Source organism: Sminthopsis crassicaudata, chromosome 2 (assembly GCF_048593235.1).
Source record: "Sminthopsis crassicaudata isolate SCR6 chromosome 2, ASM4859323v1, whole genome shotgun sequence".
Lineage (NCBI taxonomy): Eukaryota > Metazoa > Chordata > Mammalia > Dasyuromorphia > Dasyuridae > Sminthopsis > Sminthopsis crassicaudata.
Genome location: NC_133618.1, coordinates 446,071,909 through 446,143,997, shown reverse-complemented (window position 1 = coordinate 446,143,997; position 72,089 = coordinate 446,071,909).

The window sequence follows — 72,089 nt, the reverse complement described above, 5'->3', positions numbered from 1 at the left end:
TATGAGGACTGAGTGTGGATCACAACACAGTATTTTCACCTTTTATTGTTGTTTGCTCAGATTTTGCTTTCTTTCTCATTTTTTTCCTTTTTTATTTGATTTTTTGCTTGTGCACCATGATAATATGATAATTGTGGGAAGTGGGAAAATGCATAGGAGAATTGCACATATTTGACATATATTGGATTGCTTGCTGTCTAGGGGAGAGGATGAGGGAAGGGAGGAAGAAAGAAATATGGAACATGGGGTTTTCCAGTGGGGAATTTTAAAAACTATCTATGCATGTATTCTGAAAATGAAAAGCTAAAAAAATAAAAATCTGAAAGCTTGACATGAATGAGGAAGCAAACTTATTTTATGTGGCCGCATAAATCAAAATCAGGATCAATAAGTGGAATTGACTGGGAAATAATTTTCAGTTGATCATCAGAAGAAACTTTACCATACTTAGAGCTGTCTAGCATTGGAAAAGAAAAGTTGCATATTCCTCTTAACTGAGGGGGCTCTAGAAGATTTTTTAGGAGGTAGAAATCAGAAATGTCAAAGAGGAGCATCTTGTATGACATAAAGGCATTTTTAGAGAAACCAGGAACATACCTTAACAAATGTCCTTGAGGACAGGGACTTTTTCATTTTTTCCTTTGAGTCCCCAGTAGCCAGCATAGTTTCCACTTCATAATTTCTGAATACTTGATGATTGAGTGAATTCCAGTTCTGCTATATACTACTTGTGGGAGCTGGAACATATCACAAACTCTGTCATTTCCACTTTTCTCATCTATAAAATAAGATCTATACAGCATTGTTCTGGGAAGTGTTTAACAACTAGCTTTCCAAAAAAAAGTTTATATGACAAACTTTTCAGTTTATTCTGCATCAATATTTTCTCCATTACTTTCTTAAGTCAGGCAATAAACAAAGTAATAAATAAAGCTTTAAATTTTAGGATTTACACATTTCCAAAGTATAAATGCTTACACTAAAAATTTAACAATAAGCTCTTGAGAGCTTGTTGAAGCTCTCAAAAAAACTAGAAAACTGGAGGTTGAGTCTGAGTACAATATTGGGGAACCTCAAAATCCACTAGCCTTTAGTTTTCTTAGGAACTTGCCCTATCTTACTGCAACAGTCTCCTTCAAGTACCACCACCTGTCCAGAAGGTGATTGTCCTATTAATGTCACAGTTTCTGGCTGAATGGTGTTCATTTCTTCTCTTCAACTGGCTTTTGTCCTTCCCTCATTTTCCCCCAGCTAAAAGATTCGATGCTTTCAAGCTTACTATGTTCATAGAGTTGGCAGAATTGTGGTTAAGGTAAGCTTGTATTGGGCTCTGGAGTCTCCCTCTGTATATTAGGGTCACATTTAGCACCTCGACATCCATGCAGAGGATGCCAGGAGGAGGTCAGAAAAGAAGGCCAGTTTTAAATTAAATGTCCCTTGCTCAGCATGAACTCTACATTCTGCTGGAAGAGGAGGGGGCTTCGCCACATGAGCTCTCCCTAAGCGCCCTAAAGCACCACAGGGGCACTTCTCAGCTCTACCTATCGCATTTCAGCGGCTTCCTACCTACCAGGCAGCCATATGTTCAGCTCCATTTCATAGCCAGATGTATGTCAAACTCCTCCTCTTTAAAATGTAATTTCCCTCAGAATTTATTGGCATCCTACAATGCTGTTTCTTGGCTAAATAAGAGGCATTTCTGCCATTTGGGCCCAAAATAGCAACCCCACGTAATCATGACAGTAATCATGACCAAGGAGAGCGATGGAGCTCTATTTATACTGCACCTGAAGGTTAACGATACTTTTTCTAATGTTACTCAGAGTGCCTGGTTCATATGGTCCTGCAAGCCTGCCCAAGGCCCCTGTTCGGTTCGTGTTACATGCAGCAGATTTATATATAGATGCTTTAGCAACCAACTCAGATTTATTTCAACTTCAAGTCTGTGTTTCAAGCTAAGAAAGGGGGGTTGGAATTAAGCTTTCATCCACAGACTCCTGCCCCACTGATCCTTTATTGAGAAGGGCTCCCAATTTTCCAAGACTCTGTATGTAGAGAGAGACGCACAGAGACACAGAAAGACCAAGATAAGAGATGAAGAAATAGAAACAAAGACAGAGATAAAGATAATCACAGACTGACAGTGATTTATCTTTCCAGTTACAGAATGGCAGATTTTCAAATATATGTAAGGAAAACAATTCTTCACAATGGATACTATGCAAAAGTGAAATGAATTATTTTGGGGGCAAAGGGAGAGGCTCCCCCAAAAGCTTTGAAGTGGAGGCTAACTGGTCTTTGATAAGAGTGATGTTGAGTAGATTCCTACCCAATAATGGCTTAAACCAGATCATCTCCTAGGCTTTTTTTTTTTTCAATTTTGACTTTCTGGTCCAGAAAATGAAGGCAAGAGTGGGGAAGAGAATAGCAGCAGCAGAAGACAAAAATCTCTAGAGAATAGATTCTGGACCTCAGCATTCAAATAGAACAGAGGAAGAACTTCCCTTTTTAGAAGACTATACTTTATTTCCATTTAAGAGCAATGAGGTCAAAGGTGGGAAACAACACACTTCTACATTTGGTACTTTTCTGATGGATGTTTGATGTTTTCTGGATTCCTTTTCCCTAAATTACTACACCGACTTAATATTATTCAACTCAAAACATACCTTAACCTTTTAAGTCTACTTCAAATCATAGGGATTAGTTCTGGAAAGAACATTTAATCCAAACCTCACATTTCATAAATGATATAATTGTCTGAAGATCATTAAGTAAATTGCCCAAAGTTGCATAACCATAAGTAAAAGAGCCAAAATTCATTCATATTCAGAATCTCTGATTCCAAATAAAGTGTGCTTTCTACTAGTCCACATAAAAGTACTTTCCTCTAACTTTTACCGATTCAGTCTCTGGTATTTTGTAAAGAAATTGTACATTTTCACATTTGTGTTTTTAAAAAGACTTTAAAAAGTACAGGAATAAAGGTTTCCTTCTTTATGATAAAATACATATATTACATATATTCAAGATCTATAAATCACATTGTTTGCAATGAAAAAAAAACCACTCTATTCTCAAATGATGTTCATCCTTCATTTTCCAAGAGGACTAATAACATCACAGAATGATGTCTTGATTCACTCATGATTTGGATTGAAATGAAGCAGAATTACACAAAACCATCAGCTTTACCTTTTCTTCCAATTGTTAAAGTCCAGTGGCAGGACAAAAATCAAGATGACTGGCAATGGCATAAGATACAGTGGATAACCTTGTGATCTTCTTTGTCTGAGCAAACTCTAAGTGCTCTAAAGCATCTTCTAAGCCACCTTTAAGTCTGTTAGAACAAATTATTGTCATTCATCTACTCTGCTTCATATGCTTAGGGTAGACATCACCTAACAATCACCTCCTACCTAAATTTCCAAATACATCTTGGAGGACAGTATGTCTCCTCTTCCAGCTATCATTTGTTATAATTCTATAAGTGCTTTATTTAGAAATAAGACAACTAAAAAAATCAAAGACAAAAAATCAGCAAAGAAAAGCAATAATGTCCCACAAATTGCTTGCTAAAACAAAAATTATTTGCTGTTATACTGAGAAAACCTCTGAGAATCAACAATGAAATTAATTTGAAATGATTAATTGCTATAAAAATGTAAAAAGATATAGCTCCAATCTATCAAATTATCAATTTTTCTACATAGTACTAAAAAACAAAAAAATCCAATATTTTGAGAAATTCTATTCAAAATATCTACAAACTTATAACTATCTGAGAGTTAACCTATTAAACAACATAAAAGATTTATATAAGTAGAATTTAAAAAAAATAATAGGAGTAAAAGTAAAAAGAGTAAATGAATGAAGAAGCAATAGCATCACCAAACTTTGAAATGTAATACAAACAAATAATGATCAAAATTCTTTGGTACTGATTAAAAATTAAAAAGTAGACCTATCAAAGGCTAAATAAGCAAGAAATAAAAATAACCAGTAATATGTTTGATAAGTACAACTTTTGATAAATCTAACAGTATATGCAACTGAAAGGAATCCCTTTTTTGGCAGGAATTTCTGGAAATCATTAGGCTTAAAAATTGAGAGATATTGGGGCCAGCTAGGTGGCGCAGTGGACAGAGCACCAGCCCTGAATTCAGGAGGACCCGAGTTCTAATCTGGTCTCAGACACTTAACACTTCCTAGCTGTGTGACCCTAGGCAAGTCACTTAACCCCAGCCTCAGGGGGGGGGGAGGGAAAAATTGAGAGATATTTATTCTTATGGTTATTTCATGACAGTATAATCAATAACAATGCTACTCAAACTAGCCAACCAAATTTCTGAAGGGAGAATATTACAGAAAGAGACAAAACAAATGCAAAATTCATGGGAAGAAAAAAAATCTTTTAAATATCAAAGGAAATGAGGAAAGAATTATGAATGAATGAAGAAGGGATAACATTACCAGACTTGAAAATATATTATAAAATAATAATCACCAACAATTTTTGGTACTGATTAAAGACAAAAAAACAGTAGATTAATGGAGCAGATAAATAAGAAACAAAAACAATCAACATCATGTTTGATAAGTTCAATGGTTGATAAACCTAACAATGTATGTTACTAGAAATAGATTCCCTTGGCAAAAATTTCTGAGAAAACTGGAAATCATGTTGGCAGGAATTAGTTTTACACATAAATCTTATAACATGTATCATGAAAAGACTGAATTGAATTCATTAAAAATACAAAAATTCACACCAGTAAAAAAATTTAAAAAGCAAATAAAATATCTCACAACTATATATTAATGCAGTGATTTCATGCAAAGAATAAAGGTTATTGCAAAAGAATAAAATGAATAATTTTCCTGTCATAAAATTATAATATTTTGTATTGAAAACTGAATGAAGATATATTTGTTAAAAATATCAACATGGAATATGGAATTCTGTATCAAACAATAACTTTAATATCTATTGTCAAAAATATACAAGGAATTAACAGAAGAACCAACTCCCAAAAATAGTCGAAGGATATAAGCAATTCATATACACACACAAACACAAATGTTATAAATGAAAATATATATAAAAATATTTTCACAAGCACTAATAAGAGAAATATAAATTTAAATAATTGTTTCCTATCATACCATGTGAATTTGAAAAAAATGACAAAAATGCAAAGAGCCAATACAAAGATAAATCACTTTTTAATCTGTGTGCTTAGTGTTGTAGATGCAGAAAGATGAGATAATCCTTTTGATGGGGGTTGAGGTCCCTTTAAGATTCCTTTCTAATCCTCAACCTCCATGGCTGACCTTTGATTTACAAATCCTGGTCATCCCGGCTTTCCCAGCCCTCACCAGATCTGAGCTAACCAGCCCCCCACTATCTGCTCAGGTTTCCCCAACCCCCACAAATAGCTTTTTCCATATCTAAAAACTCATTGAATTATATTCAATGCTAACCCTACCCCAAACCAGCCAGGAGTCTGGGACTCCACCCACCTTCAAGATTATAAAAAGAGAACTCTGGAGCCCAGTCTCTTTGCAGGAGCCCCCAAACACGGTATCCTTCCAGCCATGTAAGGGTTCCTGTCCACCCGGCGACCACCTCTGGCCCTGGTGTCTTTCTACCTTTACCCTTACTTCCAAACCCCAAATAAACCTTTTTTATCAATCTAGGTTTTCGGGCCTGTAAATTCCTTTATAGGAGACTCTATGCCATCACTAGACTTCATTTAACTATGTATCCTTGTGCTAAACCAAAAGAGGTTTCCCTTTTCCTAACTCTCATCACTTTTACTAGTAGAGTTTACATTCAAATGGGGGAACAACACAAAAGGAGGGGTATAATGAGAAAAAGCTGCAGGAGCTGATATGGAGGCTTGACACCTGATTAGAAAAGGCAAAAAAAGTTCATCTATCAGAACTGTGTGGAGTCCAAATTCTAATGAAATCATGATAGTCTAAGTTAATATTTGAGGGTCAGTTTGAAGAAAGAAATATAGATGCCCTTTTTATGAAGCTGTGAAAAGATCTGATTATGCTGAATTTCTGTTTGATATTATGGAAACAAAGTAATTCAGTTGTTCACACTTTTTTATAGTAATTCAACTGTCTGTATTTTACAATTCCATTATTGAAATACCTTTTAACAAGATGTAGTTTCCCCATTTATCTATTTTAAATTTATTTATTTCCCCTTTTTAATTGCTTTTTTTTTTCTAATTGTACACGTACAACAATTTTTTAAATGTACACATTTCTTGATGAATCATGTTGGAACAGAAAAATCAGAACAAAGAGAAAAAAATAAAAGAAAAGTGAACATAGCATTATTGATTTACATTCAGTCTTCATAGTTCTTTCTCTGGATGCAGGTGGCATTTTCTATTCAAAGTTTATTTGAATTACCTTGGATAACTGTATCATTGAGAAGAATAAAATCTTTCTTAGTTAATCCTCACACAAGCATGCTATTACTGTGTACATTGTATTCTTGGTTCTATTGTTTTGCTCAGCATCAGTTTATGTAAATCTTTCCAAGACCTTCTAAAATGGGCTTGTTCATCATTTCTTATAGAACAATAATATTCCATTACTTTCCTATATCATAACTTATCCAGTTATCCCCCAATTGATGGGTATTTACTCATTTTCCAATTCTTTGCTACCACAAAAATTGCTGCTACAAATATTTTTGCACATTTGGGTTCTTTTCCCTCCTTTATGATTTCCTTGGAATACAGAGGCAGTAGTGGCACTGCTGGGTCAAAGAGTACGCACAGTTTTATAGCCCTTTGGGCATAGTTCCAAATTGCTCTCAAACAGCTGTATCATTTCACAACTCCACAATCAATGCATTAGTGTCCCAGTTTTCCCATATCGTCATCAATATTTATCATTACCCTTTTCTGTTATCATCTTAGCCAATCTGAGAGGTGTAAAGTGGTACCTCAGAGTTATTTTAATTTGCATTTTTCTAATCAATAGTGATTTAGCGCATTATTTCCTATAATTATACATGGCTTTAATGTTATCATCAGAAATTGTCTATTTGTGTCCTTTGACCAGCTATCAACTGGGGAATGACTTGTATTTTTATAAATTTGATACTGTTGTTTTATGCATTGTAGTAATGAGGCCTTTATCAGAAACATGGGCTTTATTTTTTTTTTCCCAGTTTTGTACTTCTCTTTTAATCTTGTTTCTCTTTGGTTTTTTTGTGTAAAAACTTTCAAAATTAGTGTAATCAAAGTTGTCCATTTTATTTTTCATAATATTCTCTAGTTCTTTGGTCATAAGTCCCTTCCTTCTCTAAAGATCTGGTAGGCAAATAATCCCTTTTTCTCCTAATTTGTTTATGATATCATCCTTTATGCCCAAATCATATATCCGTTTTGACCTTATTTTGGTATGGGGTGTGATGTATGTTTATACTGAATTTCTGACATATCATTTTCCATTATCTCCAGCAATATTTGTCTTATACTGAGTTCTTATTTCAGAACCAGGAGTTTGGATGTTTATCAAATATTAGATTGCTGTAGGCCTTGATTATTGTGTCATGTGTATCTAATCTATTCCACTAATCTACCACTCTATTTCTTAATCACTATCAAATGGTTTTGATGATTGTTGCTTTTTAATATAATTTTAAGTCTGATACTACTAGGCCACAGTCTTTTGTAATTTTTTTCCCATTAATTCCCTTGATATTCATGTACTTCTATTCTTCCAGATGAATTTTGTATTTTTTGCTCTATCAAATAATATTTTGGCACTTTGATTGGTATGGCACTGAACAAGTAGATAAATTTAGGTAGAATTGTCATTTTTATTATATTATCTCAAAATACCCATGAGCAACTGATATTTTTTCCAATTGTTTAGATCAGACTTTATTTGTGTGTGAAGTGTTTTGTAATTATGTTCACATAACTGGATTTCTCTTGGCAGATAGATACCCAGTTATTTTATTTTATGTACAGTTATTTTAAAAGGAATTTCTCTTTCTATTTCTTCTTGCTGGGCTTTGTCAGTAATACATAATAATGCTGATGCATGGATGTATTTTATATCCTAAAACTTTGCTAAAACTGTTAATTGTTTCAAGTAGATATTTGAATAATAATTCTCTGGGATTCTCTAAATATATTATTATGTCATCTGCAAAGAGTGATAGTTTTTTCTCCTCATTGCACATTTTAATTACTTTATTTATTTTCTTTTTGTAATTGGTAAGCCAACTTTTTTTTTCCCTGAAGCAATTGGTAATTGGGGTTAAATGATTTCCTCAGGGTCACACAGTTAGGAAGTGATAAGTGTCTGAGGTTATGTTTGAACTCAGGTCCTCCTGACTTCAGGGCAGGCACTCTATCCACTGTGCCATCTAGCTGTTCCCTACAGCCAACATTTATAGTACAATATTGAACAATAGTAATGGTGATAATGGACTAATAAATGGGTTTTTTTTCTTTTTTTCTAAGCACATTAACCAAAAAATTATCTATTTTGTTGGTTTCTCATAACACCAACTCTTAATTTTAATAATTAGTTCAATAGTTTTCTTAGTTTCATTTTTATTAATCTCTCTTTTGAGTTTCAGAATTTCTAATTTGACACAATTAAAGGGGGTTTTAATGATGTTCTTTTTCTAGCTGTTTTAGCTGCAAGTCCAATTTATTGATCTCCTTTTTCTCTATTTTATTCATGTAATTATTTAGAGATATAAAATTTCCCCTAAGAATTGCTTTGGATGCATCCCAAAAGTTTTGTTATATTGTCTCATTATTGTCATTCTTTTGGATGAAATTACTAAATATTTCCATGATTTGTTGTTTGACCCAGTCATTCTTTAGAATTAGATTATTTAATTCCCAATTGGTTTTAGTCTATCTTCCCCTGGCCCTTTATTTATTATTATTATTATTGTTTATAGCTATAAAATTTCTTTTTTATTAATTTTATAATTATAATTTTTTGACAGTAAATATGCATGGGTAATTTTTTTACAACATTATTCCTTGTATTCACTTTTCCAAATTTTCCCCTCCCTCTCTCTATTCCCTCCCCTAGATGACAGGCAATCCCATATATAATAAATGTGTTTCAGTATATCCTAGATACAAGATATGTGTGTAAAACCAAATTTCTTGTTGCACGGTAAGAATTGGATTCCAAAGGCATAAGTAACCTGGGTAGAAAGACAATAGTGCAAACATTTTACACTCCTTTCCCAGTGTTCCTTCTCTGGGTGTAGCTGTTTCTGTCCATCATTGATCAACTGGAACTAAATTGGATCTTCTCTATGTTGAAGATATGGAAGTGTATAGTGATTTCCTGGTTCTGCTCATTTCACTCAGCATCAGATCATGTAAGTCTCTCCAAGCCTCTCTGTATTCATCCTGCTGGCTATTTCTTACAGAACAATTGTTAGGATTACTAGGTGAGAAACAATAATATTCCATAACATTCATATACCATAATTTACCCAACCATTCTCCAGTTGATGGGCTTCCATTCATTTTCCAGTTTCTAGACACTACAAAAAGAGGTCCCTGTCTCTTTATTGAACATAATTTATATCGCATCATGATCTGAAAAGGGAGCATTTATTATTTCTCTCTTTCTGCTGGATTGTTAGTTTTTATGCCCTGATACATGATAATTTTTGTGTAGATGCCATGGACTGCTGAGGAAAACGTATATCCTTTTTTATCCCTATTCAGTTTTCTTCAGAAGTCTATCATATTGATGGATTCTATTAACCTTTTTAGTTTTTTTCTTGTTTATTTTGTAGATTTATCTAATTCTGAAAGAGGAGATTGAGGTCCTCCAGTAATATAGTTTTGCTGTTTATTTCTTCCTATAACTAGCTTAAATCCTCTAAGAATTTGGATACTCAATCACTTGGTACATAAACTTTTAGTATCAATACTATTTCACCATCCACAGTACCATTTAACAAGATGTAGGATCCTTTCTTCTCTTTTAATTAGATCTTTTTTTTTTTCTTTATCTGAGATCAGAATTGCTATCACTGCTTTTTTTTTTTTTTTTTTTTTTTTTGCTTCTGCAAATTCTTCTCCAGCCTTTTATCCTGACTCTGTATATATCTCTCTGTTTCAAATGTGTTTCTTTTAAACATATTTTAGGATTCTAGATTTTACTCAAGTCTGCTATTTGCTTTCATTTTTTATTATTATTATAGTTTTTTATTTACACAACATATGCAAGAATAATTTTTCAACACTGACCCTTGCAAAGCCTTCTGTTCCAGCTTTTCCTTTCATTTCCCTCACACCCTCCCCTAGATGGCAAGTAGTCCAATATATGTTATATATGTTAAAGTATATGTTAAATCTGATATATGTATAGATATTTATACAATTTATCTAGCTGAACAAGAAAAATCTGATCTAGAAAGAAAAAATTTGAGAAGGAAAGCAAAAATGCAAGCAAACACTAACAGAAAAAATGGAAATTCTATGTTGTGGTCCACACTCATTTTCAATAGTTCTCTCTCTGGGTGTAGTTGACTCTCTTCATTAGTGAACAATTAGAACTGGTTTTAATCATCTTGTTGTTGAAGAGAACCACATCCATCAGAATTGATCATCATATAATTTTGTTGTGGCCATGAATAATGATCTCCTGGTTCTGCTCATTTCACTTAGCATTACTACATGTAAGCCTCTCCAGGTCTCTCTGAAATCATCCTGTTGATCATTTCTTATAGAATAATAATATTCCATAACATTCTTATACCACAACTTATTCAGCCATTATCCAATTGATGGGCATCCACTCAGTTTCCACTTTCTAGCCACTAGGAAAAGGGCTGCCACAAGCATATTTGCACATGTGGGTATCTTTCCTGTCTTTAAGATCTCTTAATTTATATAATTATAATTTATATTTCATCATGTTCTGATAAAGAAAGAATTGACTCAAATTTGTAAGAAATCAAGACATTCTCTAATTGATAAATGGTCAAAGGGTATGAACAGACAATTTTCAGATCAAAAAATTGAAACTATTTCTAGTCATATGAAAAAGTGTTCCAAATCAATATTGATTAGAAAAATGCAAATTAAGACAACTTTGAGATACCATTATATGCCTGTCAGATTGGCTAAGAAAACAGCAAAAGATAATGATGAATGTTGAGGCATTCTGGAAACCAATTTGGAACTATGCTCAAAATGTTACCAACTCTGTATATCTTTTGATCCAACAGTGTTACTAGTAGGCTTATATACAAAAGAACTAGAGATCATTGGTGATCACAAAATAGATAATTTTGACTTTATTAAGTTAAAAAAAAGTTTTTGTACAAACAAAACTAATGCAGACATGTCCAAACAGTTATTTTGCTGTACAAAAAGAATCAGACTTTGAAATAGTGTACCATTAGCCTATAAAGGAAATAAAAAATGCAGGAGGACAAAAATAGGGGTATTGGGAATTCTGTGTTGTGGTTCATAGTCATCTCCCAGAGTTCTTTCCCTGGGCAAAACTCAACAGTTATTTTCAATGGAATTTCTCTTTGTATCTCTTGTTTTTGGATTTTATTAGTGATGTATAAAAATACTGATGATTTACTTTGTATCCTGCAAATTTGCTAAAGTTGTGGGTTATTTCTAATAGTTTTTTTTTAAATATATTCTCTGGGGTTCTCTAAATATACCATTCTGCAAAGAATAATTTGGTTTTCTCATTACCTACTCTAATTCTTTAAATCTCTTTTTCATCTCTTATTGCCAAAGGGAGCATTTTTAATACAATATTGAATAGTAATGGTGATAGTGGGCAACCTTGTTTCACTCCTGATCTTACTGGGAAAATTTCCAGTTTATCCCCATTACATATGATGCTTACTGACAGTTTTAAATATATGCTCCTGACTATTTTAAGGAAAAGTCCATGTATTCCTACTTTTCTGGTGTTTTTAATAGGAATGGGTGTTGGATTTTATCAAATGCTTTTTCTGCATCTATTGAGATGATATATATTTTTTTTGTTAATTTGGTTATTTATATAGTCAATTATGCTAATAGTTTTCCTAATATTGAACCAGCCCTGCATTCCTGATATACATCTTACTTAGGCATAGTATATTATCCTGCAGATGATTTTCTATATTCTCAATGCTAATATTTTATTTAAGATTTTTGTATCAATATTCATTAGAGAGGTTGGCTTATAATTTTCTTTCTCTGTTTTCATCCTACCTGGTTTAGGTATCACTACTATATCTGTGTCATAAAAGGAAGTTAGTAAGACTCCTTCATTCCCTATTTTTTTTCAAATAATTTATATAGTATTGGAATTAATTATTCTTTGAATGTTTGGTACAATTCATATGTAAATCTGTCTGGTCATGGAGATTTTTTTCTTAGGGAGTTCTATTTCTTTTTTTCTAAAATGGGACTATTTAAGTAATTTACTTCCTCTTCTGTTATTCTGGGCAACCTATATTTTTGTAGTTATTCATCCATTTCACTTAGGTTATTGAATTTATTGCCATAAAGTTAGGCAAAGTAACTCCTAATTATTGCTCTAATTCTCTCTTCATTACTGGAATATTCTCACTTTTCATTTTTAAGACTAACAATTTGATTTTCCTCTTTCCTTTTTCTAATCAAATTTTTAAAAGTCTACCTATTTTATTGGTTTCTTCATAAAACCAACTTTTAGTTTTATTTATTAATTCAATAGTTTTTTTTTTTAACTTTCAATTTTATTAATCTCTCCTTTTGTTTTTAGAATGTCAAGTTTAGTATTTGATTGGGGGGGTTAATTTGCTCTTTTTCTCCTTTTTAATTTGCAAGCCCAATTCATTGATTTTCTCTTTCTCTATTTTATGCTAGTAAGCCTCTAGAGATATAAAATTTCCCCTTAATACTGCTTCGGCTGCATCCCACAAATTTTTTGGTATATTGTTTCATTATTTTCATCCTCTTGGATGAAATTATTAATTGTGTTTATGATTTGCTGTTTCACCTATTCATTCTTTAGGATGAGATTATTTAATTTCCAGTTACTTTTTGTTCTATTTTCCCCTGGCTTTTTATTGAATGTAATTTTTATTGCATTGTTATCTGAAAGAAATGTATTTACTATTTCTGCCTTTCTGCATTTGATTTTGAGGTCTTTATGTCCTAATATATGCTCAGTTTTTTTTATAGGTTCTGTGAACTGCTGAAATTTGTGAATTGGAAAAAGAAAATAACTCCTTAAAAACTCCTTTCTATCTCCATTTGATTTTCTCCAAAGATCTATTATATCTAACTTTTCTAGTATTCTATTTACCTCTTTAACTTTTTTCTTATTTATTTTATGGTTTGATTTATCTAGTTCTGAGAGTACAAGATTGAGATCTCCCACTATATGGTTTTGCTATCTATTTCTTGCAGTTCTCTTAATTCCTCCTTTAGGAATTTAGATGCTATACACTTCGTGTATATATGTTTAGTATTGATATTGCCTCATTATCTATGGTATCCTTTATGAAGATATAGTTCCCTTCCTTATCTCTTTTAATTATATCAATTTTTCCTTTTGCTTGATCTGAGATCAGGATGGCTACCCCTGCTTTTTTTAACTTCACCTGAAGCATAATGGATTCTGTTCCAGCCTTTTACCTTTACTCTGTATGTATCACCTTGCTTTAGATGTGTTTCCTGTAAACAACATATTGTAGGATTCTGGCTTTTAATCTACTCTGCTATCCACCTTTGCTTTATGGGAAAGTTTACCCCATTCACATTTATGGTTAAAACTACTGATTTTGTATTTCTTGCCATTTTATTATCCCCAGATTATATTTTTCTCTCTCCTTTTCCCTTTACCCCCCTCGCCAGTATTTAACTTATGGGCATCACTTGCCTCAAACAGCTCTCCCCCTTTAGAATCCCTTCCCCTTTAGAGTCCCTTCCCCTTTTTTCACTCTTCCCCCTCCTATTTCTGTATTCCCTTCTATTTAGCTTACCTCTTCCCTTTTGGCTTTTCCTCTCCCACTTTTCAATAAGGTTAGAAAAGTTTCTCTGTAAACAAAATATGTCTATTATTTTCTCTTTGAGCAAATATTATGAGAGTAAGATTCACACAATGTTCATCTTCCTCTCTTCTTTCCCTCAAATACAATAAGTTTCCTTTGCCTCTTCATTAGATGTAATGTCCCTCTTTTTACCTCCACTTTTCCCTTTTTCTGGTATAATCCCCTTTCCATCTCTAGTTCTTTTTTAAATTTTATTTTATATTATAACAGTAAAATCAAATTATACATACACTCTTTGTGTATACCCATAACAGAAATATAGTTCTCAAGAGTTCTTTTTACTTTTTTATAATTCTTTTGAGTCCTATATTTGGAGGCCAATTTTTTTTGTTTAGCTCTGTTTTTTTTTTTGTTTGTTTGTTTGTTTGTTTTGTTTTTGTTTTTGTTTTATCAGAAATTAATGGAATTCACCCATTTCATTGAATACCTATCTTCTTCCCTGGACAAAAGTGTTCAGTTTAGTAGGGTAGTTTATTTTTGGCTGCATTCCAAATTCCTTTGCCTTTCAAAATATCATATTCCAAGCCCTTTAATCCTTTAGTATGGAAGCTCCTAGATTCCAAGTAATCCTTACTGTGGCTCCTCAGTGTTTTTGTTTTGTTTTGTTTTGGTTTTGTTTTTGTTTTTGTTTTTCCTGGCTGCTTGTAATATTTTTTCCTTGGTTTGATAGTTCTGAAATTTAGCCACAATATTCCTTGGAGTTTAAATTTGGGCGTCTCTTTCAGGAGATGTTCAATGAATTTTTTCAATGGCTATTTTGCCTTCTGATTCTATGACATCTAGGCAGTTCTCTTTGATGATTTCCCAAAAATTAGTGTCTAGGCTCTTTTTATCATCATGATTTTCCAAGAGTCCAATAAGCCTTCGATTGTCTCTCCTAGATCTATTTTCCAAATAGTTTTTTTTCTTTTTTTAACATTTTTAAATTTTTTTTCATTTCTTTTTGTTTTGCTTGACTGATTCTAGATGTCTCATTGAATCATTCATTTCCATTTGTTTAGTTCTGATTTTTAATGAATTATTTTCTTTATTTACATTTTTTACTTCTCTTTGTATTTGTCGAATTGAGTTTTTAAATGAGTTGTTTTGTTCTAAGGAATTTTTTTCCATTTCACAAATTTTTAAGGAGTTATTTTCTTTTTCCAATTCACAAATTCTGTTTTCCTGGGAGTTCATTACCTTTTCCTGCTCACAAATTCTATTTTTCAGGGAGTTGTTTTCTTTTTGCAATCTATCTTTTAATAAGTTATATGCCATTTACAAACTCTCTTGCAAAGTTTTTCTTTCCTTTCCCCCATTTTTCTTCTAGTTCTCTTTTAAGATCCTTTTAAATTTCTTCTAGGAGAGCCTTCTGTGGTGGGGACCAGGTTGTTTCCCCACTTTGGGGCTTCATCTGGAGACATCCTGCTTTTAGTTTCCTCAGAGTTTAAAATCTGTTCTTCTATTTCACTATAGAAGCTATTTATAGTTAGAGCTTGCTTGGCTTTTTAACTCATTTTTCAAAAATGTTGGGATATGCTTTTAGGGCAAGGAGGTTCCAAGCTTCCTTTACAGACCGGGAAATGATAGCAGCTGTGCTAGGCTCATGCTGAGTCACTCCTGGTACTGGGTGGGTGTGGCCAGGGTCTGTGAGACTGCAGAACTTTGGGGTACACTCTTTACCTTTTGTGTTTGGGTTGGATGTTTTATAACTTCTCTGCTGATCTACTGGCTTGCAACCAGGGCAGAGTAGCCAGCACTGTGGTAGACTCCTCCATGTAGATTCTCCACTTTGTAGAGACTGCAACCCACCCTGGGACTGCTCAGCATGCACTGGCCCCCTTGCTCTGCTTCCCTGCCTGTACCTGGCCTCCTCCTGCGCCGGCACCTGATCAAAATAGACCTTTTCAAGCAATCTTCAAAATTATCTTCTTCTGGTAATTTGCTGTACTCCCAATATTCATGGAGTCTGCCAGAACCAGCACTATTTCAGAGGCTGCATTTTGTAATTAGTGTGAGGGTAGTAGAGGATAGTAGTATCAAAAAGATATGTGTGTCCTCTCCACCATCTTGCCCCCTCAATTTGTTTTCATTTTATGAGAGTTCATCCCATTCACATTCACAATTAAGATTGCCAGCTCTGCATTTCCCTACATCCTATTTTCTCCCCTGTATATATATATATTTTTTTCTCTTTCTACCCTCTCCCTCCTTAATAGTGTTTTGCTTCTAGCCTATCTTATCCTCTTCCTGCCCTCCCTTTTAAAACCCCTTCTCCCTTCTCTTACCCCTTCTTTTCCCTTTCTACTTCTACTTCCTTATAGAATAAGATAAATTTCTATACCCTAGAATTATAATATAATTTATTAATTATATATAATTATAATATTTATACAATATAATTATATTAATATAATAATAATATAATACAATTTCTATACGTGAATAATTATGTTATTTCCTCTTTGAACTTAAAGATTAAGTTTCAGACAATGTTTATCCTCTCACTTCTTTCCCTCTATTATAGTTGGTCTTTGATATCTCTTCATGTGGTCTAATTTGTCCCAGTTACCTCTCCCTTTTTCTTCTCCCAGTACAAACCTTTTTCCACTCTTGATATCCTTACTTCAGAATTTATTTGTATCCACCCTCCATCCATGTATGCTCCCTGTAACTGCCCTAAAATTCTCAAACAGTTCTCAAGAGTTACAAATATCATTTTTATATCTATGGATATAGACAGTTTATACAATAATAATAAAAACAGTTTAAATAAATAGTAGTTTAAATTATATACATACAGATACATATGTATGTATTTTTTTGCTATTTATCTTCTATACATACAGATACATATGTATGGTTTTTTGGGTTTTTTTTGCTATTTATCTGTCTATGCTTCTCTTGAGTACTGTGTTTGAAGATCAAATAGTTCTGTTGTTGTTTTTTTTTCAACAGGAATGACTGAATATCTCTTGATTCATTGGAGGTTCATCTCCTCCCCTGAAAGATGATGCTCTGTCCTAGCCCTTATCTCCCACATAAAGTTAATACAATATTACCATGAACTAAAAATGACAAATATGAGGAATTCATAAAAATGTGGAACATTCATATGAACTGATTCAAAGTGAAACAAGAAGAAAAAAGAGAATAGATATGCCTATTAACAATATGCAACCCTTGTCCCAAAGCTCATTATGATTTGATTCTTTGGTAGAGATGAAGGCTCTACTCTCTGTGAATTAGAAGAGGGAAGTGAGAATAGGAAAGCACCACCTTTTTTTCAGTTTTCTAGTCTTGTCAATCTTCAAATATCTTTGGGAATTTCTGTCTTCCACCTTCAAGAGGTAAAATGGAAGAGGCCAATCCCACATTAGGTTATTGAAGAAAAAGATTCTGGAAAGATGTGAGAGTAGTGGAAATTCTCTATCAATTCTCCATCTCCAGTTTGCTACAGTGGAGACTGGAAACTTTCCCTTTGGTGAAATTTGGAATTTTCTTGATTGTTATCTCTCTCTCAATTCTTTAGTCTGTATTATCTAGTATATATTTGCTATGATATAAATAAATGGATATCTTTGCTATTCATTGATTGTTCATTGTGAAACTGAAATTTGATAAGTGTCACACCTTGGATATAGAGATTGGGTTCTTTCTTATCCCAATAATGACAGAGAATTCAGAAGTTAGATTGGATCTGATCTTATTCTCCATACCCCAGCTTCTCTTTTTTAATAAAGCCTTTTATTTTCAAAATATATGCATGGATAATTTTTCAACATTGACCCTTGAAAAACCTTGGGTTCCAAATTTTCTTTCTCCTTTCCCTCCCCCCCCAGGTGGCAAGTAATCCAATATATGTTAAAGATGTGCAATTCTTCTATACATATTTCTACAATTATTGGGCTGCACAAGAAAAATCAGATCAAAAAAGAAAAAATGAAAAGAAAACATAATACAAGCAAACAACAACAAAAAGAGTAAAAATACCATATTGTGATCCCCACTCAGTTCTCACACTCCTCTTTCTAGGTGTAGATGGCTCTCTTCAAAAGAAGACCATAACATTCACATACCATAATTTATTCAGCCATTCTCCAGCTGATGGACATCCACTCAGTTTCCAGTTTCTTGCCATTACAAAAAGGGCTGCTACAGACATTTTTACACATATGGGTCCCTTTCCCTCTTTTATGATCTCTTTGCAATACAAGCCCAGGAAAACCATTACTGAATGAAATGGTATGCACAGTTTGATAGTCCTTTGGGCATAGTTCCAAATTGTTCTGCTAAACGGTTGAATCAGTTCACAACTTCACTAACAATGTATTAGTGTCCCAGTTTTCCCCTCCAATGTTTGTCATTATCTTTTCCTGTCATCTTAACCAATCTTAGAGGTATGTAGGGGTATCTCAGAGTTATCTCAGTTTGCATTTCTCTGATCAGTAGTGTGTTAGAGCATCTTTTCATATGACTAGAAATGGTTTCAATTTCTTCATCTGAAAATTTTCTGTTCTTATCCTTTGACCATTTATCAATTGGAAAATGGTTTGAATTCTTATAAATTTGAGTCATTCTCTATATTATATTTTAGATATGAGGCCTTTATCATTGCCCTTGAATCTAATTTTTTCCAGTTTATTGCTTCTTTTCTAATTTTGTCTGCACTGGTTTCATATGTATAAAAACTTTTAAACTTAATATAATCAAAATTATTTATTTATATTCAATAATATACTCTAGTTTTTCTTTGACCACAAATTCCTTTCTTATCCACAGATCCTTAGAAGTAAACTATCCTTTGTTCTTCCAATTTGCTTATAATATCACTCATTATGTCTAAATCATGAACATATTTTGACCTTATCTTGGTACAGGGTATTAGGTGTGGGTCAATGCCTGGTTTCTGCCATACTAATTTCCAATTTTCCCAACCGTTTTTAGACCTCAGCTTCTTAAAACTGTAGTTTACAACCCCATATGGGTTTATATTCATAACTAAATTTATATCATATTTATTACTGAATATGTGTCATGAAATTATGATTTATTATCCATAAATGTTTGCTTTCTATACCTATTTTATATTTCTATATACGTAGAATAACCTAAAAATTTTGGGTGTTAAAAGGATCATGAGTGGAAAAAGTTTAAGAAGCCCTGACCTGGACTAAAGACATTTTAAGGAACAGATGGATATGATTCTAGCTGGTCTATCTCTTTTTGATGAGAAGAGAGTCCGAAGTCCAAGTTACTCTTCTTCCTCTTGGCAGAAATTAAACTATCTTAGGAAAAAAGTGAGGGAAAGAGGCTAGGGATGTCTATTTTGCCTCCCCTTTCGTCACATAATGACACACTTACAACATAGGAAGGGGACAAAGCTTATAGCACATGAATCCTACCACACATGGGGCTCTCATTACAATTATAAATGAATAGATCACTAAAAGGAAATTGAATTCTCTGATGGAAAAATAAATGAAGGCCCCAAAGGAGATATAATTAAACATGCCTTATTTCTCTCAGCAGAATGGTAACAATAGCTAATAGCTAACATTCATATAATGCTTATTATATGCCAGACACTGTCTAAGTGCTTTGTAAACATCATCTCATTTGATCTTCACAATAACTCTGGGAGGTAGATGCTACTCATTATTATATCCATTTTACAAATAAGTAAACAGAGGCAAACAGAGCTTAGGTGATTTACCCAAGATCACATAGCTAATAAATGTCTGAAGCATGATTTGAACTAAGGTCTTCCTGACATTCTGTATACTATACTACCTAACTGTCCCTTGCCATAGGGAATAAGAAGTGAGAGCGAACAATTAGGACAGAATACTATTTACAGGTTACTATTTTATGTTATTGATTTATTTCCATTGGCACAAGGAAGGGTTTAGTCTGCCATGGTAGATGTAATGAGAATGAAGCTATCAACAAAGTGTATTTTTTTAAAAAGCAGTTCTAGGTCTATGATCATGAATTTTGAAAATAGAAGTCTGAGGCTTTATTTTATAGAAAGGGATTCTGAGACACATAAAGATTAAATGATGTTTCTTAAAATCACACAGACAGTATGCAGCAAATATGATTTGATTGTGAGTCTAATTTCATAACCAGGGTTATAGGATGGAAGATCTTTTCCAGCTGTGGAATCTATTTAAATCAGCAAAGAAGTTTGCTCAACTATAAAATTCAGGGGTTGGATTTAGATGACCCCTAAAATGCCTTCCAGCTATTTGTCTATTACTGTATTATTTGAAAAATAGTTTATATCTATTGTAAATTGACTTCATTTTCAACCATGTTATTTTTAAAACATAGTATAATAAAAAGGTGATTGTTCATGAAAGTGCAAACCTCCTATGTATAACATGCTATTCCTTTCAAACATACAACAAAATCATGTACATTCCTTTTTCTCACTTTTTTCTTCTCTTCTTCCCCTATCCTAGAGTTGGCTAGCATTAGAAAAAAAATATACATATATATACATATATATGTGTATATATGTGTGTATGTGTTCATACATATGTTTATATATCTGTATACATGTATTTATGCAAAATTATTTTATATATAATACTATTCATCAATTCTTTCTCTAGATGCAAATAGTATTTTTATTCATATGTCCCTTATAGTTAATTGGGGTGTTTCTAATAGAAAAAATAAATTATTTGCACAAAGTTCTTCTTAAAACAATATTGTAGTTACTACATATAATGTTTTCTTGGTTCTGCTCATTTTGTTCTTCATTATTTTTTTCAAGTCTTTCTATATTTTTCTAAAATCATTAAGCTCATTATTTCTTACAGCATTTCTTATTATTAAGGTATGGTTAAAAAAATCTTTCATATTGAACTATCTTATTCCGTCTACATATTTTAAACTCAAAAGAAAATTTTGCTTTTTAATTTTCTCCCCTCTCCTCCTCACCAAAAAAAAAAACTTGATTTCCCTTCAACTTTTCAGGAAAATATCTGAGGTATTAAACAAGACAGAAATATATGTTGATAAAAATACAACAGTTTCAAACTCTTGGAAATTGGCTACTAAAACACTATAAAATATTTCTTATTTAAAGAATTATGTGCTATAGTGCATAGGGCAACACACAAGACAAGAATCTTCATTATATGACTTTTAGTATAGCTTTTTAACTCATGTGATCATGGAAAAGTCATAGTTTATATTTGCATCTCAGAGCCATGATGGATTTTAAATCATGGAAAGCTTAAGACAACCAAATCCCCAAAACAGAAGGGGAAATGTTTGAAGGAGAGAGGATGTCCTTCTAAGAATTGTATGGAGCAAGATAACATAGGGAATTAAGTAGAAGTGGGGATATATTGCTTTCTGAGTAAATAATGTAATATATTTTAGACGAATGAAAATTTTGGTGGGATTATACTGTGTGATTTAATAGCTAATCTTGTTATTTACTGGGGTCCATGCCTCTTGGCACTTTACCTCTTTCTGCCACATTAACCCCTCTTTGGACATCTTGATTGTTTATTCCAAAAGCTGCTTCCCCAAATGTCCCATAAGATAGGCTGATTTTGTGGGGAAATCAATCAGGGAAGCCCTGGGGATGCAAAGTCTGCAACTACTAGTCTGATCACAAAACCATTATTGCCACCAGAAAGTTGCTAACAATGGGAGCCACCCCAGAAGGCTTTCTAAGTGTTATTCAGTTTGAGAGGTTCAAAGTGATACTAAAAGATATTCTAGGGAATTGGAAATTCCTTCCTCCGTGCCCTACTCCCAACATCTAAGTTTCTAGGCAGAGAATCAGTTCTTCCACTTGGCTACTATCACCTCAAAAATAAAAATAAATATATCTTTGAATTTATTATTTCCCATTTTAAAAAATGTGTGGGGGAGAAGTGATTTATAGACTATTGCGTTCTTAACTATCAGAGGAATTCATATTCATAACTCCTGTTATGGGAGCCACCTGCCAGTGGAGTGGATGGAATGGAAGTATTTATTTTGTAGTAGATGTGGAACAAAATGACTTCCAATTTTCAGTCTTAAAAATAAGTCTTAGATTCTGGGAAGTCCTAGAACTGATTTAAAAAGTTTTTCCTTGCAAATGAAGACAACTCTGAGATATCATTACATACCTGTCAGATTGGCTAAGATGACAGAAAGAGATTATGATGAATATTGGAAGGGATATGAGAAAACCGGGACACTGATACATTGCTGGTAGAACTATAAATAGATCCAACTATTCTAGAGAGAAGTTTAGAACTATGCTCACAAAGTAATCAAACTGTTCATACCCTTTCATCTAGTAGTGTTTCTACTGGGCTTATATCCTAGATCTTAAAAGAGGGAAAGGGACTCACACGTGCAAAAATGTTTGTGGCAGTCCTTTTTGTAGTATCAAGAAACTGGAAACTGAGTGGATGCTCATCAAGTGGAGAATGGCTGAATAGATTGTGGTTTATGAATGTTATGGAATATTATTGTTCTGTAAGAAACGAGCAGCAGGATGATCAGAGAGGCTTGAAGAGACTTACATGAACTGATGCTAAGTAAAGTGAGCAGAACCAGGAAATCATTATACACAGCAGCAACAAGACTATATAATGATCAATTCTGATGGAAGTGGCTCACTTCAGCATTGAGATGATTCAAACCAGTTTCACTTAAGCAGTGATGAAGAGAACCATCTACACCCAGAAAGAGGACCATGGGAACAGAGAGTGAAACACAACATAGCATTCTCATTCTCTCTGTTATTTGCTTGCATTTTTTCCCTTAGTTCTTTTCTTCCTTCTTGCTCTGATTTTTTTTGTGCAACCAGATAACTGTATAAATAGTCATCAACCAAGCTTTATATGACCTGTTATACAACACCTTCATGGGCTGTACTATGTGGCACAGTAGAGTCAGGAAGACTTATCTTCTGAGTTCATATTTGGCCTTAGACATTTATTAGTTAGTACCCTGGGCAAATAACTTTATTTAAGTTTCCTTATCTATGAAATGAGCTGGAGAAGGAATCTTTGACAAGAAAATCAGAAATTGAGTCATAAAGAATCAGATGTGACTGAAACTATGCTGGTTGCCATAGTATTAACTCACCAATTGCTTCTCTAATTCACCCATGCCTTTCCTAAAATATGCTGCCCAAAATGAGCAGTGCACTCCTAAGAGTTAAAGATAATAAACTCAGCAGATGTGCTGATTTAATCCTCATTTTTAAACTTTAGCTGTGCAACCACCCAGGCCTTTGCCAAGAAAAATAAGGTGAAACCTAGTAGTTCCTGGTCAACTTCCAATCAGTCTTGTTTCTGGGTCTTCTCTGACAATGATGACTTTTAATCTTCCAGTTTCTGGTCTCTAGTAAGACAAAAGCTTTCTAGCAATTAAAGTTGTTTAAAAGTTTTAAGGGCCACAGCATTCTCCCAATCCCTTAGGCTCAGGCTCACAACCTAGGAGTCATCCTGATTCTTTGCTGTCTCTTACCTCTCACCTACAACCTGTTGCCAAAGACTGCCAATTTTATCTTTGCAACATTTCTCAATATCCTGCCTTCTCTCCTCTGACACTGTTACCATTAGTGCAGGTCCTCATTACCTCATTCTTGGACCTGCTGGCGAGTCAGCCTGCCTCAAGTCTGTCCCCACTTCAATCCATCTTTAGTTGCCAAAATGATTTCCTTAAAGTATAGGTTCAACCACATCAATCACATATTCAATAAACTTCAGTGGCTCCCTTTCACTTTTAGGAAAAATACAAAATCCTCTTTGGCTTTCAAATGCCTTCATAACCTTTCCCTCTTCTATCTTTCCAGTCTCCTTATTGTTGTTTTTCTTGTTGATCCTTTGTTCTTGAAAAGGACCATGACATCAGGGAGGTGATACTATGATATGCAAAGGAATTGGATTTGGGGGAGGGCTGTGCAGGGTCCCCTGCCTCATTTTCCCCTCTAGAACTACCTGGGTCAAGTGACCAGATGTAGATCAGGAACACTGGAGATGGTCCTGTATGCAGTGGAAGAACTTGGCCTTTTTAAGCTGAATCTTCCACAGGTCTCAGTTTGACTGAGGCTGTACCCCTTTGATGATTAAGGCTAAATAGCAATTGAGGCAAATAATTTCCTCTTTCACCTATCCAAAAAAAAAATCTAAATGAATACATGAACCTGGGAGGGGAAGACCCTCAAGATTACTGGTCAAAGCAGAAATAAATTCAATATGAGTCAAACAGGACCCAAATAATGACTAAATGGGACTTGACCTAGGACCTATTGGTGACTAATGAATACTCTCTAGTAGGTACTCTTCAAGCCAATGACACTACTCTCATGATTGTTCCATGAATAAGATATTCCATCTCTCAACTTTGGATGTGTTCTCAGGCTATCTTTCATGCCTAGAATAAATTCCTCTTCCTCTCTATCATTGACTTTCTTGGCCTCTTTTAATATCACATTTAAAATTCCACTTTCTATAGCAATTGAGTGAAATTCAAATAGAAATAGGACCACTAATCTAAACAGAGGGATCACTTGGTAATATTACTTATTTTTTGTATTTTTATTTATTTGGTTAAATATTTCCAATTTATATTTTAATTTGTTCTGGGCAACACTGAAATACTGTAGGCCTTATGCAGCCCATGTGTTTTGAGACCTCTTCTTAATTCTAGTGCTGTTTCTCTGTTATTTCCTATTCATCCTGTATATGGTTTGATTATATTTATTAGTTTGCTTATTATCCCACCCTCACTTCTATCCTCTGTTAGGTTATTAGTTTCTTGAGGGCAGGGATTATCCTGTCCTCTTTCTAAATCTACAGAATTTACCACAGTAATTGATACATAGTAGATGCTGAATAAATGTTTATTGACTGAATGACTGACTCTACTCCCAGATTTTATTTTTATTTTTCATTTTATTTGCATTTATTTTATATTTATTTGTCTGAATAAATATTGTCTCTCTGCTTCCCTCCCATCTCACCAAAATTCCTGAATGTAAACTCCTTAGGATCAAAGATCATTTCACCTTTTTCTTTGTATAATCAGCAATTAGCACTTGTTAGGGACTTAAATTAAATTGAAGAGAACATCTCTTGGGACAGGATGGACATATTTGCCTAGAAACCAAGCCCTAGCACTGTGAAACTTTATTCTGTGGGAATTCTTGAGTGGCTTTGCAAAGACTAGATACTGAAGGATGAAGTTGGTGTCAGGATGAAGGAGAGACTGTTTAAAACCTATGTGTGCACATTTAGCAATTGAGGAATGGAATACAACCTTCATTTCTTAATATGAACTTTCAGAAGTATGACATATGACCTTAATTTCCTATTACATAAAACACTCCTGAGCATGTGTACCTCTAAGGGAAAAGAATAGCAAAAGGTAACAACAAAAAGAAATTTGTTTCCTTCAGCTGTTTTCCCTCCAACCTTTGTTCCTCTCTTATAGGCTGAGTTAAGTTCCTTGAGTTTTTAAAATGCTTTCAAACCTTCCTTTCTCATTGTTCAAAAATCTTAGCAAAAGCCAAAATGATTTCTCTAAAGCAGAATTTTCCCTTTGGCCTCATGGGAAACATTCCTGGCAAAGCTGTCACAGACATGCCACAAGAGAAAGTCTAGTAAAGCTGAGGGGACCTAGCATCCTCAAGCTAACATGTTCTCCAAAGTTTACCACAGGTCTCTACGCAGATGTTGGAATACAGCCAGCATCTGCCAGGAAGCGAGATGGCCCCATATTGGCTCTGTTATTGGGATATTTATAAGGAAAGTTCACCTTAAGCCTCAGGACAGTTTCTTCAAGCTTATAAAGGTCATAGAATGAGGAGAGGAGAAAATAAAGAAAGTAGCATGACACAATGGAAAGAAGGTTGGATTTAGAGTCAGAGGACCTCGGTTCAAATTCTGTCTTATCCATTTTACCTTTGTAACTTTGAATTAAGTTACATAACCATGAAATTGAGCTTCAGTTTCTCAACCATAAGGGAGTCAAATTAGATGATGTGTCAAGTCCCTTAGAGGTTTAAATGATCCTGTGAAATGGAGAAATGAGTTAGTTGGCATCCATAAAGACTAGTGCTGTACCCAGAAGTGTTAACTCTGCTGGTTGCTCCAGGAGAATGAAATGGAAGTCAGGCATGACTGAGCCTGCTGACTAATCTATCAGAGTTGTGCCCAAGAGGTCCAGGGGTAGAAACCATTTATTTATAATTAGAGAAGCAATGAGCTGTGTCAGGCAGACGGAAGCTGAATTTCACAATTCAACATTCCTAGGGAACATGTTCAATAATACTTAAAAACAACTGCTACCAAAATTTCATCCAGAGGAAATTTTGATCTAACTTTAGGGATTCTTTGTGTTAGTCAAGTCAATGTTACAATTGGTTGTAACTCTGGGTTCTGAAGTGGAACAGTTGTATGGATGGCCATGGTTCCTATGACTGGTCTGTCTAACTTCTTTATGGCAAGTGATAGTCAATAATCAATCAACAAGTAGGTAGTTACATGTTAGGCATTGTGTCAAGTACTAGACATACAGAGGAAGGCAAAAAATCTTTCATAAAAAAGCTCAATTGTGAATAGGTGGAAATGTATAAACAATTATGTACATTAAAAATACATACTGTATAAAAAGAAGTTACTGTAGAAGAAAAGTTGTAGAAGTAGAAGAGAAAGGGATCTTGAAGAAGATGGGATTTGGGTTGAGAGTTTAAAAAGATCAGGGAAGTCATGACATGAAAAGGAAGGGGAAAAACATTCCCACATAGAGAATTTCAAGGTATGTTTGAACTCTTCTACTTCTAAAGAGGGGATCTGCAGTCATAAAGAAGAGATAAAAATCATATGTCAGACCTTGATACTCCCATGATTCCAACTTGTAGTGACAGCAAATTGTATAAAATCAGCTATGAGTCAGAACTAGCACGAGATGCCCAGAATTCTACCTAAGATTCTGTCATCAATTCCTCCCAAAGGAAGAAGGTATTTTTCCCATCTTGTCCCTATCCAGTATCCAGTATAGTCTTCTCTATTCCCACATGCCTATGCCCATTCAAATGTTTAGAACATTCTTTTTCCACAATCAAAAATCATATCCTAAATATAGCTGACTATTCTGCTAACCTATTCAATAAACTCCAGTAGTTCCTTATTACTTCTAAGATCGACTACAATGATCTATCATTTAAATCCCTGGACCAAAAGAGTCAAACATGCTTCTTTATGAATTAAAAACCAGATTAAATTGTAATTTATATGATTTTAATGTTTATGTATTTTTTTAATAAAAAGAATATATATATATATATATATATATATATATATATATACACACATACACACACACACACACACACACACACACACACACACACACACAAACACACAGACATATACAGGGAAGATGATAGAGTAGAAGCAGAAACTTATCTAAATTCTCCCAATATTCTCCTCTAAAAAATCTTTAGGGGCAGCTAGATGGTGCAGTGGATAAAGCAGCAGACCTGAAGTCAAGAGGACCTAAGTTCAAATTTGGTCTTAGACACTTAACATTTCCTAGCAATGTGACCCCTGGGCAAGTCATTTAATCTCAATTGTCTCAGCAAAAACAAATAAATAAATAAGTAGATTAGTAAATGAGTAAATAAATTAATGACTTAATGAATAGCTAGCTAGCTAGATAAAAACAAATTTAAAATAATATCCCATATCAAATTCTGGAGGGGTAGATCTAATCCATGGTCAGAATAAAACATTCTTCCAGGCCAAAATATTGAGCAAACAACAACAAAAGAACCTGGACCATAAAAAGTTACAATGGAGATAGAGAATATCAGATCTCATGAAGTCAGAAGAAGAAATAATGGTGTTGAAACAGCTCCAAGCAAAGCCCCAAAGGAAAAAAAAAATGTGAATTGACCACAAGTTCAATGAGAATTTCTGAGAGAGCAAAAAAGAAAAAAAATCAAAAAAAAAAAAAAAAAGAAAAAAGAAAGAAAAGAAAAAAAGAAAAATGAAAGAAAGAAGAGGGAAAATTGGAGAAAGAAATGACAGCTATACAAGGATGAAAGGAGTGTTAAAAGCTTGGTAAGAGATGCACACAAAAATATTGAAGAAAATAACACCTTAAAAAACAAAATTGTTCAAATGGTAAAATAGATATAAAAATCCACTGAAGAGAAAAACTCCTTGACAAATAGAATAGGCCAAACAGAAAAAAGGTACAAAAATTGAGTGGGGAAAAGAACTCTTCTTTAAAAAGTAGAATTGAATAATTGGGAAAAGAAACACAAAAGCTTGATGATGAAAACAATTCTTTAAAAATTAGAATTGTACAAGTGATAACTAAGGAATTTATCAGACATCAAAAAGAATGAAAGAAAATTTAAAATAAAAATAGAAGAAAATATGAAATGGGTCATTGGAAAAAACTGACCTAGAAATAGATTAAAAAGAGAAAATTTATGAATTATTGGACTACCTGGAAAGACAGAAGAGAGAAAGAGAGAGAGAGTTTTGATATCATATTTCAAGACGTCACCAAGGAAAAATCACTTGTTTTCCTAGAAACAGAGAATAAAATAGAAATTAAAAGAATCCAGCAATCATCTCCTCAAAGAGATCAAACAGCACAAGATTGAACAGTCTTTATGTTAAAGGATTGAAGTGCTTGGAAAGCAATATTCTAGAAGGCAAAGAAACTAAGATTACAACTAAGAATAACATCCAGCAAAACTGAGTATAATTCTTGTGTGTGTGTGTGTGTGTGTGTGTGTGTGTGTGTGTGTGTGTGTGTGTGTCTACGGAGAGTGGATATTTAATTAAATACAGGATTTTCAATCATTTTTTATTAAAAAAAAATAAGATCAAAGCTAAATAGAAAATCTGACTTTCTAATATAAGATTCAAGAAAAGCATTAAAAAGTAAATATGAAAGAGAAGTCATGAGGAATTTGATAAGGTTAAACTATTTATATTCCTACATAGAAGATGATACTTGGAATTATTAAGAACTTGATCATTATTAGGGCAATTAGTAGATGTATACATAAACAAAAGACATGAGTGAGAGTTGATTATGATGGAATGATTTTGAAAAACCAAAATGAAGAAATGAGAAAAAGGGATTTTGTGAAAAAGAGAGATGGGAGAAATAGAAGAGGGAAAATTTTCTCAGATAAAAGAGGAACTAAAGGAAGAATTTTTATAGCAAAGGGAAACACAGTGAGAGGGAAGGCGGTGCCAGGAAATGCTGGGATCTTATTCTCATCTGAATCGACCTAAAGAAATTATGCATACTCAACATATATAAATCTTTCTTATTCTATAAGGAAGTAGGAGAAAAAGGAAATAAAAGAAGTATGGGCCTGATAGAAGGGAGGCCTAATTAAGAAAAGCATTGGTGATAAATTAAACTTTTGAGGAGGGAAAAGATGGAGGGAGAGAGAAGGAGATAAGGGGAGAGTCTGAATATGAATGAGATTAACTCATTCATAAAACAAACACAGATAGCAGAATAGTTCAACAATATTTTGGTTACAAGAAACAAACTTGAAGGGGAGAGGTACAAACAAAGCAAAAATAAAAAATCAGAAGTAGTGATCATAATCTCAGCAAAGCAAAATCACAAATATAATTATTAAAAGAGAAAAGCAGGAAAGCTATATTTTGCTAAAAGGTACCATAGAAAATGAAGTAAAATCAATACTAAATATATGTGTATCTAATAGAATCACATTCAAATGCTTAAAGGGAAAGCAAAATTAGTTACAGGAAGAAATAATAAAGCTATACAAATGAGAAACTTTAAATGTCTCTTTTCAGTACTAGATAAATCTAACCACAAAATAAATAAGAATAAATTTAAAGAGATGAATACAATTTTAGGAAAGTTAGATATGATAAACATCTGGAGGAAATTAAATGGCAATTTAAGGGACGATACCTTTTCTCATCTCTGCATGGCACCTTCACAAAAATTGAACATATATTAAGGCACAAAAGCCTCACAAATGAAGAAAATCAGAAATATTAAATGCATAATATTCAGATCATAATGCAACAAAATTACAGTTAATAAAGGACCTCGAAAACATAGATTAAAAGTTAATTGGAAACCAAATAAGCTAATTCTAAAGAATAAATCAAAGAACAAATCACAGAAATAATCAATAATTTCATTAAAGGGAATGACAGCAATGAGACAACATGCCAAAATTTATGGAATGCAGCCAAAACATTAATGGAAAATTTATATCTACAAATGTTTACATCAATAAAATAGACAAAGGGAAAATCAACAAATTAATCATGCAACTTTAAAAAAAACCCACAGAAATGGAACATATTTAAATTTCCCAATTAAAAACCAAATTGGAAATTCTGATAATTAAAGGAAAGATTAATAAAATTGAAAGTAAGAAAATTATAAAATGTAACAGCTCTTTAAAAAAACAATAAAATAGGTAGATCATTGGTTAATTTGCTTAAAAACAAAAAAGAAGAAAATAACTAAATTATTCATATGGAAAGGGTAAGTGTGCCAACAACAAAGAATAAGATTAAAGTAGTTATTATAGTTCATTTTGCCCAATAATATGCCAGCCTACTTCTCCTACAATCAACTGTCTCCTAACAATCTATATAGATTGTTAACAATGTATCTCTCCCTATATATGTGTGTGCATGTGTATTGTGTATATATATACACATATGTATATATACACACATGTAAATATTTGTATATGTATATATATGCACATATGTGTGTATATAATAATCTTCTATATACTTAACAATCAAAATGAAATGGATGAATATTTATAAAAAAAATTAACTTGCTTAAATTAACAGAAGAGGAAATAGAATACTTAAATAACATTATGTTAGAAAAAGAAATTAAACAAGCTACCAATGAGCTTCCTAGGAAAAAATCTCCCTAGGAAAAAATTCACCAAAAGAGATTCGGGGGGAAAAAAACAGAAAAAAAAAAGGAAAATAAGCAAAAAATATTCATAGCAGCTCTCTTCTCGGGACAAAAAATTTAGAAATTTAGGAGATGCCCATCTATTGGGTAATGGCTCAATAAACTGTGTTATGTGTTTGTGATGGAATATTATTGCTCCCTGGAAAATGATGAACAGGATGCTCTCAGGAAAAAAAGAAAACCTGCAAAGTCCTCCATGAATAAAGTGAAATATACTATATATAAATTAATAGCACTGTTCTGGGATGACCAGCTATAAATGACTTTACTATTCTCAATAGTACAATTATGATGAAAAATCCTATCCATATCTAGAGAAGGAACTGATTTTTTTTCATTGAAGGTTTTTATTTTCATTAGGGTAGGAGATCTATGTTTTCTTTCAAAACTTGACTTTTATGGAAATGTTTTACATAACATCATATGTTTACATAACCTAAACCAGAAAAAGCAAAAATCACAACAAAATAAAATACTATAGACCAATTTCCCTAAAGAATATTGATATAAAAATTATAAATAAAATGCTATTAAGATGATTACAGCAATATATCATAAAGATCATATACTATGACCATGTGGTATTTATATCAGGAATACAGGACTGATTCAATAGTAGGAAAAATATCAGCAAAATTGAATACATCAATAACAAAACTAGCAAAAAGCATCAAAAAGCAGAAGAAGCATTTGACAAAATACAATACTCATTCTTATTGATAATTTTAGCAATCATAGACAAAATGGAAGTTTCCTTAAAATGATAAGTAATTTTTATCAAAACAAACAGCAAGTATTTTCTTTAGCAAGGTTAAACTAGAAGTCTTCCCAATAAAAATCAGAGACAAAGCAAAAATGCCTATTAGTGCCACTATTATTCAGTCTTGTACTACAATGCTAAGTACTGCAATAATAAAAGAAAATGAAATTGGATTAATTAGAGAATAGGCAATGGGGAAATAAAGCTATCATTTTTTGCAGGTGATATAATGTTATACATAGAGAATCAGCTAAAAAACTACTTGAAATTATTAACAACTTTATCAAAATTGCTGGATATAAAATAACGCTCCAATCAACAGCATTTCTTTATATAACCAAAAAAAAAAAAGTCCAGCAGCAAGAGAAAAAAGAAATTTCACTTAAAATAACTGCAAATTACATAAAATACTTGGGAGTCTGCCTGACAAGACAAATCCAGAAATTATATCCATGAAATTACAAAGCATTTTCATACAAATAAAGTCAGATCTAAACAATTGAAGAAATAATCATTTCTCAGGGTAGAGTGAGCCAATATAATAAAAATGACAATTCTACCTAAATTTATTAATTTATTTAGTGTTATTATGAATTAAAGTACCAACAAATTATATTATAGAACCAGAAAAAATAAAATTCATGTAGAAGGAAAAAAATCAAGAATATCAAGGTTATCAATGAAAAAAACAAAAACAAAAAACAAACCATGAAGGAAACTTGTCCATCAGTACCAGATCTTAAACTGTAATCTTCAAAACAATCTGGTATTGGCTAAGAAATAGAGTGGTGGAATAGATTAGATACATAATACAATAATACTATAATGACAATAGCAATCAAGTATTTGTCATATCCGGAGATCCAAGCTTTTGGGAAAGGAAGTCACTATTTGACAAAAAATTTCTGGGAAATCTGGAAAGCAGTTTGGCAGAAATTGGGTGTAGACCCAAATCTCATACCACAAACCAAGACAAGGTCAAAATGGGTAAATGATTTAGACATAAAGGGTGACATAACAAGCATTTGAGGAGAGCATGGGATATCTTACCTGTCAGATCTATGGATAAGAGAAGTATTTGCAACCAAGCAAGATATAGAAAGCATTACATTATGTAAAACAGATAATTTTTATTATATTGAATTAAAAAATGCATTGCACAAATAAAATAATTTCAGACATACGTAGAAGATAAGCAGTTAATTGGGAAATGACTGAATAAGTTGTGAGATATGATTGTAATAGAATATTAATATGTTATAAGAAATAATGTTTCTGAATGCTTTCTGTCTTAGGGAAAAAAATAAGGGAGAGAAGAAGAAAAAATTGGAACACAAATTCTTTTTTATTGAAGTTTTTTTTATTTTCAAAACATATGCAAGGATAATTTTTCACCATGACCCTTGCAAAACCTTTTGTTCCAATTTTCCTCCTTTCCCCCCACCCCCTCTCCTAGATTGCAAGCAATCCAATATTTGTTAAATATTGTTAAAAAAAAACATATAAATCCAATATAAGCATATGTATTTATACAATTATCTTGCTGCACAAGAAGAATCAGATCAAAATGGAAAAAAATGAGAAAGAAAATAAAATTCAAGCAAACAAGAAGAAAATAAATGAAAATACTATGTTATGATCCAGACTCAGTTCCCACAATCCTCTCTTTAGATGTAGATGATTCTTATCATCACAATATTATTGAAACTGGCCTGAATCATCTCTTTATTGAGAAGATCCACTTTCATCAGACTTGATCATCTATAATCTTGACATTGCTGGGAACACAAAGTCTTACAAAAATAAAAATTGAAAACTATCTTTACATGTATTTGGTAAAATTAAATAGAATTAAATAAAAGAAGGAAAGGGGAATGATAACTACTAAGGTTTCAGAAATATCTAAGAAAACTTATGTGAATTGATGCAAAATGAAATGAGCAGAACCAGGAGAATATTGTACACTATAACAGCAATATTGTACTATGATCAACTATGAATAATGTTGCTATTCTGATGAATACAATGATTTAAGAAAACTCATAAGGCCTTATGATGAAAAATACTATCTACCTCCAGAAAATAACTGAGAGTCTGAATTAGATCCAAGCATGCTTTTTAAACTCTATTTTTTCTTTTTCTTTGCTTTGCTTTCATTTGTTTCCTTTTGCAACAAAGCTAATATACAAATGTGTTTTGCATGACTTCATGTGTAATCTATATCTAATTGCTTGCTTATTCAAGTTGGGATGGAGAAACAAAGATAGAATTTGGAATTCATAATTTTAAAAATTAAATTGTATTTTTTACATGTAACAAAAATATTTAAGAAAATAAATTAAAATATATCAAGGCAAAAAAAAGAAGAAGAAGAAGAAGAAGAAGAAGAAGAAGAAGAAGAAGAAGAAGAAGAAGAAGAAGAAGAAGAAGAAGAAGAAGAAGAAGAAGAAGAAGAAGAAGAAGAAGAAGAAGAAGAAGAAGAAGAAGAAGAAGAAGAAGAAGAAGAAGAAGAAGAAGAAGAAGAAGAAGAAGAAGAAGAAGAAGAAGAAGAAGAAGAAGAAGAAGTTTGGTTTTCTAAGTCATTACATAACCTGCGAATTCGAACAGGGTCCTCTTGGTACAACCCAAAAATATCTGAAGAAAGATCCGGAGCAGGGGATGAACCCATGTGAAGAGCAAATACCTCCTGACCAACGCTGAAGAAGTGTACCACCCCCACCAAGTGAGGATCTCTGGGGCTAGCTGAGTGTAGCTGGAACCTCAGCAGAAGCCACAGAAACTTTCACCTCCCAGATAGTATGAGGAGTCAAGGTTTGAATACTAGAAGACTGAAGGAACCTCAGCTGATCAGGAACATCAGGCCCAACTGTGGGGCTGAGGCTTGGCCCTGGGTAAGAAGGTACCAGCATCCCATAAGTTCAGAAGCAGTGAGGCAGAGATACTGTTAGTTTCATACATTTACAAGAGTGGAGAGTTCTTGGTTTGGGTTTCTGGGTCAGAGGGAAGAGTGGAAGTGAAGGTAGAGGCACCATTCCCCTACTCCATAAATAGAGATGTTTACACGAATTATCTCTTATTTAAAAAAAATGAACCAGTAAAGAAAAAAGAACCCAACCATAGAAAACTACTTTAGGAATAGGGAAGACTGAGATATATAAATAAATATATATATATATATATATATATATATATATATATGTATATATGTACATATATATATATATATACATATACATATATATATATATATATATATATATATATATATGTACTCACTTAACTGTAGCCTACTTGGGGGATGTGGGGAAGGTATGAAAGGGGAAGAAAAGAATAAAGTAAAAAGTACACAGCCAAGAACAAAAGAAAACCTACAATAAAACAAAGAAAAGATGGACAGCTCTGAATACAATGTATAGTATTTATTATATATTCTTTCTTGATATGAAATTTATTGTTTCATATTTTGAATCCTCGTATTTCTGCTATATATATGACATTTTTTTCAATTGTTATTTGTTTTAAATAAATACATACACTAAAAAAGACAAAATAATTATAAAAGGTTAATATGATAAGTTGAGAACAGAAGAAAAGAAAATGCAGAAAAGACAATTAACTTGTTTAATACAAATGGAAAAAAAAATGAAAAATGAAAAAGTTACTTCTATACTACCTGCCTTTCAGAGCTGTTGGGAGGATGAAATAAGAATTAAGGTGTCTTCAGCAGAGCTATATGAAATGGATGAAAAGATTTAACTGAACCAAAACAAATTAAAACAAATAGAACCAGGAAAATATTAAACACAAAGATTACAATAATAGAAATGGAAAGAACAATAACTAAATAATGGAAATACAATATTAGGAATTGATGACCTAGCTTGGCCCCAAAAAAAAGAAGTATGGGAGGCATTTCCTTTTCTGATTCTTGGCAAAGATGGAGGACCATGTCTACGGAACATGGATATATAATATCAGACTTATTTTCAATATGTTGGTTAATTTTGCTCCCTTATTAAGTTTTTTCCCTTATTTTTGGTTAAGTTTTTTCTTTTATTTTTCATTATTATGTATTACTTTGTCAGTGTAGGAGGGTGTAGAGGGAAGGATTTGGCAGAAAATATGTGATATAAAAATAAGAGATATTAGTAAAATAATAATAATAATAATAATAATAATAATAACCCCTACAAATGTCTCTGTTATTTTTCCCCTTTTTTCTGCTAATATTTTTTTAATCTAGGTCTCATGGTCACTACATATGCCCACTGATTACATTTTGAATTTCTCTTTTGATGCCATGACAACTTGATATTTCCTATGAGAACAGAGAGTTTTTCTCCATAAGCAAAATTCCATTGCCCATTTGCAACCTAGTGCCAGAGCTGACCAGAAAAAAAAGTCTTTAGAGTATAAGACACTCACATGTAAGGAAGATGATCTATTAAATTAAATACTCTTGTGCTCTCCCACCTCCTCAAGGGGCTACAGACTTTCCTGAAGACTACTCTGCAGCCAGCAGCATCTCCTGGCAGTTTATTATTAAAACCGAGCCCTCTGTTGCTCACTGCCACCTCCAAGGAGACATCCATTGGAGAACTGCAGAGGAGGCAAATTCCTATAATGTCCCTGGACCCTTCCCTTAATAAAGGTATATGATATTCAAGACAGCATAGTCCCCTCATTTAAATCTTGGATTTAGTGTGGGAATAAGTGAAGTATAGTGAAAAGACAGCAAATTCTAGGATCAAAAGTCCTGGGATCAGATTCTACCTCTCATACTATATGAACCACCTTGAGGAAGTCAGCTAATTTTATCTGTAGAAAGAAAAAGATTGGACTAAATAATCTGAAAGATTCTTTGCAGCTCAATATCTATGATCCTAGTTGTGTCTTTTTTTTTAAGCATTACTCCTGATGATTCAAACAATTCCCCTTGACTAAGTTTTCCCTAGACTACCCAGGAGAGAATGAGAGCTCACCTAGATACTTTTCTGTGGCTGTGAAACCTTGTGGCAGACTGTTACAAGGAGAGAGCCAACAGTGTTAAAATGGTACAGGCTTCTAATTAACCAAAAAGCGAATTGCAGCTTTCAACACTTCATTTCCAATCATTTCTCAGTCACGTTTGGGGTCTTTTCTCAGGCAAGAGTCCCAGAAAAAGGAGGACTGTATTCACTTTGTAAGAAATTGGAGCCATATATGTCCCTATTCCCTGGAGTCCTCTGCAGACTGAAGCTTGCAGAGACAGGACCATGCCTGGGAAGAAGCAACAAAAGTTTCCTTCTTCACACTCTTGCTGGTCTAAGCACATAGGCTTCTTAGTGGGAATGTGATCCATACAAATTTACCCTCAGATTTACTTATGGATAATCCATCAGTGTTATCAGACCTCAAAATAACAGACGAATCATGGTTAATAGGTTAGCATACTTATTGTCTATATTACATACATATTTTATTTGATTCAATTCAACAAATATTTATTTGGATCCCATTATGTGTCAAATCCTGCCTTTGACATATACTTTCTGTGGGATCCCCTTGATTTCATTGCCTCCAGGCAAATCTCCAAGACCATAAATTCTAGAATAGGGACAGATCTATTCTGGTGGAGAGAGTTTCCATTCGATAAATTCTAAAAATCAACAAAATCACAGGCTCAAAACTTCATTGCCCAATCTTACCCCCCCACACACACACAAAAAAAAAACCAACAACAATGTGTGGCACTAGCAATACAAATAACACCCTTAAAATGTTTACTTTGGGGTGAGTGAGTGGAATTAAGTAATCACCATACATTAATTAATTAAACAGCCACCATGGGTGACCTAGTAAATAGAGAGCTGGCCCTAGGAAGACATATCTATAGTCCTGGGTAAATTATTCAGTTTCTCCCCATTCTAGGCAACTCTCTAGGAAGATAGGTTGCAACCAAGGTGTCACTGTGCACTAGTGAATAAAATTTTCTCATGTGGAAGGAGCCTATACTAATGCATCACAGTTCCAGTTCCTTTCTCTATGTGCCAATGCTATGTGAGATAAAAAGGAAGAAAAAAAGGGAAATCACTCCCAATACTTATGGAGGAAATAGTTGCAACACACACACACACACACACACACACACACACACACACACACACACATATACATATACACACACATACCACATACTAAATATATATTGAGGAGGGAAGAAGGGTTATTGCTGTTGTCTTTATACTTTGTTCTCCAAGAGGACCGTTAAATCAGGGAGGGATGCCTTGACATGGAAGTGAATTTGAGGGAGGGAGGGCTGGGCAGGGTTCCCCTGTCTCACTTTTCCCTCCAGAGCCATCTGGGTCCAGTGGCCAGCTATAGACCAGAATGACTGGAGATGTCTCTGGATGAAATGGGAGACCTTGGCCTTTTTAATCCTATCAGTTGGATGAATTTGGAAAGGCTTCATGTAAAAGATGCTGAGTCTTTTTTTTTTGAAATTTTATTTATAATTTTTTGACAGTATATATGCATGAGTAATTTTTTATAACATTATCCCTTGTATTCATTTTTCCAAATTATCCCCTCCCTCCCTCCACTCCCCTCCCCTTGATGACAGGCAATCCCATACATTTTACATGTGTTACAGTATAACCTGGATACAATATATGTGTGTAAATACCATTTTCTTGTTGCACATTAAGTATTAGATTCCGAAGGTATAAGTAACCTGGGTAGATAGATAGTAGTGCTAACAATTTACATTCACTTCCCAGTGTTCCTTCTCTGGGTGTAGTTGTTTCTGTCCATCATTGATCAGTTGGAAGTGAGTTGGATCTTCTTTATGTTGAAGATATCCACCTCCATCAGAATACCTCTTCATACAGCATTGAAGTGTACAGCGATCTTCTGGTTCTATTCATTTCACTCAGCATCAGTTGATTTAAGTCTCTCCAGGCCTCTCTGTATTCCTCCTGCTGGTCATTTCTTACAGAGCAATAATATTCCATAACCTTCATATACCATAATTTACCCAACCATTCTCCAATTGATGGACATCCACTCATCTTCCAGTTTCTAGCCACTACGAAAAAAACTGCCACAAACATTTTGGCACATACAGGTCCCTTTCCCTTCTTTAGTATTTCTTTAGGATATGAGCCCAATAGCAGCAATGCTGGATCAAAGGGTATGCACAGTTTGATAACTTTTTGGGCATAGTTCCAAATTGCTCTCCAGAATGGTTGGATTCTTTCACAACTCCACCAACAATGTATCAGTGTCCCAGTTTTCCCACATCCCCTCCAACATTCATCACTATTTGTTCCTGTCATCTTAGCCAATCTGGCAGGTGTGTAGTGGTATCTCAGAGTGTCTTAATTTGCATTTCTCTGATCAGTAGTGATTTGGAACACTCTTTCATATGAGTGGATATAATTTCAATTTCATCAAAAGATGCTGAGTCTTGAAGGAGATCTAGAGCTCTAAGAAGCAGAGGTACTAAGGGAGATACAGCAAGCATGGGCATATCCAAGAGAGGAAAGGCCATGTGATAGAGATAGCAAGAAGAGCCATTTGGCTCTAACAGAGTATGAGAAGTAGAATAAAGTCTAATGAAGATGCTACAAATCCGGTATTGGTTTATTGTTTTGTTGATTGTCTAAACTTAAGAAAGTAAGAAGAGAAAATATTATTATATAAATTAAACTTAAAAATGTTTTACTATCTTTTGCAGGGGGAGCTGATTATTAAACATTTATAAACACAACTATAGAGAAGATCATAAAAGAATTTAAAAGCCAAATAGAAGACTTTATTTGATGATGGATATTATAGGGAGCTACTAGGGATTACTAAGTAGAGGGGCAGTGCAGGAGAGGAAAACTTGAAATGATAACAGAGGAGGAAGCAAGAATAATTAACAGGCTTGCTGTCACAATAGCCTGGGTGAAAGGTGATGAAGGTCTGAATTAGAGGGTTCCTTTATGAGTGAAAGGAAGGAGCTGGATATGAGATATACAGGTAGAAATGACAAGATCTGGCAACTGACTGGCAAACAATAACAACTAGGATAGGTAAGTAACTAACATAGATAATTAAAGCTATTTGCGAAAAGACAGAGAGGACTAATATTGGGGAAAATTAAGTTCTGTATCTCCATTAGTCCTTACAATCACTTTGGGAGGTGAGCAATGTAAGTATTATTGTCCTGATTCACAAAAAAAAAAAAAAAAAAAAAAAAAAAAAAAAAGGAAAGTGAGACTTGGGAAGATCTCTCATATGACTAGTCAGTGACTGACACAGGATTGGAATGTAGGCCTTCTGACCATAGGAACAGGTCTCTTTCCATTTTAGCTGTTTGCTTGCAATTCCTGCAGCAACTCATTCACATGCAAAATGTTTCTTCCTCTGAAAATTGACTTAATATGTAAAATTCATTCTATTCTTTCATTATGATGTCAAACATTTGAGGATGGATTGTTATTATGTAAAGATGAAAGGTCTGACCCATAAGACAGCAAACCACACTGAGATGTGATTTCAGAACTAAGATTAGAGTGGTAGGCCTTCAGATTAGCTGAGGTTTCGAAGTCAGTCTATGATTGTACTGCAGATATGTTTAAGGTTGAATAGAGTGAAGCTACTTAGGCATATAGATATCAGGACATTTTAAAAAATTTGTTTACTTATTTTTATACAAAACTTTTTTATTTTATTTTATTCTTTAATTAATTGATTCATTTTATTTCTATTTTCAAAACATATGCATAGTTTCCACATTCATCCTTGAAAAACCTTGTGCTCCAAATTTTTTTGTCCTTCTTTTCACCTTACCCCCTCCCTTATAAAGCAAGTAATCCAATATATGTTAAAACATTTCTACACATATTTTCCTAGTTATCATACTACACAAGAAAAATAAGATCAAAAAGGAAAAAATGAAAAAGAAAGCAAAATGCAAGCAAACAACAAAAAAAAAAAAAAGAAAAAAAGAAAAAATTCTATGTTGTGATCCACAGAGTCCCCCAAATGTCCTCTGGGTACAGACGGCTCTCTTCATCACAAGACCATTGGAACTGACCTGAATCGCCTCATTTTTAAAAAGAGCCACATCCATCAGAATTGATCATAGCATAATCTTGTTGTGTACAATGTACTCATCTTCTACGCACTTGTCTTAGCATCAGTTCATGAAAGTTTCCTCTGGCTTCTCTGAAATCATTCTGCTGATCATTTCTTACAGAACAATAATATTCCATAACATTCATATACCATAACTTATTCAGCCATTCTCCAACTGATGGACATCCATTCAGTTTCCAGTTTTTTTGCCACTACAAAAAGGGTTGCCACAAACATTTTTGCACATGTGGGTATGTTTCCCTCCTTTAAGATCTCTTTGGGATATAGGCCCAGTAGAAACACACCTGGATCAAGGTATGCACAGTTTGATAGCCCTTTGGATATAGCTTCATATTGTTCTCCAGAATGGTTAGATCACTTGACAACTCCACTAACAATGTATTAGTAGAACAATAACTTTTAATAATATTAATCATAATATCTATAATTTATATTTAAATTCTATTTATATTCATTGTATAACAATAATAATAACATTATTTATTTTATTATATTTATATTTAAAATATATAAAACATTTTTCATTGTATTCTCTTTTGATCCTTGTGGCATCAGTGATGCTAGCTATCATCATCTCCATTTTACAGATAAAGAAGCTAAGCAGTTTCCCTACGGTCACAGCTAATTAAGATTGAGGTCCTTGAAGTCCTTCCAACTCCAAGTCCAGTGTCCTAAACACTGTAACACTTAGGTACCTCCTTTGTCTTGTCCCTCTAACCTGTGATTTGTGTTCATTTATATCCAGTCAGTATCCACACCAGTTTATGCAACCTCTAATAGTTAGTTAGCTTTCTTATCTGGAGTCATTCTGGAAAAAGAAAAAAAAATGTTCCTTCTTATCCTGAATAGAAGATAACAGTTTGGACAAAAAGTCTACCAATTGATTCAGTGATACTATATCCAAGGAAAAGGACTGTGTGAAGCTAGATGAAGACCTGGATTTTAATTCTAGCTGGGCATTTACCTCCCATATCACCTTAAATAAATCAATTAACATATCTTTCCTTTGTATGGGGAAAGGGAGATTTGGACTACATGATTTCTCAGGTCTCTTCTGGAACTAAAACTATCTTTTATTTCCACAGACAAGTATCACCTAGTTTGTTTTTTTTAATAGTTTATTTCTGATTAAAGAATATAAACAGACAATTCCAAATGATGAAATTAAAGCTATCCATGGTTATATGAGAAAAACTCTAAATCAGTATTGATTAGAGAAATGCAAATCAAGACACCTCTGAGGTACCACCTCACACCTCTCAGACTGACTAAGGTAATAGGAAAAGATAATGATAAATGTTGGAGTAGATATGGGAAAACTGGGACACTAATGTGTCATTGGTAGACTTATGAAATTATGTAAATATTCTGGAGAGCAATTTGGAACTATGATTAAAGGTCTATCAAACTATGTATACCCTTTGATTTAACAGTGTCACTATTGAATCTATATTCCAAAGAAATCATAAAAGAGGAAAAAGGACCCACGTGTGCAAAAATGTTTGTAGCACTCTTTTTGTGATGTCAAAGAATTGGAAAATGGGTAGATGCTTATTAATTGGGGAATGGTTGAATAAGGTGTGATATATGAAAGCAATAGAATTATTGTTCTTTTAAAAATGATGAATGAGCTGATTTTAGAAAGGTTTGAAAGGATTTACATGAATTGATGCTGAATGAAACAAGCAGAAACATGACAACATTCTACCTAGCAACAGCAAGATTGTGTAATGATAAACTATGACAGACCTGGTTCTTCTCAGTGATTCAGTGATCCAAGACAATCCTAATTGACTTTGGGGTTTTTTTTTTATTTTTTCCAATAAACTTTGGATGGAAAACACCATCCACATCCAGAGAGAGAACTCTGAAGACTGAATATAAATCAACACATACTATGTTCACTTTTTTCTTCTGCTTTATTTTTTTCTCTCATGGTTTTTCCCTTTTGTTCTGATTATTCTCTTCCAACATGATTCAAAAAGAAATATCTAGCAAAATGAATGTATGTGCATTATTAAAAAAATAGTACATTTGATCCACTTATATTGGATGGGAAAGGCACCCAAACTGTAACAGTAGGTTTTTGTGCTCCTAATATATTTTAAATTACATAAGAAAGGGACTGTTTCTTGATTAAAGTTTGGCTCCTCACCACCTGGGTGTTCTACACACAGTAGGTGCTTACTAGTGGATGGTGAAGAGAAAGCTAGCTAGAGCTTTGCTAGAGAAGCAAAGTTTGCATTCAAGATCTACTGCTTTTGCATACTGATTGTATAGCCCTGGGCAAGTCTTTTAAGCTGTCAGTACTCTAACAAAGACTGTAAATTGAAAATCATATGTTTATGTGAGCTGCTGGAAAATGGGTTTCATCATAGGGAAGTTTGCTACATCCATAAATTAATCTATCCAGCTATCATCTATCTATCTATCTATCTATCTATCTATCTATCTATCTATCTATCTATCTATCTATCCATCAGTTTAGCAGTCTACCTGTCTATCTATTCATCTGTAAGTCTGTATTTTTTTTTTCTATCTATTTATCTATTTCGCCATTTTGTGACCTGGGCTTCAGGTCTCTCATTTAAAACAAAGAGGTTGGATTAGATAGCATTTAAATTCCTTGTCAGTCTTAAATTTCTGAGTCTGTGATCGTACTTATTGAGATCCTGATGTCCAACTTTATCACTTCAAAATTCTAGTCTACTTTAATTCAATTCAAGAATCATTTATTAAGTACCTAATATACCCAAGTCCCAAAGCTGTTTAATGCACTTTACTCATAGCATTAAAGCTCTGGAAAGAAAGAATACTAATAAGTGAGATGTCCCTTATGCTCCCAGAATTTACACACTGCTTGGAAGAAGATGTATGGTCCACAATGCCTTTGCATTTGGATATACCTAGGACCGAGGCCTGTGCTTTCCCTTTATCCATCTCTGCCAGAGATTATCATACAGACACACACACAAACTCAATTACCTGCTCCACAGAATAAGATAGAGTAAAGAAAGGACTCTATAAGCCAAGGGAAACAGTAAGCCAAGTGATCATTTATTTCATCAGGGAATATATTAAAACATAAAATGATTAATGATAATATCAGTGGAGGCCATAAGTGAAACATCTGATCCTGGCTTTTGCAGCACACAAGCCAAAGCAGTTTGGGAAAATTCTGAAAAAGTAGATCTCAGTAGTGTAGAATTGCTAGGAATCCTGGGGTGGGAAATGGAGAATTATTGGAAACTTTCCTATTTAATGAAGGGGAGAAGAAGCAACTTTCTCCCCCTCTCATCACTAGATATCACTTTTCTCCTAACCTGAGTTGTAATTTGTTAGAGAGACACAATACCTGAATTCCAACATTTTTTTGCAATGAGGATATCCCTCTGGCTCTAAACTTTCTGAGCTATCATACAATAGTAATATTAGCTGACATTTATATAGCACATTAAGGTTCACAAGTAGCTTTGTATCCATTATGTGAAAAATGCTTTGACTCTGAAGAAAGAGGATTTGTGTTCAATTTTTACTTTAGAAACTTAGCTCCTATGTGAACATGGGAAAGTCATTTACATTCCTTGGGCCTCCATTTTCTCATCTGTAAAATGAGACAGATGAATTGGATAGCCTCTGAAGTCTCTTCCAGCTCTCCATCTGCATTCCTATGTCATTTAAGCCTAATAATAATCCTATGAGATAGGTATCTGTTATAGTATTGTTCTCATTTTATGGAGTAAGAAATTGAGCTTTAAAGTGGTTAAATGACTTACCCATTATCACAGAGCTAATAAGCTTCAGGGGGACTTGAACCCAGGTTTTTCTATCTGCAACTTCTGAATTCTACCTGCTATACTATGCACATAGGTATAAGAATTATTTCAAGTGAATCAAACATTTATTCCAGTTCATATCTAAGTATGTTTGTTTGGACATGTTGTCAGAATATTAACTCATTTGATCTTTATAGCAATCCTTTGAGATGGCTATTATTATTCTCATTCTACAAATGAAGAATTTGAAAAAGGTTAGAAGCTTATTTGGAATCATACAGTTAGTAATTGTTTAAGGTAGGATTTGAAATCAGGCCTTCCTGTCTCCATACCTATCTCACAGAAGGACTATCCTTTACCATGTTACACTAACTAGTTCCCAGGAAGTTCTCCTTTATGCTGAGCCCAAATTAACTTCAAAGTAATTTATCTTCATTGCTCCTCTTTCTGTCATTTGGGACCACATGGAAATCTCTCATGATATCCCTTCAGATATTTGGTGGAGCATAACTGAAAAAAAAAAAAAAAAAAACTAATCGTATTCCCCTCCCCAAACTTCTTTCTTTTTCAGCCTAAGTATCCCTAGCTCTTTCAGCTATTGCCCAAATGACAGAATTTTCAGACTCTTCACTATCTTAGTGACCCTCATTCATCAACATCCCTCTCAATATCTGCTACAGGACACAATGCTTTAGAAGTGGTCTAACCAAAGCAGAGTACACTGTGTAGCAATGCTATTCTCATTGAGAGCACTAGACTTCTCTGAATGTAGCTTGAGATCCCCTTATTTGTTTTACCAGAGCACTGCTCAACCATAGCTTATGGGCTGTTTTTTATGTGATCTGCTGCAAGATCTGAACCTGAAGTTATGCTGTCGATATAGCTTTTATCCAAAGTGTGATAGTTGAAATTTAACAGACATTAATGTAGTCTTGTTAGCCTTTAGCCCCCTAGGATTGTTAGCTGGAAGAGGTCTGATAGATAGTTCATCCTCTCATTTTACAGAGGAGGAAACTGAGATCCAGAGGACCTAAGTCACTTGTCCAGTGCTGCACAGTTAGTAAATGTCAGAGCTTGGATTTCAGCCCAGATTCTCTGACTCTAAATCCAGGATCCTTTACTGTATCCCATCATTGCTCCCTGCCACATTTTCATTTTTATTATCATTATCATTATTATAGTTTTACCATCCTACTTTGTAGCCATTTCCCAATCTGCCCAATTTCATATATTAAATCTCCACCCAAACTTTATAAGCATCTTTGAATTCTCATACTATTTTTAATAATATAATGGAAATATGTGGACTAAAAGATGTTAATCATGGGTAGTTTGGGAACTAGCTGAATGACAGCAAAGAATTATAAACAAAATGAGTTCTTATTGATATGAGTAGGGGAGACTGAAAAGGGTAGGCTATATAGATTTTATAGAATATTATTCAGTAAAAATTGTAACTATAAAGAATCTAGAAACATGGGAAATAATGCATGAACTAATGGAGAGTTGTATAGGCATAATTAAGTTAAGAACATGTGCCATGATTATAACAAAATGCAAACAGACAGATCACTAAAAGGAAATTAAACTCTGAGTAATGGAAAAACCAGCAAAACTTCCAAATAAGCTCACATCCTCCATTATAGGACTATTAAGATACAATATTAATTTCTGTGAATCGCAGATTTGGTTTCTGTATTCTATGTTTTTGGTTAGTTGTTTTTATTTATTACACATAAACATTCAGTCTAAATGAGAGGAAAATGACTGATACAAAAATGGGGATTGTTTCAGAGAAAACTCGGAAGGCTTGAATGAATATTTAAAGAGTAAAGTATGTAGAACAAGAACAATTTATATAATAACAACGTAAAATATGAACAATTTTGAAAGACTTGAGAACTCTGAGCTGTACAATGGCCAATTATATTTCAGAGAAATGATGATGAAAAATCCTACCTGCCTCCTGACAGAGAGATGATGGACACAAAATGCATAATGAAAATATGACCATTTTGATTTAACCATGCATATTTATCACAAGACTTTGTTTTTATCCATACAGCTGACTCTTTTCTCCAATAATAAAGACAAAAAGAAGAGAAAATACATACTTGTTAATTGAAAAAGAAATAAATCATTCACAAAACTCTAGAAATATAATTGGAATATATAGTTGGCATGCTTTCCCAATTTGTAGATGTTCAAGCAGATAGAGGAGTTGGGGGGAGGGGTGAAGCAGCCATTTTAGGATGATATTGCAAAGGAGATTGGTATTCAAGTATGAGTTGGGATAGATAGCCTAAAAGGTCCATTTCAGCTCTGAGATACCTGTAATTGAGAAAAATGGTGAGCTGTATAAAACTATAGAGAGAATACTATGATATACCTCTAGAGACTTCCCTCTAGGTTGCTATAGATACTGTACATGTTCTATATACTACTGTTCATCCAGGAACAAATTTGCCTACCTATGTTATCATATTTAGGTCCCATTTTCCCACAAGGGCATCATAAGAAACTTTGCTAAATGTCTGGTTGAAATTAAGAGACTGTGTCTGAGGCATTCCTTTGACCTCATCTTCTGATTTACAGCACTCTCTTTTCTTCTCCTCTCCTGTATATTCCAAGTATGACTGCTTTATCTTCTTCCCATATTCCATCTAAAGGACAGTCCATAAGATCCCCTAATCACTTGTTTCATTTTCTAAATTTTTTAAAGATATTCTTGTTCATAGATAATCTTAACTTGTCATATTGGTTTTTTTTTTTTCATTTAATATATTAACACTAATTATCAGGATTTGAGCTAAATCAAATAACCATAAGATCATAGAAATGGAAGATTTAAGACTAGTATGAACATTAGAGCTCAAAAATAACCTCCTCAAGAACAATCTGGAATTATGCCCAAAAAGTTATCAAATTGTGCATACCCTTTGATCCAGCAGTGTTAATAGTGGGCTTATATCCCAAAGAGATACTAAAGAAGAGAAAAGGACCTGTATGTGCTAAAATGTTTGTGGCAGCCCTTTTTGTAGTGGCTAGAAACTGGAAGATGAATGGATGCCCATCAATTGGAGAATGGTTGGGTAAATTATGGTATATGAATGTTATGGAATATTATTGTTCTATAAGAAATGACCAACAGGAGAAATACAGAGAGGCTTGGAGAGACTTACATCAACTGATGCTGAGTGAAACGAGCAGAACCAGGAGATCATTCAACAACAATATGAGGAAATATTCTGATGAAAGTGGATATCTTTGACAAAGAGAAGATCTGATTCAGTTCTAATTGATCAATGATGGACAGAATCAGTTACATCCAGAGAAGGAACACTGGGAAATGAGTGTGAACTGTTTGCATTTTCGTTTTTCTTCCCAGGTTATTTTTACCTTCTGAATCCAATTCTCCTTGTGTAACAAGAGAACTGTATGGTTCTGCACACATATATTGTATCTAGGATGTACTATAACATATTTAACATGTTTAAGACTGCCTGCCATCTAGGGGAAGGGGTGGAGAGAAAGAAGAAAAAAGTCAGAACAGACGTGAGTGCAAGGGATACTGTAAAAAATTACCCATGCATATGTTCTGTCAATAAAAAGTTATAATTTTTAAAAATAACCTCCTCATTTAATACTGAAGAAACTAAAAAGGGCTGGAGGTTTAAATATTTCTTTTCAACTCAATAAGCTTTTAAATGCCTACCATGAGCCCTAAGGCCTCTTGTCAGGTAGTTTGGACACACTGATAAAATGAAACACAATTCCTGCCCCCAAAGGAGTTGCAATTTTTAAAAAATAATTTTATTGATAACATGTTTTCACATAAGCTCTGTCCTCTTTCTTCTGCCTCCCAGAAAATCATCCCTAATAACAACGAATAAAAGAGAGGGAGGAAATGTAATTCAGAAAAAAACTAGTCAATATATGAACAAAACACAACCGTTATTTGAGTATTTCACATTCATAGTCCCACCTTCCCTCCTCATATCTCTGCAAAGAATGAAAAAAGATTCATTTTCTTCTCTCTTCTTCAGGAACAAATTTGACAATTATTAGCAACATTTGGTTTTAGTTTTTATTACCTTTGTTTTTTCCCATTTCCATTACTATAATTTTAATGCTTATGTATGTTCCTTTCTTAGTTTTTCTAAGTAGTATCCAACAGTTCATATTACACATGATTTGAGAGGCAGAACTGTAAATGGAAAGGGCTTGAGATTTGGAATTAGAATTAGACCTGAGTTCTAATCCCAGTTCTTCCTGTGACTAGCTGAGTAACTTTGACAAATCATTTCACTTCTAGACCTCAGTTTTCTTGCCTGTAAAATAAAATGTTTGGACTCAATGATCTTTAGTTTACCTTCCAATTTTAAGTTTGAGCGCTTATAAGTTTTCCCATGCTTCAAAGAGATTATGTTTCAAGTAGTATAGATGGCATCTATATTAGTGATAATGTCATAATGTAGTAGGGGAAATGGATCTCATAAAAGGACCCTAACAAATATTTTTTAATTATTTTATTTTTAATTTATGAATTAAAACAAGCATATCAATTATATAGTATAATAATTTAAAAAGATTGCACATGAAACTGTAAAATTCATGTGTATATTTTGCTTATTCCTTTAAAGTATATAATAAATTTATCCTATAAATTTATTTTTTCTCCTTTCTTTGCTCTACAGGTGGCTACCATTAGACACAAATATGTTACATACAATATATATATGTAATGTGTGTATATATTATATATATATATACATATATGTAAAAATCATTCTATGCCTACTTCTATTTATCAGTTCTTTCTCTGGACAAAAAGGGAGATATAACTGATATAATTTCCATCTAAAGGGATAGGAAAAGGCTTCATAGCCATGCTAAAACCAGAAATCAGTCATATGCAGAGAGGAATTTAACAGGCAGAGGTTGGCACATATCTTTTATCCATGGGTGATATCCTGAATAAACATAGAAATGAATGGAAAAGGCTGATTTAGGGAAGAAGCCAAGCTAGTTACAGAAACCATTGGCCTTTCAAAGAATCATAGAATTTCATAACTGGAAGAGAAGCTGAGACATCCTCTTATCCAGATCATATCTGAACAGAAGCTCCCCTACCCTTATACACATACCATTCCAGAAAAGTATTCATTCAGCTTTTGCTGGATGGGCTCCTCTTAGGAGGAAAATACCCCCTCCTGAGTCAGTCGATTCTACTTTTGAAAAGTTCCAAACTGTAGGAAGTTTTTCTTTATATCAAACCTAAATCTATTGCCTGCAACTTATACTGATTTTGCAGCTCTGCCATGGGAACAAAACAGAACAATTCTAATCCCTCTTTCAAATACTCAAAGACATCTAAAATGTCCCACCCCAAAGTCTGGAGTTCTCTAGGCTAAATACCACTTCTCTCTTCTACTATTTCTTATATCACTTGATGTGTAGATCCTTAACCATCCTAATTACCTCCTCTGGATTAGGTGTTATCCACCAAAGAAAGGAATATTCTTTCTAAAATATGATGGCCATACCTAACAACAATATTCTAGATACAGTCTAAGCAAGGTAAAAAAAAAAGAAAAAAGAAAAAAAGAAAAAAGAAAAAAAAAAAGAGTGACATTATACTTACTCTAGCCTGGTATAATTTTGGCACAAAGCTGCAGATAGAAGCAGAACATAGGGGAACAGCTAGTTATGTTCTCTCTCAGCCTCTTTTTTTCCTCAAACTGAATCATCCAAATTCTTTAAGCATTAGTGAGATCCTACTACATGAAAACCAGTATTGGGGAGAAAATGCAGGAGATATTATCACACACATGGTTGATCTCAGTTTGTTGTTATTCTTCTTGATTACTCATCTTTGTAAGTCTCCTGTAAGCCCTTTCCATGACTTTCTTCTCTTAAGGTATCTTGGACTGGAGCACGACTGTAGGATAGGGATAGTCTGCTGAATGGAACAAGCTGTTTTCAATGGGACTATCCAGTCTCTTTCCTATTTTAGTCTATTCTGAAGGGCAATGTGCTTAGTGGATTGCCAGACGGCATCAATCAACAAAACCTGGGTTCATGTACTGCTTGTGACAAAAAATTGAGAGGCAAGTCGCTCTATAGACCCTTCTCTAAGGCTTATTCACACAGCAGTTACTCATCTACATTGAAAATGAAGTTTCCTTAATGAGAGTTCCTTACACAAATGAATTCAATACTCAGTACAAAATAATAAAATATGACTGATCTCCCCAGGATCTCAGAGTTCATCCACAAAAGTTCCCTATTTTCAAAAACCCAAGGGCAGGGGCCAATAGGAAATGGCCATTGTGCATTAAAGATCAGAAGGCCCAGAGAGGTGCACTAACCAAAGGCATGCAAAGTCAATGGCATTTAATGAATTAATGCCTGGCAAAAAAAAAACAAAAAAAAAACAGGTGCTCTTTTGCCCCGCCTCAGCCCCAGTAACTAGATTACCCTTGTATCTTGAAGCTCCATCTATGTCCATTTTCTTTCTCTTTATTTTAATTGTTTTTCTTTGCATTCTTACAAGTAGCATAAATCCATTTCCAGGTTAGTTTTTTTTTTTTTTCCATTGGGAAGTCATATTATTAAATCCCTTGTCTGTTTCTATTTTCATTTCAATCTTTCTTCAAAATGAAAAAAAAAAAAAGAAGAAGAAGAAGACGACACATGTAAAAGAGAAGGCAAGAGAGCTTTTATAGTTTAGATTCTCATCATATCCTTAATGAAATAAGGAAAGGCCTGCTGACACATCGCTTCATTGGTCCCGGGATGTGTCCTCTACAGCCATGTATGTGTTGGGCTTCTGGCTAACATTATTCTTCCTGGTTTTTTTCCTTCTGACCCTTCCAGTGTGCAGCCACACCCCAGTGACTCTCACCTGAGCCCTAGATCCTAGACAATGGAGGCAACTGAAGAGAAGTTGCTGTCAATTCATTCTCCTTTTAGACTAAAATCTCTTTGGAGGCAGGAAGCATCTCCTTCATCTCTCTTTCTTGAAAGCTCTGAACACAATGGCCTGCTCCCAGTAGAACACTCAGTTATCGCTTTCTGAAACAGAATAACAAGTGCTTTTGTGACTTTGGTTATTATTCAAGCATGATTTAGACTCCCTGGGGAAGCAAGATGAAGACTAAGAAGGCCTTGAGTAATACTTCAGGGTGTACAAGATTCAAGAATGTTAATTCATTCAAAAATGTATTAAATTTGCTATATACAGACCATTGTGGGACAAGTTAGGGTTGATGCAAAACTTGATGAGAGAAAAGTATAATCTTCAAAGTTCACACTCTAGCAGAGTCATTGAACATACCATAAAGTAAAAAAATTACTTTTTTAGTATAGTAGAGAAATAGAAAATATTGGAGGTCAGGTTTAAGGATAGGAAGTGAATTTTACCAAGCAGGGAGTTCAGAAGGGTCTTTCTGTCTGAAGGAAGCATTCCTTGTGTTAGAGAGAAAAAAAAAAAAGGCAAGCATTCTATAGATAATGATGAGTAAAGAGAAAACAGAGTTGCAAGGCACCCCACAGGTCATCTAGTCTGCCTCCCATTCTTTAGATAAAGATCCTGAGGCCCAAGGACATTGAATATCTCATCTAGGGTCACATAAATATTAAATGTCAGAGGCAGAATTCAAATCCAGGCCCTCTGGGTTTAAGTTCCTAAGGTCTGAGAGGGAAGGTCTTTAAAGTAAAGGAGAATAATGGAAGACTTCATGAAGAGCTCATTTGAATTCAGTTTCAAAGGATGAATAAAAATTTAATCAAGAAAGAGCAAGAAAGGCACTGCCCACATAAGGAATAATGCCAGCAAAGACTGAAATCAGTTTATCTTCTGAAATCAAGAAGAATTCCTCTTATCAGAAACATGACTGAGTTAAGGGAAATAATTTGAAATGAGATTAGAAAAGCAGGAAAATCATGCATATTGTAGATGGTAAGGATGGTGAATAAAATAGTTTAAACTTTAAACTTTGAGTTAATTAATATATGCATTAGTCAATTGGAATAATATCTGTATGTATGTATGTGGAGAGAGAGAGACAGACAGAGAGACAAGACAGAGATAGATGGATAGATATATGAATGGATGGATGGATGGAGAGAGAATATGAGAGAGGGAAAGAGACAGAGAGATAGAGACAGAGAGAGATTTGCATTTTTATGGAGATAAATGCCATGACTAGATCCATGCAGAACGAAGCTGAGTGTGACAACATTATAAATAGCCATGGGAGAAGAAATTGAGAGATGATTTGGCATTGATAGTCCAGGGAGCTACAATGCTATCTCTCCTTTTTCAGGATGAAGGTTAAATTACTCAATGGATTGAGAAGCCCTTGCTCTTCAAGTACTGTAGACACCATCTCCCTCAATCTTGTACACTAATCCTTAGCAGTCATGAATATAAATATATACATATATACACATATACATATATATTTCATAGACTGAGGGTTAACTCAGGCCCTCTTCCATTAACAATCACCGCTCTTCCTGACCAAGGGATGGTTGGTGAGCATCTCCAGCTGTTAGCAAGGTTCTGCACTTGGAATTGGTTTCTTCTCAGGCTGTGGACGCGGAGTTTATTAGGTGCACCAGGGGGAGCTGTGGTGCAATGTTAGTGCTCTCCTTCCCCCAGGGTTCCAATGGGTTCTTTAGTTGGTCCCAGGAGTCGTAGTTGCTCGGACTGCTAGGTTTGAGTTTTGCCCGGACTAGTTTGCCAGCAATAAAGGACTATCCTTTGGAAGGTCTATATATCCCATGCCTATTATTGATCGTGTTCTAACAACCCCCCTGGGGTGTGCTGAGCTTCCTCAGGGGTTAGTTAACGAGATTATCCCATTGTCTTAAAGTATGTAGTGGGGTATAAGGAAAGGAATCCTTGGATCTGGGTTCCAGTTCCAGTTCCACAGCTGAGTTCCATCTCATCTCCCTGTAACATTGAGTAAGTTATTTCTCTTCTGTATACAGGTCTGTAAAGTGAAGGAGTTGGTCTAAAGGTCCTTTTCTTAAGTCCCCCAAACTCTACAGGTCTTCAGATTTCCTTGGGTATTTTTTATAAACCTCCTCTAATTTTGGCAAGATTCCCAGATTTTTCGGAAACTCCATGGCTGCTTAGTTAGCCTCTTCAGTTGGACTTGCCCCGTATCTAATTAAGTACTTCTTAGAAATTTGTAGTCAGGTCCTTGGAAGCTGGGGTCTAGCCTTCTAACCTTTCCCTGGTGTTTGTCTATGTTTCCGTCCCTGGCACCTCCCTTCCCTTTCTGAGAATAACTAGCGTCTTCCAAGATTCTCCCACAGCTCCTAGCCCAGATCGCCAAGGGAATGTAACTGAGCTGCTGCCCCAGCTCTCCAGCCCAAGAGAAAGCAGGCGAATGCATAAGGTCACATCTACACCATCCCACTTTGGTGGAAACCTTAGTTCTACAGCTCTAGAGGGACATCTTGGTGGGAGGTGGTTGCCGAAGCACAGTAGCTCAGTGGGGAAGTAGATCTAAGTCAGATTTGCTGCAGCTTTTCTGTTTTTGGCTGACCCCAGATAGGTGGGGGAATGGAGGCAGAGCTGAGTAGGTCTGCTCGGCAGCATCTGGCTAGGCCCTGGTGCCCGCCATACAGCTACTAAACTAGAGGAATTCTGCCATCGATCTGGAGAAGCACTTGAGAGAATGGGAGTAATAGGGCAGTAAAGATTACAATATATCATCAGGCTCCATCAAGCTCTGCTGCTGGCCTGGATAGATCAGAGCTGCATTAAGATCATTAGAGCCTGCCAGAGGCTGATATGAACAGACTCATCCAGCTGGATAAAGGGGAGGAGCAGCTGATTTTTTTTTTTTTTTAAATCCCTTCTACAAGCCAAGACAAATGGATTTGAATTTCTAAACGGCTGTGAACCTCTGTCAGTGAACATCCCCCACTCCCCACCCTGAATCCCTTGCGCCAAGGGAAGGTCTCTGCCTCCAGCAGTGGGGAAGAACAATTCCATCCCAGGGCTAAAACAAGAGGGAAAGGGAAGAGGGTGGGGTGGAGAGGAGGGAAGAAGTGGGGAAAGGATAGCAACACGCTACCTATTCCACAGACAGACTGACGGACAGTTTCAGAATGCTGAAAGCAAGAGTCGGTACTGTCCTCATTCCAGCACTGTCTGAAAGGATTAGAAAGACTTTAAATCACTAACCTTTGGCATTTGCTGCTGGATGCCTTTCCTTTCATCCAAGGATTTAAAAGCACCTTAGAGGCATTAATTAGCTGCAGGCATTCTAGTGGCCTCAAGTTTTCACCCACAAAGATGAGTTGCAATATTCTATTCCTAAATATCACATTTGGAGCAGAAATGAAAAGAACATAGAAGTCAGAGAATTCAAATCCCAGCTTAACATCTCTGTGTCCTTGAGCAAAGGACTTCCCTACTCAGGCCTCAGGTTCTTCCTCTATAAAATGAGAAGGTGGGACTAGAAATCTTAGGTGGCACACTGGCTAGAGCCTGGGCCTGGGGTCAGGAATACCTGAGTTCAGATGTAGTCTCAGACACTCATTAATAAGGCTCTTAACCTCTGTTTTCCTCAGTTTCCTCATCTGTTAAATGGGGATAATGATAACAGTACCTACCTCCTAGAGTTGTTATGAGAATCAAATAAGTTAATTGTAAAATGCTTAGCACCATGTCTATTAGCACTATATAAAGGTGATAATAAGAGCTATACAAAAGTTACCTATTATTACCCTTCAAATTCTAATTTATATATATACATACATATATATATATAAAACCTCTCTCTCTATATATATATGCACATGTGTATGTATATGACATAACTAAGCCATTTTTCATAATACCTAAAGACATATGGATATTATACATGTGAGTGTATATGTGTGTGTGTATTACATAGATATGTGTGTGGATCTATATCTCTACCTATCTATATTTCATATAGATATATGTGTATATGAATCTACCTATCTATATGAAATATAGATATATGTGTATATGTATCTCTATATATATTTTATATAGATATGTTTTATGTAGAGATATGTATTTCTACCTATATATATTTCATATAAATATGTGTATGTATATAAATACATTTCCATATGAAATACACACACATACTGATATGTTTTTCAAATGTGTGTGTGTGTATATGTGTGCATAGCATCTAGGTAAATAGACCTCCTGGGCTTAGAATCAGAAAGACTGATTTTCCTAAGTTCAAATCCAATCTCAAACATTTACTAATTGTCAGATCCTGGGCTAGTCATTCACTGTACTTTCTGTTTTTTGGAAGGCTAAAAAAAAATGATAAAACTAAGAAAATGTTTTTTAAAAGTTTGAGTTCTCCTAAAAGATTTCCTTCAATTCCTATTCCCAGCATGAAAAAAGACAAAGAAATAATGTGTGAAATACAAGTTAAGAATAAAAAGCCAAAAGGAAGAATATCATTTAACCACCTAGTAGCATAGTGAAATAGGGTCAGTGTTTCCCAGGGTTTTATAAAATACCAGTTGGTATCCCAGATTTACTCTGAGGCCAAATCATGAACCAAGAAGAAAATACAATTTCAAAGGGTTAAGTCATCATTAGTTCTCAAAGGTGACCTGTTTCCCACTAAACCAAATTTACCCAGGAGTTTCTGGCCACAAGAGCTTCCAGCCACCTGAGGCCTCCCACTCCCACCCCTTGGATGTCTGACACATACAGAAATTCCTATTTGAGGTCTATAAAGCAAATATCTATGATGAGGAGGAAAGTCTTAGGCAGTGGGTGAGAGGCTGGAGAAAAAACAATTAAAACTTGGTGCTTCAGGTGCACACTAATTACCACAATGAAGTCAACCATCTTGTTCTTAAGATGTTCTCCTCAGAGCTCTAACCTGTGCTGACACTCAAGAAGTGCTCTATGTCTCACCCTAGAGACATTGGTACCAGTTTCCACTGATTGCCCTCCTGTGACATTCCCAAAAAGAGATATAAGTCTAGAATGGTGGGAGCCTCCACATTGTAGATTTTCTCATCAGAAAATTTAACATTGAAGGCATGGAACAGAAAGAGCTTCATAGACCATAGAAATACTCTCTTTTCACTCATTCTTATATTCCCAGAAAAATCATTTGTCCATTCAACTACTCCTCCTGACTTCAGGAGTAGAACAATGTGCACAAAATGGGTTATGCCATGCTTCAGCTTATTGGACAGACCATCCAGCATTACCCTGTTTGCTTTAGTTTTCCCATCTATAAAAATGAGCTGGAGACAGAAATGGGAAATCACTCCAGTATCTTTGCCAAGAAAATCCCAAATAGGATCACCAAGAGTCAGACATGACTGAAATGATTTAACAACAGCATCACAGATAAACACACATACACACACACACACACACACACACACACACATATATATATATATATTTTTTTTTTCTTTTTTCCCCTCTTTTTTCAGATTATAAATCAGGGAGTATCTTTCATACATACATACACACATGTATGTATGTCGATATACACGCATACACATATGTATGTATGTATATACATATATATATAATTTTATATTTTTCCCTAGTATTTAGCATAGTACCAGACACATAGTAGGTACTTAATAAATGTTTATGAACTACGCATTATATACATTTACATGCATATATAGACTATATATCAGGCAAATAAGTGTATATAAATATATAAATGCGTGTGTGTGTGTGTGTGTGTGTGTGTGTGTGTGTGTGTGTGTGTGTAAGCAGAATGCAGTAATGTCTAGCCAGCTTTGGATACATAAAGGATGTGTGATTCTGGGCAATTCACATAAACTCTCAGTCATCTAGGGAACTCTCTAAGTGATCATTTGGAGAACAGGTGCTGACCTGCTTTGGGAGGAGATGATCAAAGCTCTGCCATTTACTTGCTCTCAATTGGAGCCTGGGCAGGACCATTCACTACTGGTCCCTCATGTGTAAAAAGAGAAGTTTGACCTTGATGACTTTTAAGAGCCCTTTCAGCTCTAGATCCATAATCTTTAATTCTTTTTTACCCTTTCAATAAGGCAATGGCTATTAATTTCCTTCTTTTGCTCCATCTTCAACAACTGTTTTATTTCTTCCTTTACTCAATAGATATAGTTGAGGCAATAGGGATTCTATGTTACATTTTTCTCTGCCCCTATATCAGAAGTGCCTTCCATGATAATGCTTGTGAAGGAAAACCACTAATATCTTCTGTTACTTGTCAAGTAACCAGAGACTAGAAAGCTTGTATCCAGTTAAGTATGACTTTTTTCTGGCTCCAGGTCCCGGGAGAGGTTATACTTCCACTCCCAGGCCAATTGTGTGCTCCTATGACTAAGGTTTGTACCATAAAATATTGGCTGAATTGTAAGGATGTGAGAAATTCAAGCACACATTTGAAAATACAGACACATTTTAATGTACTGAAGGCTGAAATCTAGGCAGAACATATTATTTAAGAGAACAGTTGACTTACAAGTTTGAAATCTGTGAAATGGGAGAAAGGGCATTTCTGATATCTGTATAGTGTCTAACGTAAAAGACCAATCACCACGTTCTTATTTTATCATAATTCTTGCAGGTTGTGTGAGGTTGCCAACGTCCAATTATTAATCTGCCTGTCTTTCTCTCCTGGCAAAAAGGTGGGATCTGGAAAACTAGCCCTATGGTTACTGAGGTACTAGGGAAATAACAAGGCAGCTACATGACTCAGTGCACTCAGAAATATTGGACCTGGAGTAATGAGGACCTGAGTTCAAATCCAGATTTAGATGCTAGCTGGGTGCTTGTGGGTAATTTACTTAACCTCCATTTGGCTTAATCTATTAGATGAAGAAATGGCAAATGACTCCAATATCTTTACCAAGAAAACCCCATACAGCCAAAAAAAGGCGGATATGACTGAACAACATGGGAAATAACAGACACTATCCACAGCTCTGTAACCCTTTTGGATGACTGAAAGACACTTCTAGTTGGAAGAAACTAACAGAGGGCATAGCTTGTATGGGGCACAACCATCTGTGAGATTGCCATAATAATAACAGTAACAACAACAACAACAGCTAATAATTATATGGCATTTTAAGACTTAACAAACTTCTCATATATTATATCACTTGATCCTCATGACTACTTCACGAGGTAGATGCTATTATCCCTATTTTACAAATGAAAAAAATGAGGTTTTTGAAAGGCTATGTGATATAGTAAGTATCTGAGCTAAGATGTGATCTTGTCTTCCCAACTCTGTCCAACATGCAATCCATTATGCCACTTCCTGACAAAAGAAAATCACAAAAGGATTTTCAGAAGAAAAGTATTCAACTGTAAAGTTGGACATACATTTTTAGGCCATGCTCAATGCATTCATTTATTTTGCTTAACTACATTTCTTATAAGAGAAGATTGTATTCAGGACAGCGGATTGTCATTTGGGACATGAAGCAATAACATATGAATTTTTTTTTTTAAAATGTCTTTCCAGGTGCCTCTAAACTTACTTCAAATATAATAGTAATTTGACAGTATCTTTTGAGTCCGACTAGAAATTTTCTTAATCCCAGTCTATCTATCCTGACATGAGAAACATTATCATTAATCAGTAACTCCAGTAAACATTTGCATCTTTTGGTTGCATAGAAATTTTATTTTGTAGAAGGTAACTTTGTTATAGAGACTATATATTCATTACTTCAAAACATTAATCATTTAATTTGTAGGAGCATTACCTCCAACAAAATAGTCTATGCCTTAGCAGACAGCCTCTCTGAGATGCTGTGGCTTAAATAACCCATTATCTAATGAACAGCTTTCTGATGATGTCTGTGAGCCTTTAGTCAAGCTAGTTCTTGAACAGATACATGACCAGGCTCAAACTCAAGCTTTTTCAGCTTGTTTAATCTGTGAGAATATGCACTCTACTGTCGTAATCTTGGAGAAGCAAAAAGCAAAAAAGATCAACTCCACTCAGCAATGGGACATTAGAGAAGGACTCAAGTGAAAGACAGTGAATATATGGTTCAAATTAATATCAAAAAAGGTAGCTTGCCTTCTTGATAACAAAACTCTCCATATATTTTTGTCTCCTCTCTCAGTACCTAGGTGCAGTGCAGAGTCAAGGTCTAATGAAACCTGTATAAGGCATTTGGACTTATATGTCCTCTATTTAGCAGACATGCTAAAATGACGATGTCAGGTTCAATTCAAATCAACACAGACTTGTGAAATCCTTACCCTGTTTGATAGACATTTTACTAGCTGTGTGATTCCAATTTGCTCTTCTGGGCTTTAGTTTCCTCATTTGTAAATTGAAAACATTTGGATTTGATTTCCATAGATTCTTCTTGCTCTGAATTTATGATCCTATGTATAAAACCTTATGAATCTACAGCTTCTAAGAACTTTTTTGGTTTTTTAAACCTCCTCAAAAAGATCCTCAAGAAACAAAAAACTACATAAGTTAGTGAACCCTGGGGATACAAAAAAAAAAAGTCCCTGCCAGCAAGGAGACTACATTGTCCTTGAGAAAAATGGTATGCATATTGCTCTTTAATAACTATGAAATGTTAGCCAAATCCCTTCCAATTTCTGGCCTTGGTTTCCTCGTCTTTGAAATGAGAAAGCTGATCTAGGTGATGTCTGAGGTCTTTTCCTATCCTAATAGTCTATATTCTATGTGCTCAATTCCCTTTCATACTCTATGAGCTATATTCTCAGGCTCCTTCCAGCTTTGACATTTTGTATTCTAAGTTCCCTTTCTGCTTAGACATTATCTGTTTTTTGTTCTTGGCTTCCTTACCATTATGACATCCTATATCCTAAAGCTCCTCCAAGTTTTGACACTTCTGCTAATGTCCACCCAGATCTAGCCACAATGAGATTTGATCTGGAAAGAGCATACTGGGCAATATAATTTGCTATTACAACCATGCCAAAATCTATAGAACATGAAATATTAAATTAATTTTGTCACATTTTTTTTTCTCTTAAAGGGAATCTTTCTCTGTGACTGGAAGATTTCAGGTAAACCCCTATTACTATAAAGTACATTGAAACTTCTTTAAGAGATTCATCAATGCAATTCTATAGCCTGGGCTTATCACTGGGCATTCTGACTAAGAGTTTTACCTACACACAAATAAACACATAAACACATGACATGTTAAGTTCCATGAAATAATGGAGAAAATGTGACTAAAGGATATTTTCTGGGCAAAATAAGACTATTTATTATAGTTTTGTCCTTTACTTCAAGAGACTGTCAGAAGAACCTTGGATGTCATCTAGTCACTCTCAGTTTTTAGATATGATTACTGAAGCTCCAAGAGATTTTTAAAAATGACTTGTCCAGGATCACATGGGGATTCAAACACTATCTTGAGTTCAGATCCATTCTTCTTTCCAGTCTACCCATGAAACTGAAAGGCCTATCTTTTACATGGATCAGTGAGGATTACCCATTTAGTTTGCTATAATGTAATGTTCTCCTGATAATTTGTGATTATCAGTTGCTGTTTTTTAACATGATACTTCATAAACTATTATGTAAAATATTAATTATTCAATATTATCCACCAGCTGGGTTTTATACTAATTAAATTAAGGCTGGAAACTACTAACATCATTGATTAATAGTCCAGAGTAAAGTACATCAGTATCACTTAGAAAGGCAGAAATTTAAGGGAAAAAAATGTATCTCAGCCTTCCTCTTAGGAGCCCAGCTCCTTATAATCACTGATATTCTCCCTTGGGAAGCCCATGATCCTGATCTGTGCTTTCTGTCCTAATATTGGTGATGGAGTAGATCTGGGTCATCATTAGTTCTTTCACAACCTTTGCTGCATCTCTAGAACCCAACTTCTTCCCCACGTAAGTAGAGACTGGGATGGAGATATAAACACATCCCACCCCATCCCACCTCATATACAACTGGAAGACCTAATATTGGAGATTTCCAGAGATTATGTTCATCCTTTGCCCTTGAATCCAGGAAAGCAATATCCAACTGAGAATACAATATTTATCTTCACCATGACTGCCATCACTATTTCTATCAGGTAGCTTAGTGGATTGAGCCTGCATAGTGAGGTCAGGAAGATCTGACTTCAAATCCAGCCTCAGACACATGTGACTTGACAAATCACTTAACATGGGTCTGCCTCAATTTCCTAAACTCTAAAATAAGAATTATAATAACAACATCTACTTCCAAGAGTTGTTGTGGACTCAAATGAGATATTTGTAAAGCATTTAGCATAGTGCCTCATACATTCAACTGTGTCAAATACTATCCATAGGGCTTTCTTGCTAAAGATACTGAAGTGGTTTGCCATTTTCTTTTCTAGTGGATTAAGAAAAAAAAAAAAAAAAAAAAAACATTAAGTGACTTGTCCAGGATCTCACTTAGGTCTTCCTTACTCCAGTTCTCTCTCCATTGAATCACCTAGCTCTTGCATCATCTTTCCAGTTATAAAAAGAAATTTACCCAACCATACTATAATGTTCAAAATATCTAATTGCAGCAGATGAAAGCATAATAGTGACAATGCAAAACTGTCTCTCATAATCCTTAAATCAGAAAGCTGGACAAGAGTTTGGTGGCCATCTTGTCCATATCATCCATGAGAGAAATCCCCATTATAACATAATATTTAATAATACTAGCTAGTATCCACATAACTCTTTGTAAAACACTTTAAAAATGTATTTCATTTGATCCTCATAATCACTCTTAGAGTTGATGCTATTATTATCCCTATTTTGTAGATGAGGAAACTGAGGCAGACTATGATATATCCACTGTGCCTCCAAGCAGCCTCAAGTAGCCCATTACACTTTCAGAAAGCTTTAATTGTTATTTTCCCTTAAATGAACCCTAAACTTCCACCCAATGAATATTACTCTTTGAGGGCTCTGGAGCCAAATAGAACAAATCTGATTCCTCTTTCAAATATTTAAAAATAACTACTGTGACTCCCTAAGTCTTATTTCTTCAACCACCACTCATATATTTCCATCTGAACTTCATCAAAAAGATAAAAATGAAAAAGCATCAACAATAATAGCAACTGCCATTTCAACTCACAAGGGGCAAGTAGGTGACATGGTAAATAGAATGCTGGATCTGGAATTAGAAAACCCTGAGTTCAAATCCAGTCTCAGATAGTTAGTTGGACTAAGACAAGTTAGTTATTTTACTCTGTTTGCCTCTATTTCTTCATCTGTTAAATGAACTGGAAAAGGAAAGCATAAACTATTTTCTTTGCTAAGAAAACCTCAAAATAGGTTCATGAATAATTAGAAATAACTGAATCACTAAACAGTAGCCACATTCCCAACTCTGCCTAGACTTAAGGAAGCTTCCTTTTATGGGCCTCATTTTTCCCATCTGTACAATTAGATGTTTGGATTGGATGCTCTTTGGATCTTTTCTGGATTTTGGCTTCTAGACTTCTGACAAACCTCCTTCTATGACCACTTTATGTAACTTTTTATTTTTTGTTGATCTTATTGAGGAGATTTAGAAGATATAGGTTCAAAGAGTCTTGGAGGTTCTGGGGAGTGGGACAATGGTCATCATTGCTTCTTTCTACCAGATTAATCTTTATGTGTGTATTTCTATGTCGATATTGCTCTACCAATATACACATATGCATACATATATTATTTTCAACTTACAGAGTCTATTCACATACAAAAGTAATGGCTGAAAGAACCATTATCATTTTCCTCATCATCAGTCTTCCTTGTAGCTATTTTCATCATTTGTTGAAATCCTACTATAAATAGTAGTCCTCATCAACAAAAGAAGAATTTTGTTTTAACAAATGAAAACTCCTTGAGGGCAGGGACTGTTTAATTTTTGTTTCTCTCTCAGGCACCTAGCACAAATGTTGGTACACAGAGTTAGGTAGCACAAAAGAGAAAATGTTGGTGTCAGAATCAGTAATACCTGACTATCTTAGTTTCCTCATTGATAAAATAGAATAATAGTACCTAGCACCCAGGATTGTGATGAAAATCAAGCGAGATATTTGTAAAGGACTTTGCAAACCTTAAAGTGCTATATAAATGTCAGTTACTATTATTATTGTTATTGATTGTTGATTGATTGGGAAGTTATGTAGTATGAAAAGAAGGTGGCACTGAGTTCAAATCCTGCCTTAGGCATTCATTAGCTATTTGCTCCTGGGCAAGTCATTTAATCTCTACTTTAATTTCCTTATCTATAAAATTAGGAAAATAATAGCATTTCCCTCACCGTATTTTTATGAAACTTATATGAGATAAGAGTAGAGCTTTTTGAAAAAGTGCATTATATAAATTCTGGCTATTACCAGTATCATCATCATCATAGTCATTGGTTGGTTGATTGGATTAAACAGATGCTTGTTTTACTGTTAGAAACCTAAATGATTTTTTTTCCCCTTTTTTATATCATAGTCATTTCTAGATATAAAATGCCCCCATATCTTCCAGCCTACTGCCTCTTGGAGTTAAATCCTCCATCACATGAAAACAAAGTAAAACATTTAGCCAAAAACAGAGCTAATATATACAATTTTCTTCTACCATCTGCCTCCAGGCTGAGAGGGGAGAGGTGTGTTTCTAAATGGTGATTTCTAATCAGCTCCACCCAGTGAGCCTTAGCAGAAGGATGAAGCAGGCAAAATCTACCCAAGCATTTTTCCCTAACATAATAAGCCTGTGTATTTAGTCAGGTTCTTCTTACTCACAGACAGGAACAAGACCCAAATGTACTTTGAAGGGATTATGAGCTGTGCTTGATGTTGAAAAAGAAATTCCGCCTGGGTACTTCCTAGTGCCAACACCACCAAGAGCTACTGGGAACAGGTCAGACAGTGTTGTAGCTGGGCCAAAGTAGCCAGGACCTGACTCAGAGTTCCCAGCTCACTTATATCAATCCCATAAGAGTTGAAGGTTTCAACTTTTTTTTAGTGTATTCTGGACTCCTGTGGCAGTCTTGTGTTGTATGTAGATTCCTTCTCAGGATAAATTGTAGTGCATTTAAAAACACACCCACCCACCAAAAAAAAAAATTACAAAGAAATTGATTCAATTAAAGATAGTTATCAAAATATTTTTTAAGTTCATGGAATTTCTGTTAAGAAGCTTAGCTATAGAGAATTTTATCCATACTCTCCTCTCTCCATCCCTGTAAGAATAGAGGTGGGGAAATAAAGGCCCAGGGAACAGAAGCTGCTGCTTCCCTAAGATCATGAAAAGCTGAGAATAGAACCAGGGCCAACTGTCAGTCAGTCCTTTCTGCTCTCTGCAATGTCTCAGATTCTAATGCATATTATGAAAAGACATGTTTTCACTGACAAAACTATAGTCAGAGATAGGTGCCCAAAGACAAGGAGACTTCTCATTTTCAAATAAGGAAAGCTTGGGGAGTCATTCAGGCATCCCTGACCTCTGGAAGAGAAGTAGCAGAGCTATTAATGATGCTGCAAAATGGTAGGCCTGAGATTGATGGCTTTGGAGCCTGCCTCCACCTTCAAATCCAATGATAGGCAGCATAGTATTAGTACAAATACCTCTGACTCTGGAATGAGGAGCCCCAACTTCAAATTCTAACACTCCACCAATGTTAGATCATGGACAAGTTAATTAAATTCCCTCAACTTCAGTTTACACATATATAAAATGAGAGTATTGAATTTGATAAATTCTAAGATATGCCTTCGGACTGTAAATCTGTGACTCTATGACCACGCTGGACCTCAGTTTTCTAATCTGTAAGAGGATATCATTGGACTAGAAAGCCATTTAGGTCTCTTATCCTAGTCTACAAATCTCCAGAAGCATACAAGATTTAGAATAAAAGAGCCTGAATTATCAGTGTCTTGGCTTAGCCACTTGTGAATTTTTTGACCTTGATCAAAATCACTGTCCTTTCTGGGACTCAGTTTCCTTATCTGTAAAATGTGGCAGTTAATCTACTTCAGGGTAAGAACCCTCTGGCTCTAAATCTATAGTAGTTTATGATACTATAAAAACATCTAATCCCTTCCCCCATTCTCCATCCCCATTGTCCACTCTTTTTCTAACTCCCCTTCTCCGGCCCCAGGCACTAGCCACTAAATTTAATGGACAACCTTACTCACACTCAGTATTTGCTTTCTGATCCATTGGGTTTATAAAATGTTTGCATGAATTAAAATGAGAAATTTAAAAACAAACGGAGAAATGCTCAGCTGCTAAGCTCTGACATGTACTTTAAATAAGTAAATGGGGGAGGGGGAAAGGCCAAATTGGCTGATGCATCCCACCTATCATTGAATTATCATTTGCTCTCAAGCCGTTTACCTTTAAACCCAGCTGGTGCCAACCTGGCCAGTGCATTTCTCCCAGCTAAACTAACAAAGCACTTATTTGTTATCCAGGGAGCTCCCTCTAATAGACTTCCAGTGAAATAATATTTGCTTTCCATGCCTACTTTGAATCCCACTCACTTTGTTAAAAAGATTGCCTCTGGCTGTCTCTGCTGGTCTAATCTAATAGTTTCTAGTTTGTACAAGCAAAGCGCTTTCAGCCAACTATATAAATAACTTAGAGAGAAGAAGACACTTTTACAGCGCTCTGGGCCGGGTGCTATAGGACATGACAGATTCCTAAAAGACGCCTCAGTGAAGCTCATCTGGGAACCTCTGTCAGCTGAATATGAGCAATTACAATATTGTATTTGGGCTGAAAGGGCTGTCTGTCTTCCTACAAAAAGGCTAACAAGAAAAATAATTCCTGGCTGATTTCTCTTGCGTAGGAAAAGGATCTAAGTGCCTTTTCTCCCTTCTGCTTAGCACCCCCTCCTTTTCCAAGCTGGCAGAAGGCACCAGTTTAATACACAGAACTGAGGGGGGGGGGGGATGATGGGGGAGGGTCAAGGAGTTGGAATTATTTTCTGTGGAAGCATAACATGTAGGAAACAGGGATTCACAAAATGGAGATCAATTTATTAATCTGGATCTGGAACCAGTGCAACAGGGTTTAAATCCCAGTTTTGCTACTTGTGTAACCTTAGTCACTTCTATCTCAGTTTCCTCTTCTGAAAAACAAAGGGATTTAAGTAGATGATCTCCAAGGCCCATCCTAGTTCTAAGTTTGTGAGCCATGGTTTTCCAAGATCCTTTAGAACCCTTGTATCATTCTTACCTCACAGAGTTAATTCCAGTCAGCATGGTGGAGAGAGAAATCCTGGATTTCAGACTTCACTTTTCCTATTTACTAATTAGACACATCATTTCCTTGCTCTTTTCCTCAATTTCCCCTAATGTAAAATGTGGAAATTCATTGAGATCATCCCTTTGTTTCCTTAGAGATTTAAAATCTATGAATTCTAACTGCTGGCTTAGCCCCAGGTCCTCTAGGGATGATTAATTGAGGCACAGTGATGTCCATGGAGAGCTCCTCCATGCCCTGAACACAGCTCAGAATTGTTTGTTGCTATTACTAATGAAATCTGATGACTAACCTCTCTACCTTTTAGAATTCCTACTTTCATTCAAGACTGGGCTCAAATGTTATTTGTACATGAAATCTTTCCTACCTCTTTGGTTGCTAATATGTTTCCCCATATCAACACCCCTACACACAAAAGACACATACATACTGCCTTGTGTGTATTCTGTGACCATGGCACATAGTAGATAATTTATATTTTGCTGATTGATGAGTTGATTTTTGATCCTACAATCTCTATTATCAACAACCTCCTAGTATGAAAACCTGAAAAATCCCATTCTTATGATGAGGTATTGTCTTTGATAAAATGCAAATGGTTGGGGGAGGGTGAAGGGGTGGGTAAAGAATGCATTTAGTATAGGTTAAGAAACATTTAATAAGTACCTGCAATGTGCTGGGGAGGGGTATCCTGTATCCTCATGATACAAAGGCTAAATATGACAAGATTTCTTCTCTCAAAGAATTAACAACTTAGTAAAGGGAATTTATAACTTACAACTGGAAAGGACCTTAAAAATCACCTAATCCCATGGCATCCCTTTAAAAATGAAGATCCTATAGGCAAGTCAAGACAAAATTCAAATTTAGGTCTTTTGAATCCAAATTCAGATATAAATTTCAGTAACTATACTACAAGTTAGAATGATTGATTTTGTAGGAGAGATCAGATGGAGTAACTCCAGAAATTCAAAGAGGAAGATTCACCTGGAGCTGGAGGGATCTAAAAGGGTAGAATGAAGTCAGTTTATAGAAGGCTTTGAATGGCAAACTTAAGGAGATTGCTTCTTAATCCTATAGGCAACTGAGTCACTAAAGGCTTTTAAGCAAGGGGAGTAAAATAAATTTACCAGCACATTAGTGAGATTATATTGAGTCTTTCGTAATCAATGCCTCAGCATAGTCTTTAGCGAGGCCAGGGTGAGGGCAAAGGAGGAGAAAAAAGCATTTATTAAGTGTCTACTATGTACTCTTCCCTATTCTGAGCACTTTACTGATATTATCTTGTTTGATCTTTTCATCAGATTTTTTCTCCATCATTTATACCACTGCCAAATGCTTCTGAGCATTTGCTGTTTGCATAGCCCATGATGGTGCTGGAGAGATAGATAAAAAAGGAGGTCTTATATCTGGGAAGAACTTACATCTCATCAGTGGAAATAGCATAGGATATATGTATATATACAAAACTGCAAAACTGCAAACTGCATAGTATTGTTAAGTGTAAACTTAGAGGCAGAGTCAATAAGTGCCATGAAATCCAACATGTAAAATAATATTGAGAAACACATCAAGGCGGGAATAGGCATATAGGGTTTTGGGGAAAATACATAGACCATTATAATTCACAAACTCTCAGCATTTATACAAGGCAATAGGGGGGAAAACAGAATATAAAATAATTTGAAGCCAGAATTTGAGTCAGCTTGTCTTCTATTGAATAAGGTACTGAGAGTTTTGGAGTAAAACAGTGCCATGGTGAAAAGAATAGCTGAAAGATTGCTCTGATCTCATTTAGAGTAGAGATTCTGAACCGAGGGACCCCAGAATCCTTTCCTCACCACCATGAATAGATTTCATCAAGGTCCATGAACTTGGACAGAAAAAATGTATTTTTATTTTCATAAAATTTTTATTTCTTTTGATAGCATATGCTTTATTTTATGCATTTAAAAACATTCTGAGAAAAAGTTTGTAGGTCTCACTAGATGTCAAAGGGTCCATCTCACACACACACACACACACACACACACACACACACACACAGGAGATGAATAGTTTGTAATGTAGAATTTAGAAGGAAAAGAGACAGAAGTTGAGATTAGGGCAAGTATAAGATGATAAAGGTCTCAACTAAAGCTAGGGCAGTGGGAATGGAAGACAGGTAAGAGATGTGGGAAATCTCTGGAGGAAGAATCAGTAAGACTTGGTGATTGACTGGATGTATAGGGGAGGAGGAGAGGGAGAAGCCAGAGGTGACTCAAATGTTTTGAGCCTGAGGGGCTGAAGGTTGCAGATGAAACCTGCTGGAGTTTCAACATTCTGCTTCTCTTTTTCTGTCTGTCACTATGATCTACTTTATTAACTCGACAGATAGATCAACAATATTTACATTATTGTTTCCCAACATATAATAGAAAATTTTTCTATGCATAAAATAATTCTTTCTGGTGCATTAATTTTTTTGGGGGGGGGTCTCGTTTCCATCGCCCATTTTGTCTTCCATCAATTTTTGCTAAGGTATATAAAGCGATATTCTCCTTCCATAAACTTCTATAATAGAAGAAACAAACAGACAGAAACAGAGACAGAGATAGAGAAATAGGGAGATAGAAGAGAGTGACAGGGACAGAGAGAGACAGAGATAGATGGAGAGAGACAGAAATAGAGAGACAAAAAGATAGGGAGATAGAGACAGAAAGACAGAGATAGAAATAAAAAGAAAAACAGAAGAAAATAGAAGAGGAGGATTATGCTCTTTAAGGAATGGTGCCACAAAATAATGATTCAGATTTAGTAATAAATAGACAAAAATCTCCAGATAGTCCCTTATCCTAAAAACTACCACAGCTAGCCAGACTATCATCTCTGGAGCATTTCCACACATACAAGATTAACAAATTGGCCCAGTTATCATTTTAATCATAGGATCTCAGAATTATAAGGATCTAATGGATTTTAGATTCTATTTAATCCAACACAATCATTTTACAGATGACAAGATTAAGGCCCATGCAAAGGCCTAAGAAATGACTTCCTCATAGTCATTAGTTGCTGTTTAATCATGCCATTTCCTTCTCCAGCTGATTTTACAGATGAAGAAACTGAGACAAAAAGGATTAAGTGACTTGTTCAGACCTAGTAAGCATCTGAAGATAGATTTGAACTCATTTCTTCCTGATTCCAGGCCTCATACTTTATCCACAGTACTATCTATCTGCCTTCCTTATGGCCATATTGCTCACTAGCTTCAAAACAGGGATTTGAGGCTAAAGCCCGAGCCATGCATCTGTGTAAACATTGCTGAGAATCAAGATGGCACTTGGGCAGAATTCCCACAGAAATGTGGTACATTAGGAGGACCTGTAAAAATGCTGACTAAGGAATAACAGGCACATTAGCGAACCAGTTAGCCATTTCCCAGAGAGCGTCAGTGTTATGGAACATTTCAAATAGATACCCTTGCATCTTAAAATACCATCTCAAGTTTGGTTTTCTTTATTACTGGCTATGGGCTTAGAAAGAGCAGACACTGTGATGTGCTTTCAATATTTTAACAGGGACTATGGGAGTAAAGGCCCAGTTATGAAGGATTCTTTCAGTACAATATAGTAGAATTAGCACCAGATTTGGAATCAAAGACCTAGATTCAATTCCTGACTCTATTACTTATTCCCTATATGAACTTGAGTAAATCATAGAACATAGGATTATAAAATCCTTGATTTAGAGTTAGAGAAGACTTTAGAAGTCATTGGGTCCAGCTCTCTCATTTTACAAATGAAGAAATTAAGGCATAGAGAGGTTAAATAATTTGTCTCAGATCACACAATTAGAAAATGTCAGGGGCATTATTTGGCTCCAACTCTTCCTGATACCACATCTCTATTGCTTTGCCTCTATGGGCCTGTGCAAGAGAGGAGCTGGACTAGATGACCTCTATAGCACCCTTTGACTCTAAATCTGTGATGCTATTGTCCATTCTGGAAAAATAACTGTGAACAGTTTAAATGGAAACTCCTTAAAGCTGAAGTGGTGTAATAGTCTAGGGGGCAGAAGCCACATCCCTCAACAGGCTGAGCACTACAAGGTTAGGTCTGGCCAGGACTTTTCCTCATTCCCAGAAGTGTGTTAAGCTCTGTTTCTTGGAATTCCATCACACACTCCATCAGTTAATCAATCTATGACTTTCAGCCAGGGCTATGAGGTCACTCCCCAGACTTCAAGCTGCCTTTGAGTGGCCCTCTGTCACCTCAGAGGTGATGGAAAATAGAAGTGGGTCAATTCTGTGCAAGGGTGTGGCCCCTGATCCTGTCAAAGGAAGATGGAACTTTGATGAGTCCCCCCATTCCAGGTTTCAGACTCTAAGTGAGATGATCATGAGATTTAGAAACTGAAAAGATCTTAGAGGTCATCTAATTCAATTCACTCATTTTATGGAGGAATAAACTAACACTGAGAGAAGTCCATAGTATATGGGGATTGATTGAGAGAAATCCCTCCTCAATTTGTTGAATTTAAAAGAAAATGAAATTTTGGTTGAAATTTTGGTTCTATTTCCCTAAAAGGAACATTTGTAAGCTCTGGAAGGAACACATTTTAGTTTTAACCTAGTCTTTGGCACTTGTTAACTAGCTGACTTTCAGCAAGTTACCAACTTCTCTGGGCCTTGGCTTTTTCATCTACCCTAAATCTCTCACCTACATGCATTTGCACTAGTTCCCTCTTCTCTTGTCCACCCACTCTGCCTCTATACCTGCAATACATCATTTCTTCAACTCTGTCTTTTGGAATCTCTCGTTTCTATCAAGATTACTTTAAAGGGATATCTTCAAATGAAGCCTCTTTTCTAACCCTTCCCCTCCATAACTACCTTGAATTGTGTGTGTGTGTGTGTGTGTGTGTGTGTGTGTGTGTGTGTGTGTGTGTAATTTATAAATATTTTGTTCATATTTTATCAATCTACACCTCTGTTAGAATGTAAGCTCCATGAGGGCAGAAATTCTTTCACTTCTGTTTTTGCTCCCTTACTGCTGAGCACAGCAAATACCTAGCCCTTAATAAATGTTTCTTTATTGGCTGGAAAAATGAGGGAGGGGTTTGGAACAAATGATCTTTTGAGATATCTTCCTA